The sequence below is a fragment of the Magallana gigas genome, chromosome 4 (assembly GCF_963853765.1).
Source record: "Magallana gigas chromosome 4, xbMagGiga1.1, whole genome shotgun sequence".
NCBI classification, from domain to species: Eukaryota; Metazoa; Mollusca; class Bivalvia; order Ostreida; family Ostreidae; genus Magallana; species Magallana gigas.
The window spans coordinates 37,739,088-37,811,176 of NC_088856.1; the positions used below are offsets into that span (position 1 = coordinate 37,739,088).

The following is a 72,089-nucleotide window of genomic DNA, read 5'->3' on the forward strand; positions in this document are numbered from 1 at the left end:
CTCAAAAACTATAAGTGATCAAGATACGAAACTTTTGTGGATGATAGAAATGTGATTGAGGATATGTTTAAACAGTTTCATTTTGTCGTCCGTCACTTCCGGTTTACACCGAAAGAATTCAATCAATTCAAGCTGTTTATCTATTTAACTGTTTTCACTCGATAGTTTAAGCTACTTCGATAAATAATAATGTAAAATAGGCAAGTAAACAAGTAGATAACAAAATTTGATTTTCATTTAGCACTTCCGTTTGCCCGTTTCCTGTCCTGAGACAAAAATCCTTATTTCGACGAGATCTCAAAAATGGTGAAGACTTGAACCACAAAACTTTGTGGGATTATAGACCTATATATGTACATGTTTTCACATTATTTCGTTTTATCCGGCGTAACTTCCGGACGTCACAGGAAGTACACCAAATTTTAATTTTTTAAAAATATGTTGGTTATTTAGCAAAGAAGTAACATTTTAGCTATAAAAACACAAGAGGTCATCTACACATGATAAAAACGTAGAAAAAGATCTACTTCCGGTTAGACATCTCAAATATCTCAGGTAGCCTTTTTTTTTAAAACAAACTACCCACAAAATCTCAGAAACTGTGAGAGATCAAGAAACAAAACTTTTATGGATAATGGACATTTGATTGAACATGTGTTTTACGGGTTTCATTTGGCCGTACGTCACTTCCAGTACTCACTCGAAGCGTTTTAGCAATAGAGGTTTATTTTTTAGTCTTTTTGTTTTGTTTAACTTAAAAATAATTTATTTGTATTCTTTTACAGTATATATTGTATCCATTTTCTTTTAAAAGAGAAATGGATTTTTTTTATACCGATAAAGACACGAGGAACGGAAGACCTTTTTGTTGCTATAGCAACAAGAGTCTAGTTTAGATACTACCAGACATTTTATTATTAAATATAATAATGAAGAATGATGTATGTTAATTTAGTTATAATAGTATTTTTTTTAATTGATTAGATTTTTTTTTTAGAAATATCTCTACCCGAATTGGTAAACATTTTTAGTTTATCTGATGCACACATTATCTGAAGTTTTTGGCAGTGAAGAACTGCTGCTAACTTCTCAGTTTCATAATTTTTTTAACGGCAACCTGTAAATTCTCTGCGACCTTAGAGAGTTCCATTTGAATTTGTTTTATAATGTAAATTGTAATGTCAAATGTCTCAAAAATCCATATAATATGAATACAAGGGAAAGCTCAATTCGTTACACTTGCTCAAGTAAGTGAACGCTGAATAAAAACTCCAAAACAAAACAAAAGATCCCATTCGATAAAAATGTACATGGATTTTGAAAAGCTTTAAAACTGATAGGGATTTGAAAAGCCATTGATAAAATTTGGAATGTTAACAAAATGTATCTGAAAGCTTAATGTTCTGAATCTACTTAGTGTCACTGCCATTCTTAAACTGTATAAAGTTTAAATTCATAATTAAAATTAAGTGTAAAATTAAGGTTTTAGTTTTAGTTTTTCACAAAATTGTAAAGGCCATTTATTCAAAATTAAAGTCAAAAATAATTAAACAATTTAAGTTCTATAACAAAAGATTTGTTTTTTCATTATCATCAGTGGATTGGTTTTTTTTTTTTTTTAGGAAATGATATCCTTGTAGTTGTAATATTGTAGACGTGATATGACTTTAAGTTTGTCCAATCCTGTCGTATGCTTCAAGGCTCTTTCAGGTCACGATGCTTACCTAGGGAATTTACTGTTATATTATTTAAATAAATTATAATACATGTGTACATATATTTGTCATTGTAAAACAAGTAATGGTATTAATTTATCAATTTAAAAAAGTGTTCGTCTGAAATTTATTTTAAATACAATCCAAAGGCGATACTTTATTTCCTTAGCTGTTTGTAGAACACGTTTGTGTTCCCCTGTTACATGTATATCATTATCTTTCAATCATTGTGTATTCGTATATTTTAATTGGTACACACACATGGCAAAGAAAACAATATACTAGTACTTCATTATAAATCTGCAGCTTTGTTAAATTTGGATTTTTTTCAAGCTTTTAATACCTTTTAAAGTTCATCAAATATTGTCCAAGTTTGCAAATGTCTTCTTAATTTCAATAATTTCAATAATTATGCATAGCGTGTGGTTGGAATTGCAAATTAGTCAAAATAAAAGAAATAAAATAATAGGCAGAGTTATTATCATTAAAATGAAAAATCGTTCCTGTCACTATTATTTTTACAGTGTACAAAGGTATAAATCAGTACTATTGTACAAAGCCATACAATTAAAGCATTTTACACTGATTTCATAACTCATTTCATAATTAAGTTTTATTAAACATATACTCATTTTTATACAAGTTACAGATACCAGTAACAGTATCACTTAAAAAAAAATCAAAGTCTGCACCCCAACTTTACATCCCACTTATGGGATACTTTTTCATACAATTGATTCAAGCTCCCATATGGATTAAATATGACGTGATAATTACAAAAACCTCTTAAGGATAATACACTAGAAGACCAGATGTTACATAAGTTACAACTTAAATAACGATGAACTTCAAACCTTCGGTCATAAATTTGATACACCAGCTGCAATAAAATAACAACCCGTATATAAATTCATGTAGAATACATAAAGAATATTTGTACAAATCGGATAGACTCGAATAACCCCAAGGTATGTGCATTGTTATATCCCTTCCATTAGTTATATTATAAAGTAATATATAATATTAAATATGTTACAAATATTAATGTTTATAATTTATTTTCTAATCAGTTGTTAATTGAGCATTTTTCCCTAACAAGTTTTACCAGTATTGAACTTTCTCCAAGATATTAATATTCAGAATTCGGTGAATTGATTTTCTATCTTAAATTTTTATTTCTTTATATTATACAAATATTATGATAATTCATTACATTTTTCTCAGTGTAATTAATACTTTTTTTTTTATTTTTGAAAAACGGAAATTGCATGGCGTACAACCATTTTTTTTTTACTAGAGACTGGTTAATGACTAATTCTTGCAGTACAACTTTATGTATACTAAAATAGATAAATATGGTTACAGAATTTTAAAAAAAATACATTAATTAATTGCTGCACGAAGAAACAAATGTATCATGTATTGTATTGATTTGCAAAGATATATAACTCCTAGGTAGCTTTGTCATTTTTGTTAGATTTCATTTTCTTTTGCGTTTTTAAATAGTCTTAAGTTATATAAGGCATTGGGTCTGTTCTTTACTTTGTGTTATTTAGTAAGGTTTCTGTTTTTTCCAGATTTAAAAAAAAAAAAAAGGACCAGTACTAATTTCATTGCAACTTTGCTAATTGTATCCACGATTGTTCCATCAGGTAAAATCTCTCTCTCTCTTTCTCTCTCTCTCTCTCTCAGTCTCTCTCTCTCGCACGATCCCATGTGCAGTTCACGCTACTTACTTTTATAACGGTTTAAGATATTCCTAGTAGTAATATATAATATATAATAAAGTATTTGTTAACCATTTGTTAAACATTTAGGTTCATCAAATCCTGCAATTGGCTTCAGCGCAGTTTTAAAACATGAAGCTTACCTAGGTGATAATCGAGCAATAAGATATGATAAGGTCATAACAAACTTTGGCGATGGCTACGACAAGTGGTCTGGGCACTTTACAGCACCTAGAAGAGGACTTTATGTCTTTACTTGCACTATAATGGCAACGAACACCAACGGAATAACTGTCGAAATAGTTAAAAATGGTCAACAAAAGTTGATTATCAACTCAGAATATACTCCTTGGGAAAGTAGTTCAGGAAGTGTAGTCATTGCTATGAATAAACGTGACAAGGTCTGGGTAAGACGCCATGGCCATGGACGACGAATATATAGAAATTTCAATTCCTTTTCAGGATACCTTATTTCTACAGAAACTTAAATGTTTAATGTGTTGCTTTTTATTTCAAGTCTTGTGTTTAATATTCAATAAACAGAATAATAATGAGTTTATTTATTTATTTCTTGGTATATACTAAGTCTTGTAGTTAATATTTATTTTATATATCGATACGTTTGTAGAAGCCTTTACTTATTTGACCGTGCAATACTTAAGAAAGTTTAACACCGCTTCTAGAAAAATCTCATTCCCAGCTATCCGCAATCTTTTAAATTTTACTTTGTTTTACCGTGCGAGAAAATCCACATTTTAAAAAGGAATCGTTGATGTTAATCATATAATGAATTACTGTGGTTTCATTAATATTCAAGAGTGTCAATTTTCGTGGATAAAGTGAAAATCACAGTTTCAAGGGTATGAAAATTCGTTGCCAATGACCCTTTCAATACAAAATGTTAATAGAAATTGCGTTTCAGTGAACATTTAATTTCATGGATCAACTTAACAACGAAATCCACGAAATTGGTATTCAACGAATATTGATGAAACCACAGTATATAACGAAATTAAAAATCATCGACCTTCAATCACTCCAAGTAGATTTTATAAATTTTTGGTTTTATTTTTATTAAATAGGCTTAAATAACTCGTATTTGAAGATTTCCGAGTCTAGGACTATTTTCTAAAGTGAAATGAGGGAAAATAAAATATCTGTCAATAATCATTGTTTCTCCTGCAAGGACATAACTAAATGTAAATTTGAAATTCGAGTGGTTCGTACGTTGTCAACTTAAATTTATTTAGCGCCTTTAAAATTTGAGTTAAGAATCATTTATTATTAACAAAACTATTCTTTTTTAAATATATTGGTTTGCAATTGTATACAAATAAAACCCCTTACTTACTTGAGTTATCACACCCATATAAGGACCTTATTATCTAACACTGAGCATCCACCATATTTTAAATACTTTAATATTAATTTGAGGCAATTTAGAGTAGCAATGAATTTACAAAGAGAACTTTTCAAAAATGTTATCAGTAATCATTTAATGAAGATTGCATTAAGGTCTATGGGGACAAGCACATTTTTCAAAATAAAAAAGTATTATAATATAAATAAATGCTCTAGTGGAAAAATACATTTAATCATTACAAATAGAACAATGCATATCGACATGGTTTTTCAACCAGAAATAGGAAAAGTGATGTTTGTAGATGAAGGATTTTTACGAGGTGCTTGAACATTATAATCATTCATTGTACATTCAATTGCACTCTTTTCCGTACGTATTAACAGCTTTGTATAAAACGACTTACCAGATGCTGGGATGGCAGTGACGGAAAACTCTAACTGACCCCCCCCCCCCCCAATTTCTTTGTGATCTCTAAACCGTCCTCCTGCATTTTCGGCATAGAATGTCACCAATGCACATGTTCTTTGCAAAGAACGAACTGCATCTTCTTTGCAGTACTTCTCCAACAATTGTACCATTTTCTAAAGATGTTTTGCAAAGGCAAACGCAACAGTTTTTTGCTTAATTCTTTTTACGTGGCACCTGTCTCGATTATCACAAAGTGACTGATTCTTGTCCTCAAACAAAGCGTCATATAAAGGGTCACCTTATTTTGAAAGTCTCTTAAGCTCATTCATCCTGGGAAAGTGGTTAAAGAACGATGGTACTGGCAAAGGATAAAAGAGATAGGTTCTAGGTAAGACGTCTAGCTCACGACCGAAGTATCATCAGTCATTATAACTCCTTTTCGAGATACCTTATATCAACCGAAACATAACAAATAAATTCGCTCAGTTTAACTTGATGTGTATGTTTATTTATAGATATATAAAATCATCGAACCTCTATTTTTGATCCCGTACAGAATTGGATTAGTTACAACTAATTCTTTGATATAATATTTGTAGAAAGGTTGAAGGCAATGATACTGGTTAAAAATCGTTGAACCTCTTTTAGATATATCGTGATTGTTTATTTGAAAGTGTAAAGTATCGAGGGGTTCGAACCCAATTAAAATTATTGTTATGCAAATCTATACAAGGGCTGCTTGGTATCCGTTTTGCATCAAAAAGCGATGACACTTTTACAATTTTTTGTATGTTGATACTCTTTAATTGCTCTATTCAAAGCTTTTCAAACGGTATAAATACGAGCCTTCTAAACTAATTGTCGTTTCAATAAAACCAGTCGTTGACCACTGGTTAGTAAATGATTTGGAAACAGGTTGAGAATATTGAAAAAAAGATAGAGCTTATGTAAAACTTTTTAATTCGGTAATTTCTACTGCATTGGAGAGAGTTTATGGGTTGGAAACGGTGCCTTATGAAAGAGTCCATACGTGGATAAAGAAATCCACAGAGCCCGTCAAAATGCAACAAAATGTTGTTGATGTGTGTAGAAGTGATAACATGCGATTAATTATTAAGGTTTGTCTAAACATCAGTGTAAATTCATTATGCAGTTTAAAGAATAGCATTACTATGTTCACCACCACATGTATGTTTCATCAAGACTTTAAAGAATTTAAGAAAAGCCGATATCTACATATCCACGTCGAGTACAATGCTTGATGCTCACAAGGCTATTAGAAATATACGTCTTGACAATAGGAATTTGTTGAATTATATTTCTAAATATTTCTAACAGACTGTTTATCAAATTAAAGATATTAGCATTCAAAACGTTCTAAATCCAGATGACTGCTGGCACTAGAGCCTTAGTATAAGGCTATTTTTGTTTTGCTTTGCATTCGTTTGGTTCTTCCTTGAATAGTTTACGTAATGTGTCGAACAATTACATTGTCTTGAAATGTTTCATTTACTAATGCATGGTGGTCTTCAAGTTTAACTTACATGTAAATTGCACACAATGGTTGGTCCAATGATTTATCAATGTACTCATTGGTACATGACACACTATCACAACGTAAGTAGTTAAGAGGGTTCGATGGCCGTGACAATTTTCAAGTAATATTTACCTCCTTTACACAAATAGCGTTGAATAAAGTTATAAGAATGTTTAAATTTTAAAGGAAAGAATATATTTTGAGAAAGTTTTTAGTTCAGGAAACATCAATTTTTGCCCATAAATATAATATTTAAAAGTTTTATGGATATTTGATGGTTAATTTGTTAACTTCCTAGTCCCCTAAAACGGAAAATAAATCACCAGTTGGTATTGTGAAATCATGTAATAAGCAAATATATTATCAAGAAAATGAGAGGGGTTGCTGGTTTATCCTAAAAGTAAGTATCTTGAGTGTCATCTGGCATTAACATTTTGATGTCAAAGCAAACTAATGTTATCTACGAATACTTCGGTTGGAGATAATTAGATATTAACTGAAATAACGCAAAAGACACAGGTGAGCTAAATTGACAACGCCAATATAAGGTTTATCATCAGCCCGGCTAGCTCAGTCGGTAGAGCACGAGACTCTTAATCTCGGGGTCGTGGGTTCGAGCCCCACGTTGGGCGATCATTTTTGGTATTAATTATTTAATTATTTTCAATATGTCTTATCCTTAATAAATAATACTTTTCGCCGTTTTTAAAGGGTCGTGTCAAACTTTTAAAACGTTTTTCAAACACACTTAAAGATGTATTTTTTATGGTATGATATACTTTACATATTGTAATGATTGAAAAAAAAATATAATGCCCACAATTAATTAAACGATATTTTGATCCATGATGATGTATTGTCATATGAACATTGCACATGTTCATATGAATTTGATTTATATTTACATTGCTATAAATGTATATAATATAAAATTCACAATACTTACTGCTCTTAAAACTTGAGGGTACATGAAAGTGCTAAAAACCTTTAGCTGTTATTTTAATTTCAATTTGCTATTTCCTCTAAATTACATGCTCACAAAAATGTAGACATGAGAGGGCAGCTCTCGCAAGATTCCATTCCTAACTATATGTCAATTTTTTAAAAGAAAATTTTATTGCAAGAAAAAGCACCCCCTCTAGATATCCCTCCATTAATTGGGGCTACATATACGTGTTTATTCTGGTTTATGTTGTATATCAATAATGGTCTGTAGTGCGATCAATTAAAGTTTAATATAGTACTTGTACCACATCAAGCACAAAATTAACGAATTACTGTGTTTTAATCCAGGAGAACGGGAATAGTCTTATTATGATGTTCTTCCTTAAAACCAAATATGTTACAGATGTTTTGGCTTCAAATATGATATATGTGAGTTACTAAAAAATATTTTAAAGTGATCAAACGTAGTAAAAATTTTCTGATTCGTTGTGTCAAATAGTAAACAAAGTATGAAAAAACTATTGCAAAAGACTTTCATCGCAAACGACACAGCATTATTTACTACTAAAAAACAATCTGGCCCAGCCTCACAAATCTGAAATTGTAATTCTAAGTAGCAAAGCTTGGTATCGATTTCAAACCTCGAAAAGCAGTGTGTTTAAAGACGTTTAGACTTAGACTTAAATTTTACATGAACTAGACTTTGACCCCTGTGTGCAAGGGTTGACATTGCATATAATATCGGAAATTTACGAAATCGATACATCGACACACCGTATTGTTGACATTTACATAACCAAGCTTAAGCCTACAATAATGCAATAAAATTTACACGTATTTGTAATATCTTTTCTTAGTTTATCCATGCAAATGTGATATTATGGAAACATAAACTAAAGAGTCTCTCGTGATTTAGAGGAAAGTAATGGACATCGCAAGATTGTAGTATGGTTGATTATTAATCAGCGAAGCTTGATTGAGAAAAAAATAAAAGAAATTGGTAACCTTCAAGTACCAATGATTTAAAATGTATAAATCAAAAGACAGTATTCTTCCGATTTCTCGGTATTAAAGCCCAAAAAGTCTATTATTTTAATATAGTAGTATAGATAAAGTTTCACTTAACAACGTTCTACATGAATAAAGTTTCATTTAACAATGTGTATAAAAAACTAATATATATAGGTCCGTTTATTTGTAACCTGATGCTAATGACTGGTATCACTTTGATGTCAGCTGGAGACAGACACACTGTATTGATCTGATAGCCACCAGTAACGAGGTGTTTGATTAATTCCTCAATTTAATATACGCTCTCGTATCATTTCTCAAATAGTACGTTAAAAAATATGCAGTTTCGACATTTTAAAGTGAAGTTATCAATTATTTTTTCTTAATCTAAAATTAACTTATAAATCTAATTAACATACGTCTTCTTAATCAAGTTAACAGATGCTTGATAAGGTATATTTTTGTTGTCAAATTGAACTTTTGAATTTTATTTAAAGCATCATTTTGAAGTCTAAACCCAAAACTCCTTTGACTGTTACCGCGGCTTTTATTTTTGGACGTTTGCAAACATCAATTTATAAAGGGGGAGCTGAGGGGAAGGTGGGTCTTACTAATCTCGGATTATTTGTACCTTAGTTCCTGCATAGGGCTAACAAACGTTTGGTAAAAAGAGACCCGCAGACTGTGGTCACTTTATGATTGTACACGAGAATGATGTGAGATTAAAATTTTTAATACCACTGCACTTTTGTGTTTGAAGTTGCACTTAATTAATCATCTTCAGAGCTTTCCAAGCATAGTGAAGGAAATGTATTTCATCTACAAGTTACAAAATCACAATTTAAAAGGAGGACATTTTTACATAATAACAATGCATTTACTTGTTCTCCAACCTTTGGGAAAGTACAGAAAGCAAATATCAAAAATTGTATACTATTTTACTATTTACGAATTCTCTTTCATGTTGTGAGTTTTGAATTACTGGGGGGGGGGGGGGGGGTATAAATACAAAATTTACAGCATGAGGGTTAATGTTGTAATTCTTTTTTTATACAAGGGATGTGTAACAAAATAGCCCTTGTTACATGTAATTATATAATCGAACACTGGTGATTGGACTTTATATTTACCTATTATTATATAATCGAACACTGGTGATTGGACTTTATATTTTACGTATCCTATAACTTTGACTATACTGATTGAAGTTACATATTATTCTTTGAACTATTGTGAATTAACTTATCATTTTATTTCAGAATCAGTATAGAATGCTTTCGTAAAGTAAATACCTTTATTTAATGTATATTCCATGTAAATTGAATCACGATAATTCTGTGTCCATCAAAGACTTTATTGCTTTAAAGGAAGGTCAGAGAGAGAGCCAATAGCTACCATGTTTACATATTTATGGGGTGTATTGTTTTGAGGTGATGATCCTTTAATGACCGTAATTAAATCCTTGCTGGTCAGTATGTCTCCAATTTGGACATTATGTTCCCGATTTGTACACAAATATCCTGAGGGGGTAAAGTTTGATATAAACTAAATAATTACATACATCATTCGGCTAATCGAAGTCAATTAGCCCTTTGATCGGCTCAGGTAGATGACAGTAATTGGTCACGATACAGTGACCCTCCCACTAGTAAATATCTGTCGTAACCTTGATTGACCCTAAGTACACTGATTAGGGGCGGGTTCTTGACTGACCAGCTTGACGCCATCTTGGAGCATCATAGTAACAAGGTGGTGGCGCCCTCTTAATGGGCTTTTCAACACCCAATGAACACTTGTATTACTTTGATAGTTGTTTTCCCCAAATAGTATAAAACTTCCAACTTCTCGCAAGTTAGGTTAATTCCGACGCTCTTTCGAACTCTCAACATCTCTCTCTGACTTCCCCGAATTGGGACTGTGTATCTAGTTTGCTTTTTGTCGAATAAAACCACTATACGATCACTTAAGACTTTTACTTAACGTGTGCACTACTTACGTAAGATACGCGTGGTAGTGTTATACGGGCTGATTGGTGCCGTGACCAGGATTTGTACCTTCTTTAAAAGACTTTGGATTTTGGGATCTATCTAACCAGTCACGGTAAGACAATTTTATTATTCTTTACTGTCCTGTTTTGTAAGTCCGAGTCTCATCTACTCTTGATTTATTCTTATTTATTCTATTATTCTTTTGGGTATTTATTGTCTGGTAAACATGACTGAAGGTTTAGAACAAGCCACAAATATTGTTGCTGGTAAGCTGATACAGCAAGGGTTTACTGAACTTAGTACGACAGTGAATGAGAAACTCAAACAAATTAAAATCGCCATTAAAAAGCAAGAAATCATAATTGATACACCTCCTTTTTCGGGGAAGCCGTCGGAATTCCGGGCTTGGATAAATGCAATAAACAAAGCTTTGGTCTTAAATCCCCATTTGACAGATGATGAAAAAGTCCGTCTTGCTCTAAGACATAGTAGGGGGGATGTAAGTGACTATATCGGCCTGTACATTGAACAGCGCGTGCATGACCAAACTGTAGAAAGGGGATGGGGACACCTGAAAAACCAACTAATATTAAGATTTGGGGAATGTAGTGACAAACATCACGCATATGCATCCCTGTTCAAAATTAAACAAAAACCTGACGAAAATGTCCAGGTGTACAGCACTCGACTCTCTCGACTGGCCCTCGATGCATTTGACAGCCTTGACCCTCCTGAGGTACAGCGCCAGTTGGTACAATTATTCATTGACGGTATGTCCGACGATCACATGAAAATCAAAATCATGCATCAAAAGCCGACTACGCTGACGGCTGCCGCGGATAGCGCGCTTTCAATACAGAACTTTCATACCGAGGTTAAAATGCGGTTAGGGAAAGAGTTTGTCCCGACGCGAGATCCGGAAGAGGTGGTATTTCCCAGGCTCAGACCTGTCGCGCCTGATCCGCCTAACCCTATCCCAACTTTAAATCCTCAAAACCCCATCCCTGCCCCTCGCACTATTTTGCCTATGGAAATAGGTCACATGCGGTATAGAAGAAGGCCCAGAACTGAACAATTTGAGAATGCATGCTTTAATTGTCAAAGAGAAGGTCACATAGCTCGAAATTGCCCCGAAAGACCAGGACAGCCCCAAGCTCGAAAACGTCCCACCCCGAAAAACCGTTTAAACTAGAAACCCTCCGTCGCAATGAGGCCGGCGGCGGAGGAGGAAAGGTAAGAGTAGGAGAACTAAGTAATCAATCACCTGCCAAGAAGTTAAAATCAGCTTTCATTAATTTTGCTGGTAGTCCAAATTCTTGTTTAATTAAAGTTCAGAACCAGAAACTTAGGGCTTTAGTGGCTACTGGAGCAGAGGTGAGTCTTATCAAACGGAAAATTTACGATTCACTAAAATACAAACCAGAATTACAAAGAAAAGGGTTAAATGTAATGGGTGTGGATGGTTCCCCACTAGACATAGATGGAGTAGCTAGAATTTCTTTTATTATTGGCGGAAATAGTGTTGTACAATATTTTTATGTAACGTGCTCAATGTCCAGAAATGTTATCCTTGGGCGTGATTGGTTGCTTAGTAATGGTGTTAGGTTGTATTTTGACCTAAAATCTTTAAGAATTAAGAATGCGTATGTACCCCTGGAGGAGGATGTGCACATCTCCTCTGTAGAAAAAGGTACGAATTGCAGACTAGCCTCACTGCAAATTAATGATACTATCGTACCATTGGATGATGATTTGTGCATATCCTCCCTGCTACGAACCACGGGTAAAGTTAAAATAAAACCACTGAAGTATGTCTTGGAATCCCCCATGCAGAACAAGAAAATCCAGCTGTGGGCAATGTGTATGGCTGGGTATGACTGTACCGTAGAATATATTGCGGGTACAGAAAACTCTTGTGCTGACCTCCTCTCTCGGATAGATCACTCACTACTGACTGATGACTCTGATATTTGCACAGAGACGGGACCGGATGTAAGCGACAAGACGTACGAGATCGGAGTCCTTGATTCTTCTAATTTTCGTCCTAATTTTCGTACTAAGGATCATATGGACTCCACAATCGAAGACGTAGGGCCAGAAGCTCTCAATGACAAGTTCCGAGACGAAAGGACGGACTCCTCCGATGAGGATGACATACCACTGGCCGAACTACAGAGTCGAATAAGACATAGGGAGGAACGTTTAGATGATAGGCTAGATGAACGTAGTGACCAGATAAAACTTGACCCCGACGACATTGAGACCGATGAGACTTTGCATAATGACGTTGAACCACTGACAGACGAGCAACTCAGGGGGGATGATATAAGGTCAAATTCGGACGAAGACATGTCAATTGGGGAGGTCAAGGTCAAGAGGCCCAAATCAAAAAGCATAAAGGCTAAGGGTCTCTTGAAAGCACTGTATCAATTTTTGTAAACTCGTATATACCCTCTCCACGTGGATTTTAAAATCCGGACGATATTTACGTCTTTAGGTCATAATGACTGACTTAAGCGTGGGAATAGCTAGATACATGGTTGCAGCTTTGTAAGTAAGATAAATTTGGTTTTTTTTTGTTTTATTATAGATGGGACACAGCCACTATTTGAGATTTCTGGCTGTCCTGCTGCAGCAGGTACAGCCCCAACCGGAAGAGGAACCACTAGAACAACCAACGTGGGAAGAGCAAGTGGAGGCCTTTTTAAATAGCACGTGTTCACACTCTAGGGTCCGGAAATTACAAACGATGGCCGTCTTAAGCGAGACGACAGGATGGCTCGAAGGACAGGGGATCGATATACTTTTGATCCCTGTAGCGGAACGGATTCGGGGGTACAATGCTGTCGCCTGGATGGCAGCTCAACAAGGGCCCCGCCTTCAACTGAAGCCAGCTGTCGAACGGGCCCTTCTTTTCAGTGGTCACAAAATCTGGCAGGAAAAGGCCTACTACTTGTACCAGGACTTTTCGGACTCCGAAGAAGACCTAGATTTTAATAATAACAACAAAGAGGTACGTTGGGGTTTTTACCCAACTCCTCCTTCACCCACCTCGGGCGGCCCAGAGATTGTGCCCCTACTCGAAGGAGGGGAGTGGGACGACCTCGACCTCGACCAAGTTGATTAAATTCCTTTTTCCTTTTTACTATTTGATAGTATGTAGTCAATAAAGGCTATATAATCCTAAACTTTTCTTGTTTGTTCTTATTTGTACGGTATGATTTCGACTTCGACAAATAAGGGTTACCTTTCGACAAATAAGGAAAACAATAGGATTTCGACATATAAGGAATTATTCTAAGTAAGGCCACATTGTCTTTTCAGGGAGAATATGTGGGTTCCTATTTGCCCCCTGGTTAGGATGTGCTTCCTGGTTGGATCCTTGGTTCCGTGGACTACAACGGGAATTTTATTACGGGAAAATGTCGTATTTAGAAAGATAAATGAAATTTCACCTACTCGCAGTCAATGGTCGGTAGCGATGGTAGAGACCTTTGATAATTACGATGAAATTATCTCTCAGTTGTATGTCCAACTAAATCGGACTCGTCTCTTTGCTGCTGCCTTGAGTAAATATTATTTTCTTAAACGGAATAAGGAACATTTTAAAAAGATAACCGATAGCGCCCAACTTGAAATTGATAATGTGGAAGTTGTCTATCAAAGGATTCGGAACTTGTTGCATAATGTAAGGTACCTCACGAACGATAATAACAATCGACGTAAACGGGGATTGTTACCTTTTGTGGGATCTGCCCTATCTTTCTTGTTTGGTACTGTTTCGGAAGGGGACTTGAACGAAATTAGAAATCAAATTGGAGCCTTGATAAGAAATCAGCAACGCATTTCTCATGTTGTTCAGAAAAGCCTAACTGTTATTAAAGAAAATAGGGGACTAATTTCAGAAAATCGACAGTCAATCAACCATTTGATACTGGATCTTAGCGTACTTGCCTCTAAGCTAGACAATGTCACTGAACTTATTGAAAGACGCGTGTCAGAAAACGAGCATTTCTATGCCATGTACTCCCAGTTAGATATCGCGGTGGAAGAAATAAAGTTAATCATTGGAGATGTAAGGTCAAGTTTGAATCATTTCTTTTCTAAATTAAATATGTTGGCCTTGGGACGCTTAAGCCCAGCAGTTATTTCCCCGCGTGATTTAAAAGAAGTCCTTCTTGACATTAAAAGCAAATTGCCACCCACCGTTAAACTCCCTAATAATCCTGAAATCGATATTTGGGTTTTCTATAAATATCTTGAATGTTCCACTATTGTTGAAAATGATCATTTGTTAATCATTGTTCACATCCCTCTTTTGGACGGATATTCTAAGTTTGAAGTATACCAAGTTTACAATCTACCTGTTCCTATAGTGACCACTTCTTCCGTCCCCGCTGCGGAACAACCGCTTTCTCCTAATTCCAATGATAAGAATTTTGTTGCAAGATACGCGCTTGAAAATGAAATGCTAGCAATCAATTCAGACCGAACCCAGTATGTCCTATTAACTTCACACGAATTAGATAAGTGTACCAATGTCGTCAAAGATTTTTGTACCATTAAGAGTCCCCTTTATCCCGTACATTTGAGTAAAACCTGCTTAGTGGCCCTCTTTATGGAAAAGGCAAATGCAATAAAAACGTTTTGTGAAAAAGTAGTTCATGTGAGTAATTTGCCGCTGGCGCAGTATATTAGCGATGGTCAGTGGGCTGTGTCGACAGTCCAAGAGTTGAAATTTTCTCAAGTCTGCCCGACAAGTGAACGCGGTACAGAGACCACGATTCGTTCTGTAAAGCCTCCGGTTGGCGTGCTGCGTTTACCGATGTCATGTCGAGCTGTACACGGTCAAATAACCTTATCCCCATATTTTCGCCGAGAAACAACTGTCAAATTCCCTGAAAACCACCTCAATATTACAATTGTACACACCCTCAACACCAAAAATATTTGGGAAAAATTTCACCGAACCTTACCAAACTTTACCTATTCTACTTATCCTTTTAAATTAAACAAAATTAAACACATTGAAATGGATGATTTGCAAAATGAGCTAAAGTACATGTATTTTCCACCTGAAGAAAAGTTTTACTTACCCCATTGGTCTTTTCCTTTCATAGGGATTTTGGGTATCTTACTCATTGTCGTATGTTTAATTGGTATTAAATGTCGTAAACGAATCAAGAGTAGAATAATTGGGCTCTGGAATGCAAAGGGGGATAGTGGGGAATATAAGATGTCTGTACTGCCGACGTATGCAGCGGTCAAGACCCAAGGTGGTGACATTCCTGCAGTATCCACTGCACCGCCTGCAGAGATTGAACCTACTGCGACCTTGCTACCTCAACAATCTCCAGAGACGCTCAGGATGACTGCTGAACACGGGCCTATCTATCCAAACCTACCAAGATTTGAACTGATTACAAGCCGGGCCTCATCTTTAATTGGGTCAGCTCCGACATCTACTACTGAATAAGGCAAATTAGGACATCTCCGGTTTACCGGACATGGGATGTATTGGGCACGTCTCATGTAAATCAACGGCCTTATTTTTATTTGACCTGATCTAGACTGGACTTTCCTAAAGGACTTTCCGTGGGTATATGCTACCTTACCCATAGCCAATAACTTTTAAATCCTTGTTACAGCAAACTACAATCATGTATAGTGACGCAGATGAGGGAAATGGAATATGTTAAACATTCCAATGATGACGGAAGGATGAATTACCTTCTACTTTTTGTGTATATTGTGTATAATCACAACCAGAGCCGAGGAAATACCGATGATTCTAGAAGTATCCACTTTCTAGTATCACTTCGACGATGTTACCGATGACACCGACTACGACGAACCTACACCAAACCTGTGTTTCGTTTCCGATGAATCCGGAAGTGTCATACGCTATTCGATGAATTCTCCGATAATACCGGACGCTGAACTCTATACAGACTTTTCTGTGTAAAAAGACTGTTTTGTGTAAAGAGACTCTTTTGTGTATAGAGACTTTTTTTGTGTAAAGAGACTCTTTTGTGTATCGAGACTGTGCTTAAAAAGTTGCAGTGTATTGAGCAACTTTTTCCCGATGTGGTGGAGGTGTGTAACAAAATAGCCCTTGTTACATGTAATTATATAATCGAACACTGGTGATTGGACTTTATATTTACCTATTATTATATAATCGAACACTGGTGATTGGACTTTATATTTTACGTATCCTATAACTTTGACTATACTGATTGAAGTTACATATTATTCTTTGAACTATTGTGAATTAACTTATCATTTTATTTCAGAATCAGTATAGAATGCTTTCGTAAAGTAAATACCTTTATTTAATGTATATTCCATGTAAATTGAATCACGATAATTCTGTGTCCATCAAAGACTTTATTGCTTTAAAGGAAGGTCAGAGAGAGAGCCAATAGCTACCATGTTTACATATTTATGGGGTGTATTGTTTTGAGGTGATGATCCTTTAATGACCGTAATTAAATCCTTGCTGGTCAGTATGTCTCCAATTTGGACATTATGTTCCCGATTTGTACACAAATATCCTGAGGGGGTAAAGTTTGATATAAACTAAATAATTACATACATCATTCGGCTAATCGAAGTCAATTAGCCCTTTGATCGGCTCAGGTAGATGACAGTAATTGGTCACGATACAGTGACCCTCCCACTAGTAAATATCTGTCGTAACCTTGATTGACCCTAAGTACACTGATTAGGGGCGGGTTCTTGACTGACCAGCTTGACGCCATCTTGGAGCATCATAGTAACAAGGTGGTGGCGCCCTCTTAATGGGCTTTTCAACACCCAATGAACACTTGTATTACTTTGATAGTTGTTTTCCCCAAATAGTATAAAACTTCCAACTTCTCGCAAGTTAGGTTAATTCCGACGCTCTTTCGAACTCTCAACATCTCTCTCTGACTTCCCCGAATTGGGACTGTGTATCTAGTTTGCTTTTTGTCGAATAAAACCACTATACGATCACTTAAGACTTTTACTTAACGTGTGCACTACTTACGTAAGATACGCGTGGTAGTGTTATAGATGTCAAAGAGTGCACTTCGAGTATTCAACTATTGCTCGCTCACGACGATCATCGACATAAATTTCTTGGCCGACCATTTTTTATAAAGTGAAAAAGAAAATCGGCTACGAATGAAGTAAACAGATTTCATTCTTTTCTGAATTTTTGTTCCATGTAATACCTTGTTCCATAGATGTTCCATCGTGTCCTTGGCTAAATAGATAATTAATCTCTTGATTTTGTAGATTAATTATTGTTCTTATTACAGTGCACTTTAAGACTCTTCTAACCCGTTATAAATTGGAATATATGAGTTTAATCATATCAATAATCATCTCAAGGCGTTCGTTTTTACAATCATTAATCATTAATTGTTTCATTAGGAACGGTACAATGACTTACAAGTATATTGGAAAATGGCACATTTGATTTGATATTGAGCTCATTCAAGGGTAAGCGCCAAAATCAAAAAAAAAATAAAGATAACTAGAGACATTTGCTAACGGACATTTAGATAAAATACTTTTTCACTTTAATTTAAGTCAAGTACACTGTACCTTCAGTACACAACATCATAAGTTTTTAAATCTTACTGAGTTTTAAGATACGGTGTATGTGACAGTGGCATTATTTATTTGAAAAGGACACACGGTTTCAAATAAATCAAGGAATACTCGGTTTACCTGAACTTTTTTTTTTTATTTTTCAACGATTGATAAGCAAGTTCTACAACTTACAATGAAGCGCATTGAAGTGGTAAAAATGTTCGTTTGAATGGAATATTCTAAACTTTGTATCGAACGTCAATTGTTACATAGGACATGCCCATTTATTTTATAACAAGGAAAACAGTATTAGTAACAAATGAATGTTTCTGAACCGCTCATCTTCTAAACAACACAAGCAGGGCTGCGGACCGAAATGTGGACACAAGCTGAATCCCGATATTTTCTGCGTATATGTTTTCCATGCCCCGCGCATATCCCAGTCCCCTCAACAAGCTGCGAACACAGCAACAAATGCAGAAGATCGAAGAAGACGAAGAACGTAGCCTACCCCTCTAAAACGAAAAACTGAAACATGTGCATATATGTTGTAAAAAAAACTTTTCTTTATTTGCAATACAGTACATTTACAGGAAGTTCAAAACACAAAGTCACTAAAAATTTCTTATATTGAACAATATCACTGTTTCTGAACATAGTTGGAAAGAAAGAAAGAAAAGAAAGAAAGAAAGGAAGTTTGTGTTTTTGTTTTTGTGTATAATGTGCGTGTGTGAAATTCATGCTTGTGTTGTTTAGAAGAGGGGCGGTTCTGAAGCATTGTGACAAATACTGTTTTCCTCGTTTCAAAAGAAATGGGTGTGTCTTATGTAACAATTGACGTTCGATACAAAGTTTAGAGTATTCCATTCAAACGAACATTTTTACCACTTCAGTGTGCTTCATTGTATATTAATATAGCCGGTACTCGGTTATCGCTCGACTCAAGACCCCAATTAATCGACTTAACTAACCGAGTAGAACTGATATCCCTTATTTATATCCACCCAGTAAATTAAAAAATTACAATATGTCACAGGGTTCATGAGTTTCACGATTAAGACACACAGATGCTAGAGTACAGGACCCCCCCCCCCGCCCCTTCCCCCACACGAGTATAGACCAATTTCTTTCTCATTCAATTTATGATAAATTTCTAGAATAATTCATACACTCAATTTGAAAAATAACCTTTTTAGTAGATCGATTATTCCCTTCACTTAACATCAGCATATTGTAATACATTTACTGGGTAATACGGATTTTTTTTTTCACCGACAAATTGCCTTAATTTGAATTGATCAATCTAAACTCAACGAAAGAAAGGGTATATACGCCAAACTATCGCAACAAAGAAAAGATCACAAATTTTGCGAAATAATTCACTGTATGCTTGACAAAGACTGAGACTTAGCATTCCCTTTTTCTTAACAATTGTCATAATTTAATAATAATCAGTGGATAGGTGGAAACACGAAAGACATGCCTTAATTAATAAAATGATAGTTTGACAATGTGCAACAAAAAGAAATAGCAATCGTGTCTACTACTTGTTTAACTACAAACAATAACTATGATCTTGGGACAATGGAAAAAAAATAATTAATAAAGACGAGATTGCTTTCCTTCGGGAATGTAGGTCCTGTCCTCAAACACCTGTCTTTTTAGGTAAAGGGCTTCATGGATAGTTTGGACATCATAACCATGCCAACTGCTGTCGAAGTAGAAAAAAAGAAGATTTTTTTTAAAGATTTAATAAGTTTTATTCCCCCTTAGCTCTGAACCCCTTAATACACAATGAACACATGAACACAATATAGCCAAAAGTCTTAATGGTCATCATAATAATGAATTTAGATTTTCTCCAATATTAACGGGAGTAGATAAGAATATTTTCTAAGATTTAAAACATTTTCACTTTATCGGCATATTGGCCACGACGTATGGCATTTAACCCTGACCCAGCGGCCACGGATTTCACAATTTAGGTAGATGGTTCAATAAACACAACCATGCAATTAGTTATTTTCAAACTTATATAGGATAGTTTCTCTACGATTATTTACCTTTTCACTATACGGCCATATTTGCTCCGCCCTAAGGTCAGAACCCTGACCAAGGGTCCATTTTCACGGTTTTGATTGAGGGTTTCATGGACATTAATATACACATGCATTTAGTTTTTCTCATGCCGGGAGTAGAAAAAGAAGATATAATTTTTAATTTGGCATATATTTGCAGTAAAGGCCTCACTTATTAATAAGGCTCTAGGGAAAGTAAGTTAATAAATTTCACAATTTATAGTAATCCAATATTAGAATCTTCACACCAAAAAATAGCAAAAAAAAAGTGGCTGTGAAGTTTTTCGGAAGCTACAAATTGTTAACGGATGATAAACGACGCATAATGGTTGACGAAGAACAATGGCAATAGGTCACGCAAGTGGCTTAGGTGATCAGAAAACCAAACAGTGCACTTTAAAAAAAAATGTTTGGGTATTTTTGTAATTTGACGTTGCGTCGATTTCTTTTATCAATTTTTTTTTTTTCATTGCGTACTTGTTTGGCAAATCTTCTGTTTTTATTTCAGCTGATTGTTTGCTAATGTGCAGTGTGCAGTTTTAATTAAAAAACAAACAAAACAATACAAAACAATACAAAAAAAAAACAGAAAAAAAAACCAAAACCAATAACAACATTTACTTCGACGAGAATACTAAATACGTAATAGACGTTCAATCTATTTGCAAAAGAAAAATTGATTGACATTATATTCAATAATAGAAGTGCAATGCAAGTGAGATCAGACTATAGGCATTGAAACATAAAGATAATTTACTTTATCTTTTTTTTTACTTCTTTTGACCCTGGCTATTGTACAGACATGTACATTGTAGTTAATATACGAAAAGTATAAAACAAGGTTATTTTCATGTACGAAACTGCGCATATTTTGTCGGATTAAGTTTAAGAAATGCTTTGTTAATAACCGTTTGAATCGTCCTAATTTTTTTTTTATATGTAACACTAGATGTGCTATTTTAAAGTAACATTTATGATTCGGTCAGCATTTTGCTTCCCGCACAGTACAGCTAAATATCGCATTATCCTTATATAAGTATATGATGACCAGCTGTGACATAAAAGTACAACGAATATAACGACCGACATTAAATTAATTGAAGCTTTGTAAAATAGGACAGACACGCTTAAGCCAGATTTGTATGTATTGAACTATTTTTTTGATATTTTTTGTGTTTTAACTTTTTAGGCCATGCTTTTCGTAATTAATCTCTCTCTCTCTCTCTCTCTCTCTCTCTCTCTCTCTCTCTCTCTCTCTCTCTCTCTCTCTGATATCGGGCATGATTCTTGATAACTTTTTTTCTTATTCTGAAGCGTTTTCTTAATTATTTATTGTAAATATAGTCTAAAGCAAAACCTTATTATTGAAATGTCACAAAATACCTTTTGAAAATAATTATTGATATTTTTGGTGGAAATTTCACAAATATATTCAAAAATAATATTTCTGACTAATCACATTTATTAAATTAAATGCATTTCATTTTAGTGCTTTGATACCATTTATTCATGAGAACTGACTTTTGACTGAAAAATTTATTAACTGGATTTTTAAATCAGAGCAGATTTTGTTTCATACCTATTGGTTTGAATTAACTAATTGACTAGGACATGACTTAAAAGAAAGTGAAATGGAACCTAGTTTCTTTAATTCTTTTTTCAGCTGCTGCGAACTGATTATGAAATATTAATGATTTACCTTTTTGATCCTAATGAAAGAGTAATTGAAAATTCAGAGAGAGAGAGAGAGAGAGAGAGAGAGAGAGAGAGAGAGAGAGAACATTACTTGAATTTAATGCGGTTTGAAGTGTTTAATTTTAACTTTATGTGAAATATTCACAGCTGATTTTAATTTTTGTAAAGCTTGTTGCTTTATGTAGTTATCCAATTTGATTAATGTATTTTTTTTCTTTATTTTAGATCGAACTGAAAGGGGCAAACGTTTGAAAAAATGAACACGTTTATCTTCACTGCGACGTTCATTTTACTTTCAACCGTTGTCAATCAAGGTGTTGTAAAATTTTTATCTCTTGTTTCTCCTGTCATTGTCTTTCTTTAACTTGTTTCTTTGTGGATAGTGTTTTTTTTTTTATTTATTTTTTTTTACTTTTACGGCATAAACATTTGCAAAATAATATTATCATTTTAGGAATATCCAATCCTGCTATAGGTTTCAGCGCGATTTTATCCCAGAATACTTATCTGGAAAACGACCATGCAATAGTATATGACAATGTCGTTACAAATGTTAGAAACGGCTATAATAGATGGTCAGGGCACTTTGCTGCTCCAAGAAAAGGGCTATATGTCTTTACCTGCTCAGTAAGAGCCAACAGCAAAGTCGGGATAACTGTTGTAATTGTACACAATGGCCGTCCGGTTCTGAGGATCGCTTCATCTGTTTATTCACCAGAAACTGGCTCAGGATCGGTGACATTGATTTTGAAGAAAGGAGATAATGTATGGGTTAAACGCCTCGGTCATGGAAGACATATAGAAAAACATTACAACTACTTTTCTGGATACCTTATTTCTGCGGAAATATGAATACTTCAATGTCTCGGTCTGTGTTTTCGTCTAATAAACAGAACACACAATGTTGCTCGTTTTTGAGTGTTTTATTTTTTCACCCTAGAATCTAAACAATAATTAAAATAGGACTGGCCAGTCTCGTATCAGACCGCTCAAGAACTCTTGCTTCAAAATTTATTTTGTAAGGATAAGAAATTTTGGCGACTGCATTTGAACGCCAGCAATGGTTTATGCGACGCTAGGTTTCTAAATGACATTACCAGTTATTGGTATTCTCAATTTGAATAATTTTTTTCCATACCTTTATAAGAAGCTCAATTTATCTCAAATATATCAATACTGTCTAATACGACAATAACCATTCAGCCCTATGTTGTGACCATTACAACATTTAGATTATTGAGAATAAATATTTGTACATCACAACATTTTTATTCTCAATAATCTAAATTTTGTAAAGGACAGTAGTATAAGCAGAGTTAAAGAACAAAATGTTTGGTATGAACTTTATGAATAACAATCTCCATCTTAATGATGTTTGAGGGAAGGGTGATTATAAAAGAGGTTGTACAATTCCCATTTATTTTCCTTGTTAAAATTATCTGGTTATGTATACATGTACCTATGCGAAAAATACGGTTATTCCTCATTGGTTCAAGGAAGAATTTTTTTTTTTTATTTCAACTTAGATATTTCATATATTAATTGTTTACATAAAGTTGATTAATTCTAACGAACAATTTTTAACAAAATCTAACGGCAATATTGCAAAGTAGAGCTATATAACTTTGACTGAAGCAGATTTACGGAATAAGACACACAAAAAAAACAACCAAAAAAAAAAATAAAAATAAAAAAGGCAAAGTCGCATGGGCCCCATCGCTTATTAGAGCGACAATAGCGATAATAATATCATCCTAATGGAGGAATCATAAACAAAATAGCTGAACAGTGTAGAAGTTTATACCCTGAATAAAAAGATTTTAATTTTTCTCCAGACGTTCTTATGTAACAAAAACATAAAACTCATCTTGTAATATGATGTTGTCATATTCAAATCAAATATTGAGAATTGCCGGTTCAAACAACTGAGAATCAACAACATGTTAAGATGCTTGCATATATGTTAATATATCTTATTTTAACATTTTAAGTTTCGAGAAATGAAAATAAAAATATCTTATGCAAAATGGACCCCGGAGGTGGTCACACTCTACCACTGAATATCATAATTATGACAAAAGTGATTTTTCACTATGGGAGGATGCTTACAAAAAGAGTATTGTTTTTTAAAACAAACATCTAAAAGGAATCACTTTAAAGATTATTTTAAACATTCGCAACCCCCCACCCCATTGTCGCCCACCCAACCCATGGGGATCATGATTTGAACAAACATCAATTAACACTACCTAAGAATGCTTCCACATATGTTTTCACCAGTCTTGGCTCATGGTTTTCGAGAAGAAGGCTTTAAGATTTTTCATTATATATTCGTATGCGAACATTTTACCACCTCCATTGTGGCCCTTCTTTACCCCCGGGATCATGATTTAAACTAATTTAAACAAGCATTCTGAAAGTATTGCATAAGCAATACACGTCCCCTACCGGTTTGTATTATTCTATGAAAGCTTCCAAGCACACAACTATTTCAGAGCTATTGTAAACGAGATGTCATGCTTTAATCAAAGATAAAAGAACAGAGGAAATTAAAACTATATAGTTGATATAGAAATTAATTAGGAAATAGGTAAAATAATACTCTTTATTTCATCTCCTGTAATTTCGCCAAGTCTATTCTGTATTCGCTGGTAAAAATTTGTGAAAACAATGCACTGTTATGCACAATATCATTTCTTACCGTCTTCTGTACCCCGAATCAAACCAAACAGTTAAACAGCCCAACCCGACAACGAACCCAATTGTAATAATAATACAAAAAAAACCATGCCGATTAAATTTACAACACAATGCTTGACACTATTTTATAGAATTTATTCGTTTGTTAGAAATGATAAAAGGAATGGTACAGGAAAAGGAATGGTACAAGTAACGCACAGTATACTGACTACATACTGACATCGTTTATTCAGTTACACACCGAACCCGATAACGAACCCGAACATTAAAAAATTGGAATATAAAAAATTAATTTTCTCGAAAATATGTCAATCAGACGCTACAAGTGTAAACTTGATCTGTAGTTTGACATTTTGAAGCTGTTCAGCAAGTTTCATATTATTCCTCAAATGCATAAACAAAAAAAGTGTGGAAAACTGAAGTGGGACAGACAGACGGACTGACGGACGGACGGACAGACGGACTGACGGACGCAGAGGAAAGCTATAGTCCCCTCCGGTGAAACCGGTAGGGGACTAATAAGACTATATAGGTAGCATTCTACTACTAATAATTTTAAACAAAATATTCATTTATACTTTTCCGTTAATGTATGACATTTATTTTTCTTCGCTATAAAACTGCACGATAGCCTTCAATGATTTAACTTAATGCGTCATTTTGAAGCATATGACGTCATGTTTTGTAGTACAGCGAGAACGACATCTCGTTTATTTTTCAGTGTGTACGATATAACGGACATCAAAATTGTAAGTAATAGCATTTGTTGTTTTTAATTAAAAGATTAGTATAAGTTAATTTTACTAATAAATAGATTAATAATTACTTTCGAGGTTTGTAATATACTGTGATGTCATAATGCACATTTCCCGTACGTTTTGTCTGAACGGAGTTTATTGACAGCCTTAACTGTGCTGCGTAATAATCCTATCTGAAAATGCTACCAAACAAGATTCGGCCGTTCTGGCGTAATAGTTTTTTAGAAGAAGTTTTTAAAAGAATATTTATTCATTACTATGTGAACATTTGACCGCTCATTGTGTCAACATCCTACATGTATACCCTGCAGGCTTGGGGTAATGCTAAATGTAATGGTAATGCATTTCAATGCATTACATGTTTTCAAAGTAATGCTAGTAATGTGTAATGCCACAAAATTAGCATTACTAGTAATGGTAATGTAATTCATTACTTTCCAAAATCTAGTGTAATGCTGGCATTACACGGCATTACTTTGCATTACTATGCTTATTTATGCATGTTCACTTTAAAATATGTGATAAATAAATGATTAGCTGAAATTGTGTTTGATTAAAATTATTTAAAAGAAGAAAAAAATAATTCTTGAGATAAAAATGCTTTAGTTGTATTATAAAAATGTTTTTTAAATAAAGTTCATTTTTAAATTTTTAATATTACTAGATATATAACAACACAATTCCATAACATTTTTAATAGTGTTGTTATTAAGAGTTTAAAATCATTTAATTTACTCTAATTAGTTTTCACTTCATTAAAGAATGTGTCAACAACACACACTATGCCCCCAGGATACTCTAAGTATCAAAACAATCTATTGTTATAAGAAGCGCTACACCCCAATCCCCTTCCCTTGGCTATGTCCCAATAAAATAGAGGACAGACACGCACCTTTAATTTAAAAACAAAATGAATGCACTGTCCATCCATGTTGAAAATCAAAATCACTTCCAAAAGTATAATATATAAATTATTATTATAACCCATTTGAAAATAATTTCTCTCTCTCTCTCTCTCTCTCTCTCTCTCTCTCTCTCTCTCTCTCTCTCTGTTGTATATAAAGAACATTAGTTTGCACCGATAGAAAATACAAGATTCATGTAATTTTCTATTATTGCACTTTATATATATCCTAAGATAAAGATTGCCCCAAAAAATCTTTCAGTCCCAGCTTTCACTGCTCCTGTAGAACGTTTATTTAGTATAGCTGGGAAGATTTTCAAACCTAACAGGATGCAGTTAAAAGATGAACCCTTTGAAACTTTGATGATCATAAAGTGCAACAGCAATCTTTTGCCTTAAAGTGTCCTCAGTATAAAGAAATCTGATTAAAAAATATTAAGAAATATTACTGGGAAAACCCTCTGTTTATAAATTAATACAATTAAGGGTCCAAAATTATAATTATTTGTGTAATCTGGGGAAATATCTGTTTAGCTTTAAATAACCGCAACATTATTCCATAATTTGTTTTTTGTTATGCATGTTCTTCTGTGTCTCTTTTTATATCTGACATTATACCATGTCAAATGTCTATAAATATCTATTTACTTTTGTAAGATGTTGTTCATAATGCCACAAGATGATTATATATTGAGCAAATGAAGAAAGAATCTTGTATAGTCATTGAATTTGAACCTGATACTGAACATGAACCTGTAGATATGTTAAAGAGTGTTTTATTATATGAAACATTTGCAACAACTTTTATTTAGCTTAACTTTTTTAAAACAAAGTAATGGTAATGGTAATGCATTACTTTACTCAAGTAATGGTAATGTAATGCATTACTTCAATAAAATCAAGTAATGGTAATGGTAATTTAATGCCCAAATTCATGAAGTAATGGTAATGTAATGCATTACTTTACAATGTAATTCGCCCCAAGCCTGATACCCTGGTATCATGATTGACTTGAACAAACTTTAATCTAAACTACCTTAGGGTGCTTTCATCCAAGATCTAGCTGTTCTGGTCACATGGCTTTTAAAAAGAAAACCTAAGTATAAATGTTACATTAAAAGTTTAAAATTTATCAATTTAAACTTAACTATAACAAAGGGGGGTAAACTGTTATAGTTAAGTTTAAATTGATAAATTTTAAACTTTTAATGTAACAGTAACATGAATCAGCAATTCATGATATTTCACCGTTCGATTAATTGAAAAATTGAATCAGCAATTCATGATATTTCACTGTTCGATTAATTGACAAATGTTGTTATTTGAAATAGAAATTTGTGCGTTTATGACCTTTAATTACGTATCAAAATTTAATAATTGAAATTAGTTTTAATTAATTTATTTCGTTTAGTGCGATGAAATATCTCATACATTCTTTTAACTTAAAATGGTATTCTTACATTTAGACTAATTTTCACTCCCAAGGTTTACTCGCACATCTTATGTAACTTATACATGTAGAATGCCATTTTACATCAAAGAATTTTTGACAGGCTGTTAGGTAGTAATGTAAACATTTCGTTTTTCGGTTTCTTTGGAAATAAATTCTTCGGCGCATTAGCTTGACACTTCGAAATTCCACGTAGATAAACTTATTTATTTTGTTTCGGCTTCAAGTTAATCCTGTCTTTGTTACAGGTCTTCTTTGCGGAAATGCGAGTAATTGTTGTAACACCTTTTTGGCTTAGCTAACAGTGTCAAGCATCAAAGAAATTTTGCCGAAATTGGGCGTTAACGTTTTTAAAATGAGTTACCTGATTGGTCAATTTCAAGTTCGTAGAGTGACCGCGTTGGTAAGTGATTTTTACGAAATCACTTTCCAACTTGCGGTAATCAAATAAAGACAGTTTTTATTTTAATTTACGGATTTTATTTTGATTCAATCAGGTGCTGTGGAAGCAAGTTTATTGCAATTAGACACAGGTTAATCCTTGAGCTAATTTCCCCAAACAAACATCACGACGATGAAAACCAGTGTGTGACATAAATACCAACACATTTTCCAATAGGGATGCCAATTAGTACTCAACTATCGCTCGGTACTACCAATCATCGACTACAAATTTCTTAGTAGATTAATCGTTATTATTATTATTTTTTAAAGATTTTGACCAATTGCTTTATATTTGTAATTCAAAATGCCGATATTGTAAACTATAATCGGATCCACCTTTTTCAATCCTGAACGCCTCATTGTTTTCGTACGTAAAAGCATTTACAGCGTCAACTCTAAACCGGTTTAAGTATATGATTTAAAGAGAAATAATTCTCGTGTCCAATATCAACCAGTAAACATGCCTCCGAAATCTGAAGTTTGGAATTACTTTAAAAAGGACTCATGATGAAAAAAACTGTCAAATGTAAGTTATGTGATTCTGAACTCCCATTCTGTAGCGGAACGACAAACTGCCGTCGTCCGTTAATCCAGTCGAATTCACTGAAAACTTCTTGTAAAACTTTTCTTGTACATACAAGTTCCCCAACAAAACTACGTAGCACAGAGCCTGAAAAATAACAGTTGCTATAACACACATGATATTCAGAGACTGTCTCCCTTTAAATGCTGTAAATGAAGAAGGCCTAAAGGATTATTTTTGAAAATTCCCTCTTGAAACACAGCAAGATCGCGAATCATACAACTCTATGATAAAAAAGGACTAGGCTACATATTTCAGTAAACAAACTAGATTATGTGTACTTGCAACCGACACATGGACTTCCAGAACAACAGAGAATTACATCACAACAATGAAACACCAACTAACTTATGAATGGAATATGGAAAGTTATGTACGCGAGCAATGCCCGAAAGTTACACGGTTGTAAATTTGGCATAAAATCTCAAAGCTGTTTTGAACGAATTTCATCTGATCGGCAAAGTCAAAGTATGTGTTAAATTCATGACAATGCACGTGATATGGAATGCACAGGTTCCCTTTGTCCGGAATGGAGTGATCTTGGCTGTTTTGGTCACACATTGCAAAATTGTTTGAAACCAGCACTAGACACTCAAACACTTTCCAGGTTACATGCACAATTCAGAAAATTAGTCGGTCATTTTAAACATTCCACAACTGCAACTGCAGAGCTACACAAACGCCAAAATATGTTCGATGTTCCAAACCATGATCTTATACAAGATTTATCGACCCACTGAGATTCCTCTCAACAAATGATGGAACACCTAATAGAACAAGCGCAGACTTATCATGGATATGCTCCTTAACCAAAAATGTACAAAAAAGAACGATTTAACCCTGCTTCTTAAGGATCATGAATGGGAAATGTTGTCCAACATGTCCAACGTGTTAACCCCTTGATGACAAAGCATTTTAAGCATTTCTGAAACTTTTCACATCAGTTATTTTTATGTCATTTTCTATCAGCAATTTTTGTGGATATATATATATATATATATATATATATATATATATATATATATATATATATATATATATATACACACACAAAAGTGTAAAAATATTATAAAAGAAAAAAAGCAACACTAACTGCAGAATTTTAACAATGAAAGCGCTTTTGTTTTGCAGTTAGTGTTGCTTTATATATATATATATATATATATATATATATATATATATATATATATATATATATATATATATATATATATCTGAAAAGGTACATCTTCAAATTTCTGAAAATGATAATAAATATTTTCAGAGTAACCGTGGCAACGATCTATGCCCGAATATTTTTTTTTATTTTTCACTTTTTATTAAATACAATACTTTTGGTTCTTCAAAATAAATGAAAATTATAATTTGATTTTAAAACTTATTTTTATTTTCTACTTCAAATGTTTTAGTCCAATTTTACCTATTTTTATTTCATTTTTGCTAAATTTTATCAATTTTATTGACCATATAATTGTTATTGCTAGCGCTCTCGAGCGCTAGCAACTACGTTAGTCTTTTTCACTGGAATACGCATGCTCTACTCCATAGCAGGGGATTCTGGGAATACTGTACTACTGTAGATAAACTGTACCACGTGAATTTCGTTTTATCATCTTCACATGAAGTTTAACGTTTTATTGTAAATGTCAAAAAGTAACAGTAGCTTAGGTCTTATAATGCAAAGTTATTTTAAATATTAAGATAAATAGCTAGCTTTATCTTAACTACCTTCAAGCTCGGAAAACAACCTCGGATATGTTTTCCGAGCTTGCCGGATAGGCCCGAGAAGATACGATTGCTACAAAACAGTACCAATGGTTCTTGAAAATTTTCACCTCGAAATTGAAATTACAGTGGAAACATAATAATTAAGGCACAAGTCAACACCGTACACCCATCTGCAATCCCTATTGTTAATTAATCGATTCATAAATTTAAACCAATGTTTTAGAAATCTGCTTCTGTGTTTTATGACGGCTACAGCGCTAGCTCACCAATCTTTTTAAAAGATAAGCTTGTAATGATCATAGGCATGCAAATAGATGTAGACACACTGAGTTCCACAAATCTCAACACACGGATACAAACGGAACATACACAAATTTCACAACACGGACAAAAACGGATAAACACACAAAATAAGCCAGGTAACGGCACACTCCCCGCCTGTGGTCCAACATTGCAAAAATCATTCTTACGGTACAAACAACAGAACAGTCTCTGTGACTCGTCTCACATATGTAACGACACGGCCACTTTGACGACACGTAATTCGATTTTACGCACTCGTCCGTCTTTACTCGGGAAGACACGCTGTACGTTACCCATCGGCCATTCATTTCTGGGAGAGTCTTGGTCTTCCAATAGTATGACGTCGCCTTCGGCAAGGTTGTTTCGAGGGTCTATCCATTTCCGTCTAGACTGCAACAACTGTCGATATTGGTAATGCCAGTTTTTCCAGAATTGGTTAGCCAAGATCTGGACATATTTCCAATGAGATTTATTCATGTCCTTAATATCGAAATGTTTAAAAGTTCCAACGTCCAATTCGTCCTCTGTGTTAATAAAGTGTATGGAGATAACACCAAGGTAGAGATGAGTCTGTTGATACAGGTACTATAGGTCGGCAGTTTATGATTGCTGCAACTTCCGCCATAAGGATGTTCAATACGTCACACTCCTCCCATATGGGAAGAATAGGGAAGGTTGACGATCCAAGTACATCCATTGTTGGTAAGAACATTTTTCATCTATAAACTTTCTACATTGACTGCAGCAATCCCTAGAGCATCTGTGCTACAAACCAAATGTGTCCCTCTATCAGAACGGAATTCTGCTACTCTTCCCTGGAGGGCTACATATCTTCTCAAAGCATTATTAAAATTGGGGATGACATATCTTCTACTAGTTCAATATGCACGGCACGACATGTTAGGCATGTGAATAAAATTCCCCAACGGTTACTGTTCACTGATCCGCCCCTTGTCTTACGTGTAGTGATCTGCCATGGTCCAAAGGCATCAACGCCTACATAGGTAAATGGAGGGGGTGGTTTTGTACGACATTCTGGAAGATATCCCATCTTCTGATGTTCTAATTCACGTCTAAGTTTTCTTCAGATTACACACGATTGTATGATTGATGAGATTAATCTTTTCCCTCCAATTACCAAATATTCAGATGAACGAACAAGTCCGTCAAATGTCTCCTCTGGTGTTTAATAGTTTCATGACATTGTTGAACAAGAAGGCGAGCTAGGTGGGTTGTATCATAACGGAAATTCTTAAGAAATTGGTTAAAGTACATGCGTTAGATAGATAGCGTATGTTTATTTATGTTCATGGAGAAATGTGTTATTAAGTCCAGTGATGAGCCTGTCGACGCCGGGTCAGAAATCTAAATAAAACTCTACTTCTGACCACGGTGCGTCAGATCATTAGTATGCACTTGATCGCATTTACTTATTAGGAGGAGAATGTTGTAGCGCAGTGTCCGTGCGTATAAAATTGGGGTGCGGGAAACACGGCTCTCCAGTAGTCATCTGGAAGCTGTCTTTCTGCCTCCTCTTTTATACAGGTAAGATAAATTATAACGCTTGCGCGCATTCTCAAAAGTAAAGTTAATAGATTCAGAGGGTTCAACTAATATTTTATTTTCAGAGATTTTTGTAATAAATATTAATGTTGATAAATTTCATTGTAATTAATATTGATATTTATTGTTAAAATGTCATATTAAATTAATAAAAGAGTAGTCATCTGGAAGCTGTCTTTCTGCCTCCTCTTTTATACAGACTGGGACACGGGCTACTCCCCATGTAGAGGAGGAGACATTCCGGAAACACCTTGGCTAGGGCACCCGCCAAGTGTGGGGATGTTGGAACAAAGATCTCGAGGATCTAAATAAATTAATTATCATAACAGTCCATATAACCCCAAGTCGACTTTTATAAAATAGACTGGAGGAATTATGATATAGAAATGGACGTTATGATAGTTGTCCCATGGATGATGATTGGACCATGTTCATTGGATAGAGCATCTCCAGTACGAACTCTTCCGCAATTCACCCAAACTCCTTGCCTCAACGCTCTAGACTTGCAATAATTATTTCTAAATGTTAATATCACAATTCTTGAATTGGTAGGTAAATACAGTAAAACTCGTTTAGTATGAACGCGGATATAGCGAATTCTGTGATAAAGCGAAGTGAATTTAAATCCCGGTAAAATTCTTGACAAATCTTTGCAAAATTTTATGGTTTAAACGAATTCGGATGTGACAAATTTACGGATATAGCGAACTGATTTAAGTCTTTTAGAGGTGAATAATAAGAAATGTTAACACTTTATACATCACTACCATTTAACGTAATATTTTGAATCAATTTTCATATAATATTTTCAATTCACAATCCGAAAAGTAAAAGTATCAAAGTAATGTATTTTCATTTTGGGGGTAACCGGAAGTGTGACATCGTCTGCTAGTCTATATAAGGCCTGTAAGCTCAACAATGGCAATAAAAAGACGAGAGTTGTCATTGCTAGAAAGAAATGCGATTGTTGAGTTACATAGACCGGGTATCAAGGGGACACAGATTGCTTAGCAAACAGGGCATCCACTACCAACTGTGTATGGAGTTTTGAGACGTTTGAAAGACCGACGAAGTGAAGAAAACCAATGTCGAAGTGGGAAGCCATCTTTGTTGTCAGAGAGGGAAACTTGGATCTGTCGTAAAAGCAAACGGAAGGCACCCCCAATAAAATATGTGTGCAATATTTAATGAGTTAAGACCTCAAATTGTGTCAAAACGAACAATTTAGAGAAAAATATACGAGGAAAAGTTCGACAAGTGTGTTGTACAAAAAAGTATCCAAATTCGTGCGAAGAACGTGAAAAAGCGACTTGCATGGTGTAAATTGAACAGATAGGGAACTGTAAATGAGCACTGGAGTAGAGTTATATTAAGTGACGAGTGTAAGGTGTAAGTGGGTGTGAACAAACGTGTTTTAGTTTGGAGACGACCAGGAGAACAATGAGCACCCCCTTGTTTGAATCCCGGTCACGGAGCACGCATCAGTTTAATGATATGGGGGTGTATTACCTACGAAGGTATGGGAACCATAACAATTGTGAATGGTAACATCAATGCTGCAAATTATATAGATATAATTGAAAACAACGTCTGGCCAGTTATTGCTCGCCATTTCCCAAATAATAACTACATATACTGTACCAAGATGACAACGCATCTGTCCATCGAGACCGATTTGTTAAAGAATATATTGATCTAAGCCAAATTATTTGTATGGAATGACCAGCCCAAAGTCCAGATCTTAACAAAATAAAAACGTGTGGCGAAAACTAAAAATTGAACTAAAATTGAACTGCAAAAAAAAAAAAGCTCATAGTATCACAAGTGTTGCTAGAGGAGGCAATTCGGAACATCTGGATGGAGATCGACGTGAATTTCATTACAAATCTTTACAATTCAATCCCAATGCGCATCCAACCGTAATTCAGGCAAAAGGAAACATTACAAAGTATAAGGTAAGTCATTTAACTTTTATTTACAGTTTGACGTGGGATAGAAAGTCCAATTCGCTTCACGTCTCGGCACAGCCGCCATTTTGGAATTATCTTCAGTTTTGGCACGCGTCTGTAAATCCATTGGTTCCTAGGAATTCGCTATAACCGAGTTTTACTTTAAACAATAATAAAATATTGAGAAAAAAACCCCACCAACTCTGACATGAAATGAAAAAATATTTTATTATCTGGTATATATTGGAAAATTACATGGCACAAAGTTATTTCTTATCATTTGCTTGTCAAGTCTATAAAATGTATCAATTTTGTAAAACACTATAGCGATACAACTCATACATTTGCCGACTATGCATGATAAAAAATTCCTTCACCACCACCAAAAGAAAACTGTAGTAAAAATCAAATAAAAATAGACAAGGAAATACCGTATATCCGGGGTTTTTTTTCGCGTGTCCCAAAAATTGCAGAAATGGGAATTATGTGTAGCATTTTTAATTCGCACCATTCATTTGTTGCGATTTAAAAAAGTTTCTTATAGAAAAAATTAGAGAATAAAATTTCTGCGTATTCGAAGTTTGCAATTGAAAAGACATTGCGATAAAAGCGAAAATGAGATCATCGCAAAAATTATCGCAAAAATTACCGGATATACGTTATAGCGTTATGATTGAATCTATATGAAAACTTCAAAAACAACTGCCACAGTTAGTTTCAGTCTTTGAACGTGATTTCTCTCCTGGCAGTGTGGTATGTCACAGTTAAGTTATGACTCTACGATTGATTCGGTCTAGTAACTCACTTAATAATCGGAACCAAGTTGATGTTTACGAAATAAGAACTCATTCCTTGGGTATTATGAGGTGATAATTTCTGTCGGGGCATGATCAAATCCAAAATAATCCCTAGGGGCTTTATAATATATTCCTTATGACTTATATTTGTATATTTTTTAGCAATTGTACGCTTAAACATTAAAATAATGCGTATGAAAACCCCGCTGGCGACCCAACAATTTGTATTGGACTGTGAAGTACAAAACCGATTTGTAGTGTTATCACAGACAAAAACACTAAAAAATGTAAATATTGGAGAATATTAAACAAAGTAATGTTACACATAAGTATATGTACTATAAAAATTGAGATTATGAACATTTTCACTATCAAAATGGAATTATATATACCTGTATAAATTCACTTTATAAAACTTCACTTCCACCCCGGCTGGGGTTATATACACAATACCTGCGGGACCTACTATTCTAGTAGTGAGCGGCTAGTGCGTTAACACAATGGCAATGTAGATAAGAAAATTTCTTGCTTTGAATTCGCAGTTTCGATGACGAACGTAACCTAGCGCCACTTACAGTGTAATACTATGGGGGTTTTTAAATAGAGAGGGAATGCAGTTAAAAAAATGACGATCAAAGAGGACCGCGCCTTGTAATACATATTGCATATTAATACATAAACATATGAAGAGCACAAACATTGCCTTATTTATGCCGTTAAGAAAATGGAACATGGTGAAATCTATTTGTTTTGACGCATATCTCAATTCACTGGAGGCCTAAATTATAACGGAACTCAAAATCTTCTTTTAAACTCGATATGACAATATTCTCTTTCAATTTGTTAAAAAATTGTTCTAACTCATTGTGGGAGATATAGCATTTAATGAGAATTCCTCGCTTTATCACCGATCAGTTTGTTTGGTATGAGGCAGCATATTAAAACTACGCCGCTATAAAATGTAAACTAACATTGTCTGCTCAAAGAAAAATTAGGAAATGAGAAAAGATGGAATGAGGTAAATCTTTATGTCATACTTTTGCTCGATCGGTTAATTTAATTTGTTGCTTCCTTATTTTCAAAACCCGTCTTCATGTTACATGTTTTAGGGAAAAAATGTAGCACTCTGTGCTTAAAAGTATTTTTCCAGAGATAAGCAAATTCATCGGCTTTCCTATAATCACCGGATATTGTTTATTTGCATGGTTGAGAATCGTTTAAACAACGAACGTCACGTGATATGCACGACTGCCTTTTCTCATTTTTTTTGATAGATTATCAATAAATGTAAGTCGTCATGGTTCAGAGAATACAAAACATTACTAAATAGCTTAAACATGCATCCAAAATAGTACAAATGAAATGTGATGATAACGAACAGTTTTCAAAAGCAAAAGTTCAAAGAAAAATATATACAGGAGCAGAGCAAACACGGACCTCTACAACAATTAGAGGTAGGATCAGGTGACATGGAGGATGGAAAATCCTCTGCTGACCGGTTACACCCGCCGTGTGCTTTTTGTCGTAATCGGAAAAATGGACAAGTCGGTGCTTAATAATGGCCTACATGTACATTAACAATAAGTTTGGAAAATGTCAGTCAGCATTCGACATAGTAGATGATTGTAATTGCTGACAAGGTGATTGTAATCGACCATAGAACGAAAAAAACACAATTTTCAAATTAAAAAAAAAAACAATAAAAAAATCACTCCGTGGAAAACTGAACATCAATCAAAATTGTTTTCTAATAAAATTTATTTCATCAATAACACCAGCCACTTTCAGATATTTCAATATACAAAATGTAGAAAGTTATACTGTTTATGTACTAATATACACTGTATTGTGACAGGTAATTTAACAAAACGGAACCTATCAAACTTTGGTTTATTATATTTTATGAACAAAAATTCTAATTTTTAAACTCAACAAAAGATGAGATTATACATTTCAGAACGGCCAGAAGGACTTAACATATTTCCAAGCCCGAACAAAACCGTTTTCTGCGATATCATTTCTTACATCATCACGGACTCTGTTCTCCTTTTCCTTTAACTCTGCAAAAATAGCATTCAATTTTTCAACTGATTTTTCTCCTGATTCTTGCAAAGCTTTATATTTCATCGCTGTTTCTTCCTGCAAATTTTTAAGCAACTCTGTTTCCATTTTTTGTATTTCAATTTCTGCTTTAAGATACATTTCATTTGTATAAAATTTGCCACCATTCCTGCTCACATTCTGCTCTATCAATTCAAAAAGCTCTTTAACTTGTGGCTCACTTTGACTTCCCTTGAGTTTATTATTGAATGCAATGGCTCTTCCGCCGCATTTTTCAATAAACAGTCTAAGTGGTTTGGCAACATTAGTCAAGTGATCTTTAAAGGATCTATTGTGATCGTCGAGGTCGTCCTTTCTCGTGAAAAGAACAATTAGGTATTGATACACGCTCTCCCCAAAATGCTTGACAAAATGATCTACAGTGTCCTGTTCTTCTTTTGTAAATCTCCCTAGTAGAGACAGCACGATGATAAATGCATGCGGTCCTGGTGAAGTAATTCCTATGCATTTCATAATTTCCTTTTGGGTTTTCTCGTTTGACACCTCCGTATCAAAAAGTCCAGGGGTATCAACACAAACAATTTTTTTACCAAATCGAACTACGAAATTCTGAGCACAGGATTTTGTCACGGACATTGAAGAGAGAAATGATTCAAATGAGTTAGTTTGTAGGATTGTGTTTCCAGTGGCACTTTTTCCAGCTCCCGATTTTCCAATTAGCACAATTCTTATTTCATCCAAATTGCAAGCAACGCTACAATCTGAAAAATGAATTTTAAAAAAGTAACATATAAGTAATATGATATGTAAACACTGTTACTGTTGGACCCAGTCTGACTAAAGTCCACCCCTACTAATTCACTTTTAGGTGAATAGGTAGGAGCTGGCTTTAGTCAGACTGCCGTTAGACCGAGCGCAGATTTAACACTGTGCATATGTTTTTGTAGAACAAAATTTAATTGAAACGCACACAGTAGGAACCACCTGGTTGCCTACTTAAATAATTAGCCACCGTTAAACTAAATGTCGCGTGCTTAGTCTACATTATGACGTCATGTGTTGTACGTAAGGCCCACACGTTTTGTCTTCGGAAAAAGCCAAAGAGAGGTACGTGATTTCATTGTTTTTCAATTTTATTTGTTAACTACCGATAATTAAATTGAATTTTTATCAGTTTCTACAAGATCAGTTTCTTGGTGATAATGTTTTTAATTTGTTCATCTGATAATTTGATACGACATACATAGAAATAGTCGTGTTTCTTGATTAAAGCACTTTTGAAACTTATCTGGTTTCCATTTAATATCTTTAAATCTAAATAGCCTTCAATTCAAACATTGGAAATATAGGTTTGTAATCGAGTTTAAGGGCAATAAACACACACACACTCTAAAACACACACACACACACACATATATATATATATATATATATAGAGCTTCACCTTCCGCCCCGACCGAGGCTTGAACTCACGACCTCTGGAACCCATTCTCCTAGCAGTGAGCGGCCACCGCGCTCCCCACTCGGCTATCTAGGCAAGACAAAAATCTTGCTTTCGATAACGAACTGAACCTAGCGCGCTGGCTGCGCACTACACAGTCGCTTGAGATACAGGTGGAATACAGTTAAACGACAATTTGAAAGGATCGAAATGATACACATTGCATAGATACAAACATATTTAACAAGCACAAAAATTGCAATAACTCTCAAATTGACAGGTACCTGCCCATAGTGAATGATAAATATATATATAAAGCACATAGACATTCACTTTTGTTGGAGCTCCACCTTCCGCCCCGACCGAGGCTTGAACTCACGACCTCTGGAACCCATTCTCCTAGCAGTGAAACGGAAGGTGGAGCTCCAACAAAAGTGAATTTCTCTATGCTTTATATATATATATATATATATATATATATATATATATATATATATATATATATATATATATATATATATATATAATAAGCACAATCATTACAATAACAATAACTCTCAAATTGACATATACCTGCCCATAGTGAATGATATAGATATATATATATATATAAAGCACAGAGAAATACACTTTTGTTGGAGCTCCACCTAACTGCTAGGAGAATGGGTTCCAGGGGTCATGAGTTCAAGCCTCGGTCGGGGCGGAGGTGGAGCTCCAACAAAAGTGTATTTCTCTGTGCTTTATATACAGTATATCTATATCATTCACACATTGAATAAATTCAACAACACTTATAATGTATATACTGAGAGGACGAGAGAGAGAGAGAGAGAGAGAGAGAGAGAGAGAAATAAAAAGGAAAAACGAGAAACGTTCAATAAAGCTTAAGGATGACGGACCTAATTCGCTTTGCGCAGATATATCGCGCACCTATAACCGAGAGGTAATATACATCATCCAGAAAACAAAGGAATGAAATACATTTAATCTTCCCTTATGGAAATACATGTAGTAAAGCTAAATATTGCGTATTGCTTACCTTTACTAACAATGTCAGATAAATGACGTTGAAAAGATTCTTTTGTTTCTTTATGGTCTTTTGTATCTGTATGGCAAAATTTAACAAGACATGCGGTTACAAATTAATTAAAAGATTTGATGTGGGTTTTTTTTAACTACACGAATTAATACTTAAAAATTAAAACAATTCATCAAGTGATCCAGTGTTTGTCAGCAAAGGGTGATATGTAGCGCAAAATTGCAATATATATAATGTTAGCATCGTGTGGGTAGGGTACCCCCCTTCCTTCGTCTTTTTTTTCACAGTCGACAATTTTCTTAAATTCATACACATATTAGAAATTGAATGTTCATGGAGTTGCCCCCTAAACTAAAGCGACAATAAGGAAATTCACAGTGAAATTAAAGTTACAAAAAAAGATACGTACTATACCACTCCCAAAGATTTCTTTGATTTTGAGACTTTCACCTTTAACTTATTTTGGATGAAGATTCCCACACATTTTCAAAAACGAGGATACATTACACGTACCTATATGCATCAATCGGTTGAACAAACTCTTAGATTATCAATGATCATAAAATGTTTATGATGTCAGATAATAAAAGGAAAGAGCAAAGTCTTTTCTAGCCGATGAAACCAAATGGAGTCATCGGCCATGTAAATATATTTTGTGCCAATTCACGAGTAAATAAAGTAATTTTGTTTTAATCAAAGGTATAAAGGTACGTTAAGGAATTTTGTACTTTGCCCTAAATCCAAAAATGACTATGTAACTACTGCAATACAACTTCTTTTTGAGGGTTTCTTACTATAGCAGATGTTTCAATTTCATTTTCAAAATAGGAAAATTTTTAAAAAACATACTTGTCATGTATGTAACTGTGTGGATGAGGTGGTCATCAAAATGAATGAAAATTGAAAGGCATCACATTATGATCAATTCAGTGTATTTTAAATGATTTACAGACTGTATAAGGCTGACGACTCCAAACTCAAGACAATTAATTATTTAAGGTAAGAGTTAAGCAATATGTTTTATCCACTTGGGTTCCAGTTTAAAACTTTAATCATTTCTTAGAACATAACTCACTTTTTCATCCAATCAGCAGTCGCTACATATTCTATTAAGTTATGTTGTTAATCGTTAATAATTCTCTAAGTTCAGAGGGACGTCATATTTCGATTGACTGCTAAGAGAGCCATAAACAAAGGAGAGATGATTTTTGATTGACACAGAACTTTAGATCAGCCATTGAAAGGGTAGATTATGTTCTAAGTAAGTTAGATCATGTAATTAAATAAAAATTTACGCGATTAAGTAGCCCCATTCTTAGTTGAGTTATGTTTACTTAATAAACGGACTTGTAAATTTTGTTAGTCTTAATATCATTTAAAATCATTTCTAGAGAATACAAAGGAGTATGCTGTAGAGAGTAACGGAAAAGAGGATGCAACAAGTCAGTTATACCTTAATTTATTTAATCTACAATGAAGCTGTTTATGATATCTTTAATTAGTAAAGGATAACGAATATCACATACCTATTTTGGCAACGACACTTTGAGGACCTCCATATTTGCCCTTTGTTTCGGTTTGGTTCTCTCTGTCTGCACAAAAAATGGCATTTTTGAATGGGAAAATTGAGTGTTTTTCTCAAAAACACGGTCATTCTATTTATTATGATTTACAAAATGAAACAAGTTATTTAGAAGCAATTCACAAAGCTATTTTATGACTAAGGCCTGTCTCCCCTGAAAATCCCTAATCACGTAACATATAAGAAATTTATTATATTGTATGGGTACATAGCAGTTAGATAAACATTTTTGCTTCTATAACGTATTACAAGATACCTCTCAGTAAAGAGCTACATGTACAAATAAAAGACTTTATACACCTATTGGTCCCTAATTTTATAGGCCAGCCTCTTTTCCGTGGTATTAAATGAAAGGTCACTTAAGCTACACACATTTTGTTGTACGAGTGTTTACAAATTCGTTATTGTTCATGGGATATCTGAGAAAGAAAGTTTTAGGGGCCGACCCATTATCTCTTTTTCGGACCGTTTAACGAAATTTTGAGAGTTAAATATTGTTGAGTACGTCATTCTAAACATCTTTTCTTCTATACTGCTTATCATAATAGTTTTCCTTAATCAGATATAGATGATCAAAGTTTTGAACTTCTGACCCCTAAAAATCCCTAATTACGTAACATATGAGAAACTCATTATATTGTATGGGTACATACAGACCCTGAAACGTACATGTACTACTACACCACACGCTCGCTGAACGGTTCACACGAAACGATTCTCGCATGAAACGATTTGCTCGCTTTTCACACGCTTTGAACACGCTTTTATCCTGATCGATTCGGGTCCTCTCGGATTTTTATCCTGATTCTGTAAGTAAGTATTAATTTTAAGAAAACACGAAATAAAATACTGATATTAGAAACATATATGTATATAAGTATTGAATTGATTAATTAGATTAATTTGGTCCTTATATTTAAAGCAAAATATCATCTATTCGCAGAATTAGCCAAAAATACTACTTCTATAAATATATTTATTGCTCAAAAGAAATATCCATGATTCTCATTAGTGCTGTAAATAATAAAAATTCCAGAGAAAAAAGTTACCATAACACAATATTCAATACCAAAAATAAAATCCGTATGATTACAAACTGAAATCGGTTTTTCAGTATTCGGCGGGATTTGTTTTTTCTTCTCACATTAGTTTTTTTATTGGTTTCAGAAAATACGATGTAAAAAGTAAATAAACCGGTAATTATTTACATTGATAATTTTGAAAGTTATTTGAAATAAAATTAGTCACATAAGTTAGAAAAATGTTATAAAACAACCGATTTTTTTAATGTCGTATCATTCGCGTAAATAAATGTTCCGTACATAAAATCACAGAAAAAAATTAATCGATTAAACAATAAAGAAAGTTGTCATTATTATATCGGATTTCGGAAAGAACAAAAAATCAAAAAAAATAAAAAATATTTGTCTCAATATACAGAAGCGGCATAACGGCGTACAATATATCTATCATAATCTATTTGAATTAAGTACCATGCATATAGATTCCCATAATAATTAATTGCATGTGTACGTACAATTTAGGAAAATTTCTGTGTGTTAATTACTTGTTGTTTTCCGTTATCAGTGTTTAAATAATTAAAATAATAGCTTGTAGAAATATTTTTAATCGGGATTCAGAAGAAATTACTTCCCACATTTTATAGAAATGAACAGTATATTTTCTTTCTATGTTTACATTTAATTTTGTTCAAATTAATGTTAAATAACCTATCATTTAAATTATGTGCATCATCAAATATTCCGACTACCTTGAAGTCATTAAATTTCTATTGGATATTGACAAAAAAAGAGAAGCGTGACCATCCGAGGAAAACGAATACACAGAGTTTGATTGACAGGTTCAGCCAGGTGCAGGACTTACCCGATGTCCGAGGTTATGTGTGCTGGTTATACACAGCCGAATAGTCTCAGTAACTATTCTTTCAATACGCGTACTTTTCTTTTGTTTGTTAAAGTTTAATTCAATTTTGTAAAAAAGATAAGTATACCATTTCTTATAGATTTTTTTCACGATAATATCTACAAAGGAGTTTTGCCAATCACAAACAGTTTAGAGTAATGTTTAACACGAGCGCTATTTTGAAACAATTAAATTGTCAGAGAGTTCTGAATGAAATCTGATGAACGTTTCACACGGTTCATGCACGCTTTGCCCAAAACTATTTACACGCTTTGCCCGAAACGCTGCCCGCTTTGCCCGAAACGCTAAACAAACTGAGTCTTTTAAATATTGTCATTGGTCTTCAATAATACAATTATTGTCTATACTGTTCAATTCAACTAAGTCTTTTTCTTCAAGTGGAAAATTATTGTTCACTTTTCCAGAAAATACAGTCATAGTATTTGGTTTCACCATAAATTTCTCGGGTGTTCTTACAATCGTTGAAATGTGTAGATCCTCCTTTAATTCAGCATAAGCCCCGTCATCAATGCGCATGAGTCCAATATCAAAGTATAGACGAACATTGTTATTCTTTAGCCAATCACGACCGAGAATAAGGCTTCGTTTGAGTCCCTTTGTCACAAAAAGTTTATGGTCTAAAGTTAACCCTGCAATCTTAAATGACATATTTACATACTCTAACGCGATTAAAGAATTACCATTTGCTGTTTGAAGACAAGGAAAATTATTTTTACACAATTTGGGACGGGGAAACAAATTATCATACGTTTTTTTTTCTACTAATCAATGATACGGCCACGCCAGTATCTACCAACGCTCTAAATTTATTTATACCAATTTTTAATAAACATCTACTGGGGTTGTTTGTAAAATTAATTTCAAATGTAGATCTCTTTTAAAAGTTATTCCTTCGGGCTTCAACGAATGAAGAACATCCTAGTTTTCCTGATTTTGTTTATCAAAAATGGCGCGACGGGACCAGATTTTGGGTGATCTCCTATCAATTTGGCCTTTTAAATCACGTGACCGTTCTTGACAATCAGCTGACCTATCTCTATTTTGCTGCGTTCTTGGAAACCTGCCTGTGCTCCAGCAATCTGCACGCACATGTCCTAGCCTACCACCATTCCAACACTCAATCGGTGGGCTTAGCTCAACATAATGTACAGCCTGGGTATTATAAAGTTGTTTATTTAATTGAGGGTGGGGCCTAACCTGGGGTTTATTTAGTGGACAGAATCTGGCCCTATGACCCATTTCCTTACTCTTAAAACACCCTTTGTTCCTCATGTTGTCAACCCCCATGGGTTCTTCCTGTCTTTTGTCTGTTGGGGAAAAGTTAACAAATCTTTCATTTAATAAAGGCGTGATACTGTCAAACCTTAAAACAGTCTGTCTATTGTCTTCATTCTGTGTAGTATTTGCTATAGTGGACCCTCTTATAGCTAGTCCCTGTCTTAAATTTTGCTCGCGCATGGTTACCTGAGATGCTGACTCCAAGTCTTTGGGGTTTTCTCTAAGGATTTTCATCCTGAGATAGTCAAAGGTCAGACCATCACAAAATATTTCTTCTAGTTGTTGTTGGACTAAGGGATCTTTTAGTTTATCTTTACCATACGCGTCTTCCGTGATTTGCAACAACCGTTCCGCGAATACATTTGTAACTGTACACTCTCGTTTGAATTTTGCCGCGTCCTGCGCATTACTGCTAACGCGTGTTGTGAGTCAGTGATCTCTGCGAATCGGTTTTTTAAGGATTCTTTTAAATCGTTCCACGACGCGTCTGTTTCGTCTATATATCTTTTGATAAAGTCCCCTACCGAACCTTTACTCGTAATAAACGCGAGCATGGGGATTTCATGACCCTGTTTCCCAGACAATAAACCATATTTTTCAATTTCCTTTATTCACCGCTTGAATTTACTTGCATCTCCTTCGAAAGGAGTTATCACTGAAGATAGGGGCACTGAAAGCGCAGATGTTATAACTTTAACTTGACCCATTAAAAATCTTTATCATCATCTTGATTTGGGACTCGCTGTCGAGGTTCATTAATTTCATACAACCTTACATCATAATATGTGTCAGTTTGTTTTCAAAAGTGTTTTGTTTTATCTGTTCTTTTTTCTACAAATTTTTGACCTGTTTCATGCCCTTTGTTTTCTTCACTTCGACCAAACCCCGCAAATTGTTATTCCAATTGTTCCATTTGATTTTTAAATTCTTTTCTATAATACCCATTTTCAGTTGCCCTATAGGTTGCTGATTCGAGTTATTTACTTTGAGATAGTGAACTGAGATATTGATAAAAAGTTCTTACCTTAACAGATCAGTTTTTCTTCAGCACTTCGAACTATCCTGGTCACGGCACAATAAAAGTCTATGTGATCCTTCTGTTGTTATTCTTAGACTTTTGAAATCATAAGTCAGTTCATGTTTTATGATATTTATTAAGCACTGTAATTGTATAGTGGTCTAAAATCAATCTACAAATTATTAATCAAATAATAAGCATAAAAATCAATAACATAGAATAAGCAATTGTTAATACATCCTTTCAGGTCACAGTTCATAAATGACTTATCAACGAAGTCCATTGTTAAAGGTTAATTACAATTAAGAGTCTTGCATCCGTTGACCGTTTTCCAAAGTCAAATCATCATCGAAAGTTTTATTCTTCATGGTCGTTCCGCTAACACCACGCATTTTAACTACGCAGTTGTCCTTTTCGGTCAATGACATTTAACATTGTTCACTATACACTTATCTCGTATCGAGTGCACAACAAGCTAATGACTAATTGACGAATTATATTTCAAATATATACAGCTATCTGGGTACACATAGTCATGATTTGATATGAAATTCTCAATGTTTCTTTTCTATTCAATGTTCGATGTTTTTGTTAATGTTAAACTTAATTTTGAAACAATCAGTTTTTTATGATTAAAAAAAAACCAAACATGGCGTTACTGTTCCTCGATTTGTATCAAAGCCATTGTTCAGTGGTAGATTTCAGTCACTTTCATATGTCGTCTGAATGCAGCCTGAGGTTAATTAATTTTGCATTTACCCTGGACAGAGGGTACATACACGTGTATCCAGAGTTTATTGATGTTGAATCACGACTACCAAGAAACCATAATTATTATATGCAGCACTAGTAATGATGTTGATTGAGTGGTTTCTTGCACAATTGAGAATCGTCGAATCAAAAGCAAAAAGTTGTAAAATAAAGTATTTCTTGCTGAAGGATTGATAATGGCATTATCTGCCTTTGGGTTTTGTATGAGTTGGTACTGTACATGCTCTTTTTTTCATTCACTTCACAATAATCCTGACTTTCGGGTAACATTAAAGTTACAAGTATTTTTATGAATATAACAATACAAATAAGTTTTATAACAAATTTGAAGAACATTTAAATGCACTATTTTTATACATATTGTTTTTAATCTAACATTATATTCATATCATAATTAATACGTTTTAACATGTTCTTGTTTTAAACTATCTTGACACTGGTTTTCATTCTACATTTTATTTTGAATTTATGTATCTTGAAAGCTAACTAAGATTTCAATAATGTTATTATTAGAAGTACTTTCGGATTTGTTTCTAGATAAAACCATTAACAACAGATTTTCTTTAAACATCAAATTTTAAAGTAGCATTCAAAATATGTCAGACACCTTTGACATTATCATAATAAAAAGATGCTTAATAATAATAGCAAAGGCACAATTATTATAGTAACATTTTGAACTTTGTCTTAATTAACATATGTGCAAAAAAAAATTCCAGCAAAATATATAATGTTCAGCACTTTGTAGTTAAATTCACTTAAAGGCTTATCATTCATATTCTTTGGGGGGGGGGGGGGGTTGTGTGTAGATATTGTGCCAGTATTCTTTTTCGTAATGAAAACTACGTTTTTATTGAATACATGTATATAATGGTCTCCATTATGAAGATTAGATGCATTAACAAAATCGAATCTAGTAAAAACACAGTATTTCATATCAAACACTATACTTGTAATTACAATTCTAATTATATTATATTTACAATTATATCTATTTGTCAAAATACCTCAAAAATCTTGTAATGATTTAAACACACCAGTATCATTAAATACTTCTGTTAAATACAAAATATGACTAGGTATCTATTTTGGCCATTGTATCGAAAATATTATTCAATAGTGGTTGCTGTGACAAATTAGATAATTATATCAATTGTCGTTTTGCATTAAAGTAACAAAATATATCTTTATAAAAATTGAATTTTTGACATTAGTGCAAAGTTTTCGATTTCATATTTCTGATAATGCACGTAAATAATACAGGTTCATTTTCATTAAATTCAAGTATCCATTTGGTAAATGCTATTAAAACGTCGTCATAGATATGACACACCAACAAGCTGTTACATGTACGCACAGGAACAACCTTTACAACAACCACTATTAAAAAATGTTTTGTACAACAAAGACAGCAACATTAAGGTATTGTTTTGTGAGGGTTTTTTACGCATTGGCTAATACAATTGTTTGTTTTCTTGTTTGGTTTTTTAAATAATTATTCAATTCTTATTAAAATCAGTCTTTTGTTTTCTATCTTTCTTTTTTTTTAAGATGTGAACAACCGCCTCGATTTAATACTGGTTTTGTTTCAATCCAACTAATTTTTCATAACCATTTCATATATATATATATATATATATATATATATGTGTGTGTGTGTGTGTGCGTGTGTGTGTGTGTGTGTGTGTGTATATATATATATATATATAATAAATTATATATATATATATATATATATATATATATATATATATATATATATATATATATATATATATATATATATATATTTATATATATTATACAAATATTGACTGGGGTTGAGGGCAACATTGATTATATTAGCCCCCGAGGGACGAAATATTGCCCGACGCGAAGCGGAGGGCAATATTTTTTTCCCAAGGGGGCTAATATAATCAATGTTGCCCGAAAACACAGTCAACATTTGTTTTGTTATATGAAGAAACGAACCAAAATTAAAGAAAGTAATTGAAAACAGATCGCCGTTATTTTCTCAGCTCAACGAAGAATTCATGAATTCAATTTTGTGTTAAGTTCATATCCAAAATATCCTCAGCATCAAACGGTCACTGGTGATATTCCGCCGACCGTAAGAATTAACATACAGATGTTCTACCTGATTTTACTTAACAGTAATTCGCATATCCTTACATCCGTTATGATAGTAAACCGTCGCATTGCGCGTCTGTTGTTTACTTGCCTTGACTGGCTGTCTATTATGACGTCACCTTGTTTTGGAGTCGCGAAGAGTTATATACGTCATCGTTTACGAATCAACAAATCAAAGGCGATTATTTGAAATAGAGGGAATGTTCTCTAGACATCAAAAAAATATTGACCGGTTAATATTTTTCGGACGAGCTAATATTACAAATATTGACTATTTGTCTATATAGAGTTATATAGTGAGAATATACTACTGAATATAACAAATATATATATATATATATATATATATATATATATATATATATATATATATATATATATATATATATATATATATATATATATATATATATAATAAAAAAAGAAAAAGAAAAAGAAAAACAGTTCCAAAGTTTCTATTCACTAGCGCTTTCTGGATTTACATCGTTCTTCAGGTGAACGTACATAAGTTATGAAATTGTTTTCCTTAGAAACGTTTACTATGACGTTATGATGTAACGAGAGTCTTTTCAGGGAAAGAATAGATCCATGACGTCATAATACAATATAAAACGTTAAAGTTCGGGAAAACTGAATTAGACGAAATATGATCATAACGACATCAATAAATTTACAAATACAAAGACTGGTTAAAATATTCTAACCAGTATTACTTAAAACCTCTCTAAGAATTATAAGTTTGAAGATAAAAAATAGTCTCAAGTGAACATCATTAAAATTGTATTTATAAAAAACGTGAACATCATTTCACTGTTCATAAAAAATCAGTACGTGTAATTGAGATTTGGACTCATTTGAGGGAAAAATAACGTATGATATATTGATCCTCTTTCTGTAGAATTAAAAATATATACCGAATGTATAATGTTTCCGATTGTAAAAATTTAAAATGGCAGCCATGACCGAAGGTACTTAAATGCTCGCCTGAAACCGTTTTGTTCGATATCTTTTCTAACATCATCTCGGACATTCTGTTCCCTTTCTCGTTTATAGCCCAATAGAGCATGAATGGCGCTTTGAGATGACCTGTCTCTCGATTTTTTCAACTTCTTAAGTTTTTCTTCTGTTTCCTCTCGTATTTTTATCAATAACTCTTCTTCCATCTTTTGTACTTCAAGTTCAGCTTCTCTATATGCTCTATTTGTATAAAATTTGCCGTTATTTCTTTTCACATTTTTCTCTATCATTTCCAAAAGCTCTTTAACTTGTGCATCACTCTCATCTCCCTTTAGTTTATTATTGAATGCAATGGCTCTACCGCCGCATTTTTCAATAAAAACCTGAAGGGGTTCAGGAACGTTGGACAAATGACTTTTAAAGCTTACGTTATCACTATCGAGTTCATCTTTTCTTGTGAAGAGAACAATAAAATACTCGTACACAGTCTCCCCAAAATACTTGACAAAATGATCTATGGTTTTTTGTTCTTCCTCTGTAAATCTTCCAAGACTAAGCACCATAATGAATGCATGTGGACCCGGCGACGTGATGCCGATGCATTTCATAATTTCCTTTTGAGTTTTTTCGTTGGACACATCTGTATCAAATATTCCAGGGGTATCGACAAGTAGAATTTTTTTCCCGAATCGTACGACAGAATTCAGAAAACAAAATTTTGTTATAGATCTCAACGACATGTACGATATAAAAAAGTTATGATTTAGTATTGTGTTTCCCGTAGCACTTTTTCCAGACCCTGTTTTTCCAATAACCACAATTCTAATTTCCTCCTTTGGGACATCTTTTCTTTCCAATACACAAAAATCTGAAATTTGAAAGTAAGTATTTAAATTAATTTTCAATACGGTTTATTCCCTTCTTGATATCTTTTGTTGGTTGCTTTGTACGCAAAATTAAAGTGCTTTTTAGCCAGGCTTATTGTAAGCAATGGAAATGTTCTAGTAAGGGTGCAATGTTTTCTAGATCTCGACCGAACAAAAGTTGAACCCGCCCTTCGCACAAAATTGCAGCTCCAACTTTACAAGCAACGTAGAATGCATATCATGCCAGTTTGTCAGGGTACGTTCGCATCTGACATATTTGAGCAGCGCGTCGTAATCTTAATTTATTCTGTTTGTTTGTTTGGGGGTTTTTTGGTCACATTTTTAACATTTTGAGTTTGCAATGTAAATTAATGATTGGCATTTTAATTTGTTTACGCTAATAGCCTCAGGCATTTTAAAGTGAGGGATTCCATTATTAAGCTTTGGTGTACAAATTGTTAACGAAAAGAGTTTACATTAGTGAATCTTCGTTGGACTGTTAATTATTTTACCATCCTACGATTTATTATGATAACAATATCAGAATATATATATATATATATATATATATATATATATATATATATATATATATATATATATATATATATATATATATATATATATAAAACTTAAATAAATGAAAACACAAAGATCGAGTAAAGCATAAGCGCTTTCATTTTCTTCAGATGTTTTACAAATCTAACATGGTAACGTTTGTTATGAGGTCATAACAAACGTTACAATGTTAGTATTGTAAAACATCTGAAGAAAATAAAAGCGCTTATGTATATATATATATACTTAAATAAATCAAACAGAATGCGACAGTCCAAATTAAATAAATTTTTTACTGTTAGCGCTTTCAGCCATGTCGGCTCTTCAGACAGTTATACAAACATTTTTTTTTTAATTTTGTATAACTTTTTGCTGTACCAAGGCATTTATTATTAATAATTATATATATATATATATATATATATATATATATATATATATATATATATATATATATATATATATATATATATATATATAATTCCAAGAAAAACCTCAGTGGTCGGTGGAATATATATGAAACTTACATAAATGAAAACACAAAGATCGAGTAAAACATAAGCGCTTTTATTTTCTTCAGATGTTTTACAATACTGTCATTGTAACGTTTGTTATGACCTCATAACAAACGTTACCATGTTAGTATTGTAAAACATCTAAAGAAAATGAAAGCGCTTATGTTATACTCGATCTTTGTGTTTTCATTTATTTAAGTTTTATATATATATATAATTATATATATATATATATATATATATATATATATATATATATATATATATATATATATATATATATATATATATATATATATATATATATATATATACAAAACGTTCTATTTATTAATTAATACTGTATTTTGTTTATATATACTATTATAATGCCAATTATATCTACCCTGAATATTTTGTTTTATTCTTTGCATGGTTTCATTACAGTAGATATATTAACTATTTGTATGTTAAAAACATTATTATCTACCACTCAAATGTCCAAAGGGGCCCAACATGACATTGTGAACTTTTTTATTGTTGGACCCAACGGGAATATGCAGGGAACCGCCAAATTTACAAATAAAGAAGCATGGTACATGTATATGGCACACTGAATTACAATTGAAGTCAATTGATTTGGTTGTCACGTGAACTGTGTTAATGATTCACAAAAAAATGGCAGTCATAAACAGGTTTCAATACCACAAATGCATACATGTACTCTTATTTGAATAAAAAAAATTATATGATTGTAAAATTCTACCTTTATAGTACGTTCTGAAATGTAGTGCTGCAAATAGATGTCATCTTTAATCAAAATATATTACAAAGAAATGAATCCCACATGCACTGATATGACATCTGCTAAAAGTTTACATAATCATAAAAAAGATCTTAAGATACCAATAAGATATCAATAAAACATCAGCTCTTTTTAACTAGATGCTGTCATTAAACAATAATACCCGCACCAAGTGTTTGCCTCTAAATGACACTGTTTTGTACCAGTTTAATTCAAAATGAAGGCCACATGCAAGTTCCGGTAATACATTTAAAACTTATAATTTTCATAACTGAAGGAGGAGATCCCTTCCCATATGATAATACACATGAGCAGCACTTTATGTGCAATTTGGGGTTGAACTGTTTGCATGTGAATTTTAAGTTAATCAGTAATCTTAACATTTCATGTCATAGAAAGTATACTGGTCTATATAAATATCACAAACAAAATTAAATAATGCCCCCTTTCCACGGGAGTTGCGGGCTTTAGATTTGCTTCTGTGTCCCCACATGTACATAATCGTGTGCATGGATTTAGAGAAGGGGTGGGAGAGAGGGGTCTTGACACCCCCCCCCCCCCCCTCATGACAATCAATTTATATCAATAGTAAAATTACTAAAAATACACCTCGAACTCCAATGCCCTTACAGACATGTAATTGCTCTAACCCCTTGCGCTTCGGTGCTAGGTAACTTGATTTTAGGGGTATATATAATATTTATACTTTATTGGAAGTATCCATCACAATATGCAGGTTTCCTGCACCACCTTAAAGCTGTTATATACCTAATAAAATAGTGCAAGGGGTTTTGAAGAATAGGACATAAAAATGCATGCATGTTACAAATAACTGATCTTTGTCTGAAGTTACGTACACAACACAGGTCGACAGGTCTTAATAACTGGTACTACATGTAGTTTTACCAAGCTCTTCAATTAGATGGGTTTCACGTGGTGTATGTGTTTTCCATATGCAGAAAAGGATTAGCTAACATTCATAAACATTTCTTTTGTGATGATAAGCTAAAGGGATTAATATTGTGCTCTAATTGGATTATCATTTCGATGTTGACCAATATAGGTCAACATAATACATGTATAGTGAGTATTATAGTAGTACAATATTATGAGACACCGGTATGTATATAAGCATTACTTTCACTTTCTAAATAAGTGATTTCCCTTTGCTAGCATACTATCATCTTTTGATATTAAATAAGCTTATCATCGTTACCTATCCTTTTGCATTTGTAAAGTGTCTGTCAATTTAATTGCAATTTTTTTTCCTTTGTCAGCGAAGTTCGAAAGCCATCTAGGGATCGTACAACCGGAAGTTGCCAATTTTAAGGAGCCAAACAACTCAAATGAGTGCAGAGTTTTCTTATGTGTTTGAAGAAAAAAGAGGACATACTTCCATTTCGAGCAGAACTGTACGTCAACAAACAAACAAACTCACACACACACACATAAAGATCGTAGATAAAATCAAGATCGGCGACACTCAATCAAGAAGCCTCATCTGTAAGATAGTTGTACGGTTAGACGAAGCCGTATGCAATTTGAGATTTTCTTTTGTCTTGAATAGGTGTGAAAACCCCTAGAGCATGTCGTTTTCTACCCTAGGTTTGTTAATCACAATACACAGGAAATGATCGCGACTTATAATTAATATACAAAATAAAGGAAATGTGTAAAAAAAATAGTTGGCATTTGAATTTTTAAAAAGTAACTGGAGATGTATGCATTTAATAACATGTACAACTTCCCATATTGTTTCGTGATGTAACAATTTCATTCCATTTCTTCTAAAGAAATGTCGATCTTCACGCACACCAGAACACCTAGCCATTGTTTTATGAAAATCTCAGAAAATACGTGTATATATCTTTTCAGGGCAACACTTAGTTTAAAACTCAATAAAACCCGTGCGATGTGAAGAATCATACAATTTTAATTATAAGTACCTTTTTCTTTTGTGTTTTAATTAGGAGAACTGATTTTCCTTTGAACATTTAATTGTGAGCATGTGTTTTTATAAGGCTACAACTATTTGGTCTACAGAGCTGGTTGAAATAAATTTTCCGAACAAATTATGAATTTTTTTATCAAAACAATAGTGCTTGTTACAGCAATTATAAGGACGTGATTTTTCGTAATATGAGCGATTAAGCCACTTTTAAAATTTGAATGAATTTTTAACGGTTTGATAGGATAAAAAGATAAAATGATAATAAAAATATACATACCTGAATATTTATAAATTAAAATATTTAATTTAAGTAAATAAGTCTTATTAATCTTACATTTTTTGTTAGATTTTAAAATCTAATTTAATCGTATATCGATATATCAATAAGTTAGTAAAGCATGATTTTTCAACCACCTGCGAGCATGGCTCATTTCACCTTGGATTGTACAGATAACAGCTTTAAATGACTAGAATTCAAATATTACCCCAGTATTACCAAATAAACAGCAAATATTTAAAAAAAAATATTTACCTTCAAAATATGTGATTTTCTATAAAAGGGTCATGATTATCTTTATGCATTTGGTAACTTACATTTTTGTTTAATGCATGTTATATATTTTTTAATCGAGGGAGATAACTCGTGTTCCATTTCGATACTTTTTAACACCTGTAATCGATCGTTCAAACCGCGGGGGTGTTGTCATTATGGGTGGTTGAACCGCGGGGACTCGCGGTTTTTACCTGAGACAGGTGTTTTAACCACGTTGCAATTTGGACCGCGGGGGTGCGCGGAAAATACTGGATCCGCGTTGACGGCACTGTACATACTCAATTGGTTATAAGATATACCAGCCTGCAAAACAGATTATTTTGTATTCATATCGAATGTTGACAATGCACAAATGTTTGATCTTTTAGAAACAAAACTTCCTACATCGAGCGATAAGTATATCTACAACCAAAAGTTTTAAACCAACCAGTGAACTACTTTAACTTCATAAACAACGTGAATGGGTGCTTTCTTTTATCTACCCCTGATCATTTCGGCCCGTGTCATTTGGACCCATGTGAATTTTAAATCAAATTGATAATAAGAGACAGAGTGTTTATCAGCAGTATACAATAAATAGAATTAAACACAATCATAAGTTTAATATAGTATTTAATTCTCTGTGAATTGAGAAAAAAAATCTTTAAATTTGTTGTTAACTCCAAAGACATTTTTAAACTTGGATTTTTAATTAACATTTAAAACTTTTTAAGAATAAGGTGAGTCAATTTGCTATGAATTGTTATTTAATTAATATGTTATAAAAAACATTTTTTTTGAAAGTTGACCAATGTATTTGTCTTTATATTTGTTTTTAAACAGAAAATATAATTGATACCAATTTCTAAATATTTTTAATATTTCAGTTGACTGCATAAAATCTATATTAAATTTCATTTTTGTTCAATTGACCGCCCAACTCAATTTTTATAAAATTTATCTCCAGCAAAACAACAAGAAAAGCTGATTTCATGTTAAGTACACACACTACTAAGAGCTACAGAATCATACTTTATTTTATGAATTTTTTTTTAAATCTCGATGGCTAAGTGTACATTTGATCAATGAAAGAGAACCATAAAATTAATAACACAAATTTAAAAAAAAATATATGCATTTTTGTAGTAGTGGAGATTATTTTGACTTTTAAAAAAATAGTTAGGTTTTTATTCTTCAAATTAACTTAAATAAACTCTACTCCATTGTGGTCCTTCAGGCCTTTGATTATATGAGTTTCAATAGGAAGGTCTTTCTTTCGTAATGTATTATAATGCATCAAATACAACATAGGCCATAATCCTAAGGGATTGTTCTGACCCCATGAAACAGGAAAATGCAGGGTTTATTAGAGGGTTTATTAGATCTGACCCCTGGGGTCATCCCCATTGCCAGAAATTGAAATTTCCCATATATCTCAGAAACTGTAATAATCATGACCCCTAAACCAAATACATTCTTGTTCCTTATTTCAAGGGACATTAAATGTTATGAAGGTCATGGGCCCTGTGGGTAGTCCTGACCCCCCTCGAACAGCAAGTCCCTTAATATCTTCAAAACAGTTGAGATCCCCACCCTTAAACAATATATATCCCGGTTCCTTATATCAAGGGGCATAAAACGGTATGTAGGTCATGGGCCCCGGGGTGGTTGTGACCCCTCTCGAACAGGAAGTGCACAAATATCTCGAAAACGGTTGAGATCCCCACCCCTTAATCATATATATTATTGATCCTTAAAAGGGCATCAAACGGTATGTAGCTAGATAAGAGGAGTTCTGTGATCTATGTTTTTTGTGTTTTCTTTTTTTTTTGAGCGAGCAACGTTAATTTTCTGCTACTATTTTACTCCCTGGATGAAATTTAAATTTTTAAAAACTTATTGCACATCTATAGAAAAGTCATTATCATATTTCAAGATATGATGTGTCTATCCATTAAATCATAAGCGGAGTTCTGGGAGCTATGGTTTGTTTTGAGTGATAAACGTCAATTTTCTGCTACTATTTGACTTCCTGGATGAAATTTAAATTTTTGAAACCTCATTGCGCATATATAGGACAGCTCTAATTATAACCCAAGAGATGATGTAGCTACTCCAAAAGTCGATAATGGAGTTTTTGGAACCATACTCTTTTGCAAAAAACCGTCATTTTTTGTTGCCCACTGATCCCCTTAATAAAAAAAAATTTCTGGAACTTGGTCACACTTCAATATGACACCCTAATCATATTCTATAAGATCTTTTGGCTACTGCAAAAAACATGACGTTTTTGAAACTATTTTTTTTTTGGTAAAAAAAAGTCATTTTTCAGCCATTGAATGACCCCCGAACAAAATTAAAATTTCCGAAACCTTTTTGCCCATCTATAGGATACCCAAAAACATATTCCAAGAGATGATTTGTCTATTGTTGAAAATGTAGGAGGAGTTCGAAGAAGAAGGTTTTTTTGTGAAAAAAACGTCATTTTTTACCAATCATTTGACCCCCAAGACTACTATAGAATTTTTGAATCCTTTTTACAAAACACCATGTTACCCCAAATCCAAGAGTTCAGTTTGCTGGTTTATTAGATGTAAAAGCAGTTTGAGAAAGTAAAAAATGACAGACGGACGGACGGAACAGGGTAAGAACAATATATCCGAACTTTCTTTACAAAGTTTGGGCATAATAATTTGATACTTCAAAATAGCCCTTTTATCAGTATGACTCCATAAGCTAACACTGATTTGCTTAATGTAATGCCCTTGTGTGCTTTGTGAATTTAAACAGGCTTCTTAGTTTCAAAAACGTCTAACTAGTACTTAAAACACTTTATCTTAAATACATTCGCTAAAATAAATTTACATACTGGAATTAAAAAGTGTTTATAAACTATGGCCCATTGATTTATGAAGTGCATTTTTAAGAGTTTAAAAATTGTTTGATCATACTCATAATCAAATTGACATGCACCACGATCACTCAGTGACGTTATGTTTTTTTTTTCTTACCACATATTGGAACGCAATGGTAATGTTTACGCTTTCATTACAAAATGTTTTTGGCATGTTTGTTAACTTGTTTCCATAATAAACATTCTCGGTGCGGTTTTGTCGGCACAACTACATAATAGTGCTAGGAAGTGCAAACCTTTGGTCGTTTTTTTTAATCCCAGTTCCATAACACAGAGACTCTACATTAAGTTTGACCCCATTTGGTTTAGAAATTAACACGTTCAAGTTCATATCAATTTTATCTGACACCCATTACAATTATGCACCAATTACAGGATGGAGCTCTGCCATTCAGTCAACTGAATGTTAACTGAATGGTCTGGAAAGGTGACTGAATGGCATAATTATGCCATTCAGTCACATTTCAGTTACCTCTCAGTCACCTTTCAATTGACGGAATGGCAGAGATTTATCCTGTGTATAATTAATTAATCTCAAGGTTCTCAAGTTTTGAGATTCTAAAGAATGTATGCATGCAACTCGTATTTCTGTATGTTGTAAAGTTAAAGCATTCTATGTTATTTAAAATAAATGATCAATATTAATAATAATTTTAGGGATTTTTTTTCATCTTTTAAGCTCAGATAGATTTTTCTGATTGCATGTTTTTTTTAAAGGAAAATACATGTCACGAAGACGTTTAATATGTTTCTACTATAAGAGATTATTAGATTTAGAAATGTGAATAACCGATGTAGAACGATTGTTTAATGTACTCGTTAGCTTTTTTTAAACAAAATATAATTCTCAAAGAGACTCTTTCCGAATTTTTTTTTCAACTTTATCTATTTCATGTACTAGTAATGACCTTGGAGGTGTCATAATAAAATCTAACAGCATTACAAAGAATCAAATTCTCAAAGCCATGGTAAGTTATTTTAGGTGAGCTCTTAAAAGTAAGGTTGTTGGTGGACGTAAAATGATAATAGCTGATTCTGAAATTTGAGGAGATAATGTTTATAATTTCCAATCTACATCATGGTTCTATATATAAGGTGATTTTTTAAAAAAATGACGAGTTTGGATATGTAAAAGTATGTATGTACGGTAACTGTTAAAGTTGTTAAATAAATCGTAAAAGACTTTTTATTTTTATTACTATTTTGAAATTGTGAGAAACATCTGAATATGAGGGGTACTTTGCAGAAGTCTTCATATATAAGAAACTCAGATAACACATCTTGTTTACAATATTTAAAAAAGTGGCTGCTAAATTGCATTTAGATTATTTGAGCATATTTTAAAAAATTTCACTAATATTCAGATGTATGTTCAAAAAAATATGTCTGCCTTTATAGAAAAACAATAGTATGGTTCTTATATATTTTGAGAGGATTTTTTTCCCGAAAATTATCAAACCTAGTTTTTCAATTAAACCTAAGAGAATTTGAAAATCCGCTGCATTGAAAGAGACTTTTCATCTTCGCTCCATATCATAATGCTTTACTTGATATTGTTATTGATTAAGGTAATGTATTTGATGAAAAAAAGTAAATATTACCTATATCAGCAACTTCGCATTTGGGATTTTCAAATGGGCCTGTTGTTTCTGATTGGTCCTTTGCGTCTAAGAGGGAAGAATTGTTAAAACTTAAGTTATTTTTCTTAAAGTATATGTGTGCTTTCTGTTAAAGTACAAAACAAATTGAATAAAAAGTCCGGTCAAAGTTGTAAATGCTTGACATGTAAATGTACATATGAATAATTCAAATTGCTAATTTCCTAACTATAACATATACGTACTTTTATGCATTGAAAGAGACTTTACATATTCGCTCCATATCATAATGCTTTACTTTATATAGTTATTGATTAAGGTAATGTATTTGATGAAAAAAAGTAAATCTTACCTATATCAGCAACTTCGCATTTGGGATTTTCAAATGGGCCTGTTGTTTCCGATTGGTCCTTTGCGTCTAAGAGGGAAGAATTGTTAAAACTTAAGTTATTTTTCTTAAAGTATATGTGTGCTTTCTGTTAAAGTACAAAACAAATTAAAAAAAAGTCCGGTCAAAGTTGTAAATGCTTGACATGTAAATGTACATATGAATAATTCAAATTGCTAATTTCATAACTAAAACATGTACGTATTTTTATGAAAAATTCAAATAAAAATACGATGTTTTAAATATTTAAATATTAATGTTACTTTTAGGTACATGTATTAAGAAGCTTTTGTGGGAATCATTTATCTAGTGTTTTAAATTTTGTTGGTTTTCCGGAAAGAAAAAAACTTATGATTTATCTTTGGAAATTAAAAAAATTCTTAAATTTGATAAATAAAAATATGGGTTAAACCGATTTTTTTCCCGATTTTATTTTTGTGAGTATTATTCACCTGCATTGACAACTGCACATTAAAGACTTTCACTTGAATCTTCTGTTTTTGATGTTTAATTATTTGTATTTACGTGAAAATAATTGACAAATCATTCAACCAATAAACATTTTAAACATCAAGCAGATGAAAATTAAGGATTTTGAAGCTGAAATCGGGACCAAGTCCTTCGAAACAATTTTTGAAGTTTCTTAGTTCGCAGCACTGCTTTGAAAAACGTTCATAAAACGATGCATCTATTATTACAAAATCTTTTTATTTTATTTTATAATGATATTCATGTAATATCAAATGAATCAGTACAGTAAATGCTGCTTTGTATGACACATAGTGTTGACCCCTGAATTGATGGTCACTTGATATGTGTTGATAATTCTCAAGATTAAAGGTCATAACAAATTCAATATTACAAGGGCATACCCTTATTTGAATTAAAATTATAAATGATAATTATATTATACTATTCTGTTAGATTTTGAAAAGTGCTGCTGCTTTGTATGGAGTTCATCTTTTATTAGAATAAATATTAAAGAAATGAGCTCTGGTTGGAATTTATATGACCTTCGCTTAATTTTTACGTATTTATTAATTCATTCTGTAGATTTCATTGAAGCAGCAGCCTTTTTTACGAATTTAACATACCCCTAATTTATATCCAATAGATTAAAATGATCTGTTAAATGTATGCCATTTTAAAAGGTGGATTTAGATAGACTTCCCCATGTCAAACACATCGAACTTGTACATTAAACACCCTAAAACAAATTTATACACTCTCTAAAAAATAATTACAAGCCGTATCAAAACAAGCATAGTAGATAGTATTTAATGGTATGATAATTGTTTTATGATTATGATTCGTTTATTTATAAAATTTATTTTCTAATTTTAAAAATTGATTGATCCGCCTCTCTCTACACATAATATGTGTCAAAATTTACAATATGACGTTACATTGTCAAGTGCACTGCGATCAGTCTGTTGTCTATATTTATCGTTGTTGGACTTATTTGACTACAAAGTTGCACGCATATGTCATTTTTAATGTAGTTAAATGTTTTCGTACCAATAACAATTGGTAACTACTTTATTTTAAAGCATTTTTGACGACTTGTTGTTTTGTGTGATCTCATTGTTAACATTTCCTGTATTTTCTGGTCGGCGCGACCATAAAGTAAACCTTAACAGTGCTGCGTTGTTTTAACTTTTGACATTGTTTAATCTAATTAGTAATTCACAATATATATAGCATACCTCTACTAGCAGCGTCACATTGTGGACATTTAAATAATGATCCTTTGGTTTCCGGTTGTTCTTTTCTATCTGTGTGGAAAAGATTGAAAAAGCATGCAAAGATAAAATGGGTGTAAGAGTCAATCGAATTAAACCTTTTGCTTGTTTAGCACACGTTCCCTCTATATCAAAGGAAACATAACAAAGTAGATAATATTATCTAATGCTCTCTATATATGCTATGATATGTAGCTCAAAGGATGTATGATGTTCGGTAAAAATAGTCTATCGCAACAGGTTTAATAATTTTAATACCTCATTATCAATAATCTCGAATTGTTTTGTAATAACTTTTAAAGATATCTACTCCAAAGTTTCATGAAGTTTCAAAAACAATTAATTGAATGCAATTCAAAAAACTTTTGTGCTTGGGCGAAATTAACTGATTAGTTTTTATCTTATCTGAACAGTCCATTATGTATATCAAAATATTGCTGTCTCTATTAAAAAGAGAGGAGTCATTCTACTGATAGCTTAACTTCTGATTTGTATTAAAAAGTACATATTAAAAAGGGATTATAGGTATTTGTCCCTTTTAAAACACAAAATGTCAAATTATTGTAAACAAATTAATATCTAAAACATGTACCTCTCTTGAAATTAACCATGAAATCGTCCGGTCATTAATATTGTTAAATCGTCTGTCGTGATACATCATAATTATCTGAACCCTTAAGTGCAAAAATTATTTTTCTTCCTTTTTTTATAAACGGTATGTTTTGTTTGTTTTTTAAATTCAGAGCGTTTCATATTCATTTCAGCGTTTCATATTTTTTGTAATTTATAGTGATCTTTGTTGGTAGTGGGTGTTAAAATTAAACGGTTACTCTTGGATAAATCTTTGTAAAATTACTGTGAAATCGTGAGTAGCAAAAATTTTCCTGGTTCGTGGTGACGTTATTTTCGTTGGTAGTGTAAACAGGATAATTTTAACGGGTGTTAAAACATGCTTATATAAACATTCGTTGGACTGTGAATTCGGGGGCAAGGATTACCATCGAAAGCCACGAACATATTGCACCACTCTTAAGAATGCATTTACTTGAATTACTAAAAAATATGACATTAAAAACGACCTACAAATGTGATGGTCATATAAATCAAAATTGCATACAACTTTTTCTAATATTCTTTTATTATAACTCTAGTGACCCATGCGTAAAGACACACATGTGCAGTTAGAGTTATCGCATGTCTATCACGTGACACTGATATTTATCAAAAAATTTAGTAGGTCGCACATATTTTTCAATATCGCAAGGGCATACCACTTTGCACATTTATTAATTTTGCATGTATAATTTAAATGTGATCTCCCCCACCCAAAAATTATTACTGCTGATGCTTCATTGGAGTCGAGTTAATTACAACGTCGTAACCAAAAATACACCCGACAATCCATCATTAACTAGGCTATCACGTCATTTTTTTATCAACAAATAATGTTAACCAGGAGAATAACAAAATAACTCAGCATTAGTTATTAAGGTCTTCCGCTGGGAGCGAAAGATCTTACTAATATTCTGAAACATTTTCAGATGTCTTCTTTTTTTTCTTCTAGACGCCAACTTTGATCCTTAATATCCCGCTCGTTTGTTCACCGATTGTCTTGAAAATTTTCAGGTCTGATAACATGCCGTGCGATGCTGTCGTTGCATATTTTAGTTAATGAAAATCCCCGGTTTTGATTTATTCCCCTTTGAATAAAATTTAACGACTTCTTTTGTCCGGAAGGTTTAGCTTTAACGATGATTGGGAGAGCCTCAAAGATGGAAGCTGATACATTGACTTTGTTCGAGACATATTTTATTACGGTCTTCCGTTTCCAACGGAAGACCTTGTACTGATTCTGATGGTTCTTCTTCATTATTATTTTTCTTCTTCTAGACGTTTTTAAATCCTCAATAACTTTTTTGTTTGTCATCTGATTTCATTCAAATTTTCACGGTATATTGTTAATTGAATTAGGTTTCTAGAGCACAAAAAAAGTGAAATTGCAACTTATGGTTTTGAGTTATTCCCCTTTTTCTAAAATTTTAGGGGCGTTAGTTTCCAGACAAAGGCTCCGAAATGGTCCGTAGCAAATAATTTATAGTTAGAAATCTTTATTATTGACACTTTGAATATTGTCCTCTGATTTTTGGATTTTAGTTTCTTCCAATTATTCCACTCGAATTAATCATTCGAAATCTATGTTTTAAAAATAGCAAAATTTTTCTCATGTTTTAGCTTCGTAACTTTTTAGTTTGAAATATTTCCTAAATACATATAGAACAAAAGTTGCGCATAATGTTAAGGGCTTTCATTTGACACCAATAAAAAAGGGCTGGCCCTTTACATTAAGGGCCAGTAGCCCTCAAAAGATTTTGCTTAATAACTCAAAAACGGTTAGGATTTCGATATTGCTGTCGCTGGAAAAGTTGTTTGTTGGGATCTCATAAAGGTCGTTACAACGTTATTTTGTAAGTGATTTGTGTAGTATGAGTGTAAAAAGCTTTACATGTTAACATGTTAACGAAAGTCTTTGCGCGTAAAACTGGCAAAAAGTTACCACAGGAAGTATGATGGTTTATACAGGAGGCTTTAATTCATGAGAAAAAAATTAGAACACATGCTTTTTTTTTTTATGGAAGTTAAAGTCATTGTTGTTTAGTTCTTATAGTGCACAATCCTTAAAGACGAGAATCGAAAAACAAAACATTCTTTTTCTTTTCTAATAAAACACAAAATACTTATTGAAAAAAAATTCTATGCATTACATTTTAGTTATCATACTTGCATGCATTTAAAATCCACCTTGAATCAGAGATGTGTATTATTACGTAAGCTATCCCTCGCCCACGGCCGAGAAAATCGGTCACCATAGTCACAGCTGGGCTACCTAGCGGTCAGCGGTTATCTAATACACGAGAGTTGCGTCTCTCATATATGAGTTAATTTAGCTGCGAACTGAAGAATTATTTCAGTTTTGATTACACATAAAGGTTTATTCTTCAATTGGATTAAACGATAGGGTGTCAATTAAGAAATCGTTCAGTTAATTAATAAAAGCAATGCCATTCTCAATCTAATGCAAAATCAGACATATATATATATATATATATATATATATATATATATATATATATATATATATATATATATATATATATATATATAATTATATCAATTGTGGGTTTTAAGTAAAAAAAGAATTTCTATTTGATAGAATTTAGTCATTAAATTGTAAACTTTTCAAATCTTCCTAGGTTCTGAGCTGTGCCTGTGTATGCGTTAAACCTTTATGTAATCTATTCTTCGCCCGCGGCCGAGGAAATCATCCACGGCTGCACTACCTAGGGGTAAACGGTTATCTAATACACAAGATTCGCACCCGCACACATACATGAATATGAACGTGTTTGAGTTTATATAGCCGTTAATACACTGTACACTGTTTTAATTTTATGTTATAAAAGTTTGTTCATTTTGTATTTAGTTAAATTAAACATTGGAGAGTAAATTAAAAAGTCGTTCTGAAAATTAATAAAAGCGATATTACTCCAAATCGGAAATACTCGTGAGACATATTTGAATGGTTGGTTTGTAAGTCTTAAATGTTTTAAAAACTGTACAAATAATGTTTTCAATCAACAACAAAAAAACAACAACACAAATATTAAAACCTTTAAATAATGATCATCCCTCGCACATGGCCGAGGAGATCCCGCGCAAGTGACCTCTACATGTACCTTATCACGCGTGTATGGAATGCCATAGCTGCCTTAAGGTCAATTTCATATCATATGAATTGGTATATTTTTTATATGCAATAGAAATATCATTATATGCAGTGCTAACATCATTATATGCAGTGCTAACATCATTATATACTATTCTTTCACCATTATATTCAGGGGTAAACTCTTTATATGAAGTGGTAACATTATTACGTTATGTCGTAAGATCATTATGTGCAGTAGTTTATTCATTATATGCTATGAATAAATCTTAATATGATATGATAAACTCATTTCATACAGAGCTAAACTCATAATGAACTATTGTTCAATCGTTATGTTATATGGTACACTCTTCATGTGCATTTGCAAAATCCTTTTATGCAGTGCAACTTCTTGATATTAGGCGATAAGTTCATTATATGCAGTACTAACATCATGTTATGGTGTATTAAAACCATTATGTATGGTGGTAAAACCTTTATGTATCGTGGTGAAAGCTTTACATGCAATTGTAAATCCTTTATATGATGTGACAATTTTATAATATGCCGTTGTTGAGTCATTATATTATGAGGTCAGTTCTTTACATGATTTGATCATTTCATTATATGGAGTGGTAACTTCTTTATATGCAGTCGTAACTCTTTATGATGAGGTTGTAAACTGGTTCTCGCTGAAAAGTTTTAATGGGGAAGAGGTCCAGTTTTATTTTTAAAAAGATGCCGCGTTCATTAATTGTGACGATGCACATTTCCTGGTCAACTTGTCGTTTGTTTTGAAGAGAGAGAGAGAGAGAGAGAGAGAGAGAGAGAGAGAGAGAGAGAGAGAGAGAGAGAGAGAGAGAGAGAGAGAGAAAGAGAGATTCTCTGTTCTTGATACATCGATGTGTGATAAATCGAATGAATTTTTAGTAGAGTACGCGTTTAATTTTAAAAGTAAAATAAATTTCAAAAAATGATTGTACTTTGTATAGAAATTTCTTGATATTAACATAGAACAATTTGATTTCTCCTTGCTATCGTGTTTTAAATATGTATGTAATTCTTTGGAGCTTTTTGAATTAATAAATCTAATGCTGTCTCTTCAAAAACGTTAAAATTGAGGAGTTTCTTTGCTCTTGATTGTTATTTAAAATAATTTTAATAGCATCCATATAAACCGTGGTGCTTGGAACAAACTTATCCGTATTTTGCTGATTCATACATTATTGCACGGCTTGCTTTTAACGATGTCGAACAATATGTATATATATTTTGAAAACGACATATTTTCCAAAAAAAAAAAATACATAACTTTATCAATTAATGCGTTACTTCCTCGTTCAGCAGCAAATGTTTTAGCTGCAGATCTGTAGCTCTCTGGTTGAAAAAATTCGGATAGACAATTTGTCTATCCGAATTTTTTGAACCAGAGAGCTACAGATCTGCAGCTACAAATGTTTATAATGTGAACAAAGTCGGTAACGTTGAGAAAATCAGCACACATGTAAAATATTACAATGACAAGCGTTTTGAAACTTATTTATCCCGACATCATTTATTTTCAAAACCATCAAAATAGGGGTATTACCTTTTCAAAAATTAATTTAAAAAATACCAAGCAGTTAGTCTCGGTGATCATTCGGACATCCTGCTTAACCACTATACTAGACACAATGAAGTTTGCTAAGATTTAAAACACCGTTTTTCAACTTCGGAGGTGTTTTTTTTCGAAGTTTAATCTTTAAAAATATGCCTCTTTGAAACAAAAATCGGATATGCCATGAAACCAGTCACATTTTTCAGTGAAACCATTTTACAATTTGTTTAATGGATGAATTCTTGAACGGGGATGGGGGTCACCTTGGTCGCGGGGAGGACCCCGCCCCAGAAAAATTAAAATTTCTTAAAATTTCCATAAAATTACCAAAAATTTGCCTCGGACACACCTCCCCCCACCCCTTCGGCAAACTTCAGTATTCATCGCACCCCCCCCCCGAAAATTTTGTATTGATCCACGTATTAAATGGTCCTATAAAAATGATATGAAGATATCTGCAACAGCTTTATGGAAAATAGCACAGGAACTGCAACACCTTATTTGTAGGATTTAAAATACAAAAATACATGCCCAGTGAGCTTAAATTTTATACAGTGGATGAAACAACCATAAAAAGAGGTTAAGACCAACCAATTTCTTTACTATTTCTTAAAAATCAAACTAATTTTAAGAAAAATGAAAAATAATTTTTATTTATGTCTATGAATAAAAATCTGTCTATTCGAATTCCTTTTGTGTTGGAGGCATTAATCAGCGAGGAGTAGCTTCTACCTGGTACATTGAAACAAAGGTCTTTCGACTTTGATTTAAAAACGCTTGCTTCATTTTTTGTAATTTCTTTTACTCTTAAATTAAAAGCATACTCTACTAATAATACATTCGATTTTTCACACAAAATGGGTTCGATGATTGATTTTATGATATCGATGTTAAAGGACAGATAAACTCTCTTTCTCTCTCTCTCTCTCTCTCTCTCTCTCTCTCTCTCTCTCTTCAAAACAAACGACAAGTTGACCAGGAAATGTGCATCGTCACAACAAACGCGGCATCTTTTTAAAAATAAAACTGGACCTCTTCCCCATTAAAACTTTTCAGCGAGAACCAGTTTACAACCTCATCATAAAGAGTTACGACTGCATATAAAGAAGTTGCCACTCCATATAATGAAATGATCACATCATGTAAAGAACTGACCTCATAATATAATGACTCAACAACGGCATATTATAAAATTGTCACATCATATAAAGGATTTACAATTGCATGTAAAGCTTTCACCACAATACATAACGGTTTTACCACCATACATAATGGTTTTAATTCACCATAACATGATGTTAGTACTGCATATAATGAACTCATCACCTAATATCAAGAAGTTGCACTGCATAAAAGGATTTTGCAAATGCACATGAAGAGTGTACCATATAACATAACGATTGAACAATAGTTCATTATGAGTTTAGCTCTGTATGAAATGAGTTTATCATATCATATTAAGATTTATTCATAGCATTTAATGAATAAACTACTGCACATAATGATCTTACGACATAACGTAATAATGTTACCACTTCATATAAAGATTTTACCCCTGAATATAATGGTGAAATAATAGTATATACTGATGTTAGCACTGCATATCATGATGTTACCACTGCATATAATGATGTTACCACTGCATATAATGATATTACTATTGCATATAAATGAAATACCAGTTCATATAATATGAAATTGACCTTAAGGCAGCTATGGCGTTCCATACGCGTGCATGTTTGGTATTTTGTACGAACGCAACTATTTTTATTATGTTTTAAACTATCATATTGGTTTCAGATGAACAGATAAATTTATTTTACTCGTACAGTTGATTAAGCATTGATTTATACGACAGCGTACAAGGTAATTTAAAAAATCAAATCAAATTATGATCAAAGTGCCATGTTAGCGGTAGGTGCTGACACGATAAAAATATGCCCTGAATTAAGGCATTCGGTGATTATTTTAAAGAATATTCACATGAGTTTTGAAACAAGTTTTGTTTAGATTCTATCGGTCACATATCAATAACTTCTACAGTGTTTCTACATGGTCGTTAGTTTCATTGTGAAAACGAACTTATTTCTGTGTTGCCTTCCCACCGCCCCGCTGCCACGTGCTCTTTTTTTTTTAATTCCAGATCTGTCGAAAATCATTTGATAGTGACTTCTTCTTATGTGTAACATTTTCTCCTGAGCGTGTTTCTCTTTCCCACCCGTTTTTTTATTCGGTCAGTCTTTGTAAATTTCAACATTCTTTATTGCATAAATCTAATCGCCACGTGCTACCGAAAATCTTGCGTCACTTTGAACAGCGCAAACAGCTCAGAACATATATAGCCCCAGCTTATTTATGGCTGCAGATCATCAATTGTTATGTAATTAATCAACAGTTCGAAGGGTGCTTTCTTCAAAGTGGTCAAGACTTTCATTTTCACATTAAAGGTGCGAGATTGTAATATGAGAACGTGGCTATAATAAATTAACATGTCGAACACGCTAAACTTCTATTATATATAGTTATGAACAGAATAATATATAATAACTAGACACGATCTCGTTGCGAGCAACGAGGAGGTTTTCCGTCCTATTTTTAGAATAAGGAATGACCTTATTCTTGATCTTCGTCAACGAAACTTATCCGAAAAAGGAGGCGGAATCTATGAGTGTAATGGGTAAAAGACTATCTCTCCCTTTGGTGTCCCTTATTTGAGGGATCAGCTCCTTTCATTCATTTTAGTTAAAAGGTATTTTTGTGAACCGCTAACAAGTGTTTCGAAATTGATTACCGTTTTTGAGATATCTGGGAAAAATCGTTTTGATATCCGGTCCTACAACTCCTTTTATGGTCCAGATAACAAACAATATATGGTTGTACATTGTTAAGCACATTATTTTGAGCATCTTTTGTTAAATACTGCTTTCCAGACTTTTCCTCTATTTCGAGATATTGAAGATCAAAGTGTTGGACTTCTGGCCACTTCAAATCCCTAATTACATAACATAGGAAGAAATGATTACCATATATAGGTAAATAACCTTAGAATGAACTTAATTGTCTCTATAACGTATCACAAAAGATTTAACGGTAAAAAGTTATCATTAAAAGACTTTAGAGCCCTCTCAGCCCCTTATTTGAAGGGCCAGCCCCTTTTTAATGATTTCAAATGAAAGCTCTAATCAATTCAAACACATTTTGTTCAACAAGTGTTTGCAAATTTTGTACCATTCTAAAGATATCTTGAGAGGGTCGTTTTAGGGGCCGACCCTGTAACTCGTTTTAGGGACTGCATAACAAAGAAATTATGGTTGCAGATTGTTTAGCTTAATATTTTGAGCATCTTTTGTTCAATATTGCTTTTTAAAATTTTCCTCTATTTTGAGATATTGAGCATCAAATTTTAGGACTTCTGGCCCCTTAAATCCCCTAATTATGTAACATAAAAGTAAATGATTGCCATGTGTAGGTGAATGACGTTAAAATGAACATAATTGCTTCTATAACGTATCACAAAATATTAAACGGTAAAAAGTTATCATTAAAAGACTTTAGAGCCCCCTCAGCCCCTTATTTGAAGGGCCAGCCCCTTTTTAATGATTTCAAATGAAAGCTCTAAGTATTTCAAACACTTTTTGTTCAACAAGTATTAACAAATTTTGTACCGTTCTCGAGATATTTTGGGAGGGTCGTTTTAGGGGCCGACCCTGTAACTCCTTTTAGGGACAGCATAACAAAGAAATTATGGTTGCAGACTGTTAAGCTTAATATTTTGAGCATCTTTTGTTCAATATTGCTTTTTAAAATTTTCCTCTATTTTGAGATATTGAGCATCAAATTTTAGGACTTCTGGCCCCTTAAATCCCCTAATTATGTAACATAGAAGTAAATGATTGCCATGTGTAGGTGAATGACGTTAAAATGAACATAATTGCTTCTATAACGTATCACAAAATATTAAACGGTAGAAAGTTATCATTAAAAGACTTTAGAGCCCCCTCAGCCCCTTAGTTGAAGGGCCAGCCCCTTTTTAATGATTTCAAATGAAAGCTCTAAGTATTTCAAACACTTTTTGTTCAACAAGTATTAACAAATTTTGTACCGTTCTCGAGATATTTTGGGAGGGTCGTTTTAGGGGCCGACCCTGTAACTCCTTTTAGGGACAGTATAACAAAGAAATTATGGTTGCAGACTGTTAAGCTTAATATTTTGAGCATCTTTTGTTCAATATTGCTTTTCAAAATTTTGCTCTTTTTTGAGATATCAAGCATCAAAGTTTTCAACTTCTGACCCCTTAAAACCCCTAATTACGTAACATAGGAGTAAATGATTGCCATGTGTAGGTCGATAACGTTAGAATGAACATAATTGCTTATATAACATATCAAAAAATATTTCACAGTGAAAAGTTATCATTAAAAGACTTTAGAACCCCCTCAGTCCCTTATTTGAAGGGCCAGCCCCTTTTTCTTGATGTCACATAAAAAGTATTTCAAACACTTTTTGTTCAACAAGTGTTTACAAAATTTGTACCGTTCTCGAGATATCTTGAGAGGGTCGTTTTAGGGGCCGACCCTGTAACTCCTTTTAGGGACCGCATAACAAAGAAATTATGGTTGCAGATTGTTAAGCTCAATATTTTGAGCATCTTTTGTTCAATATTGCAATATCTTTTTAAAATTTTCCTCCATTTTGAGATATTGAGCATCAAAGTTTTCGACTTCTGGCCCCTTAAAACCCCTAATTACGTAACATACGAGTAAATGATTGCCATGTGTAGGTCGATATCGTTAGAATGAACATAATTGCTTATATAACATATCACAAAATATTTCACAGTGAAAAGTTATCAAAAAAAAGAGTTTAGAGCCCCCTCAGCCCCTTATTTCAAGGGCCAGCCCCTTTTCGTGATGTCACATAAAAGCTCTTGACTTTATAAAGATTTTTTGTTCTACTTGTTATAACAAAATAAAATCGAGGAAAAAGATATTGAAAGAAAATCACGAAAAATCACGACGCTTTTTTAACTGTAATTTTCGAGCTCGGGCGAGCTTCGGCGCTTTTGGTCACAGGAAAATATATATACCACATGTCAGATCTACAGCCTTTTGTCTACAATCCCTGAAATTTTGAACTCAATATCTTTATTCGTTTAGGAGTTTACCCCTGGACAAGCCGACCCTCTGAAAATCGTTAAATTGTAAATAACTCAAAACCGGAAGTGATGTCATCATTAAAAAAAAATTCCAATAAGGTTCAGATCATTTTCTATCAGACCTGAAAGTCTCATGTAAATCGGTGGAGTAGTTTTGGAGAAATCGCGTACACAAAATTGGTTGGAAAAAAAAGAAAGAAAAAAAACTAGAGCAAAGCTCGTTGCAAAGCAACGAGTGGGTCTTCCGTTAATGTCGGAAGTAAAGCTGGAAGTTCCTGTAAGAAGCAGAGCTCTTAAACCAATAACAAGAGTTATAAAATATAAAATATGAA

The 72,089-nt window shown here is 33.1% G+C and overlaps 2 protein-coding genes, 1 long non-coding RNA gene and 1 other non-coding gene across 4 annotated transcripts; 2 read left to right on the plus strand and 2 right to left on the minus strand.

The window, feature by feature from the left end:
• The first annotated feature begins 7,309 nt into the window (after positions 1-7,309).
• Positions 7,310-7,382, plus strand: Trnak-cuu (transfer RNA lysine (anticodon CUU)). The gene has a single exon. It is a non-coding gene; the product is annotated as a tRNA-Lys (tRNA).
• Positions 7,383-21,364: 13,982 nt separating this feature from the next.
• On the plus strand, positions 21,365-22,943 carry LOC117682943 (uncharacterized). Its single transcript, XR_004597156.2, has 3 exons — positions 21,365-21,496; positions 22,277-22,365; positions 22,506-22,943. It is a non-coding gene; the product is annotated as an uncharacterized lncRNA (long non-coding RNA).
• A 14,240-nt stretch (positions 22,944-37,183) lies between these two features.
• Positions 37,184-44,388, minus strand: LOC136275060 (GTPase IMAP family member 7-like). Its single transcript, XM_066083342.1, has 2 exons — positions 44,328-44,388; positions 37,184-38,052 (listed from the first exon to the last, which is right to left on the minus strand). Exons 1-2 carry the CDS (start codon positions 44,386-44,388, stop codon positions 37,184-37,186), a joined length of 930 nt encoding a protein of 309 aa, XP_065939414.1.
• A 5,050-nt stretch (positions 44,389-49,438) lies between these two features.
• LOC136275061 (GTPase IMAP family member 4-like) lies at positions 49,439-50,592 on the minus strand. Its single transcript, XM_066083343.1, has 2 exons — positions 50,578-50,592; positions 49,439-50,281 (listed from the first exon to the last, which is right to left on the minus strand). The coding sequence occupies exons 1-2, from the start codon at positions 50,590-50,592 to the stop codon at positions 49,439-49,441; spliced, it is 858 nt and encodes a 285-aa protein (XP_065939415.1).
• Between the last annotated feature and the right edge of the window lie 21,497 nt (positions 50,593-72,089).

Excerpts from the sequence above, each read along its gene's own strand:
- LOC136275060 (XM_066083342.1), bottom strand. The coding sequence starts at position 44,388 with ATGTGCGTGCAGATTGCTGGAGCACAGGCAGGTTTCCAAGAACGCAGC. Across the intron at positions 38,053-44,327 it reads ACGCAGCAAAATAGAGATAG|ATTGTAGCGTTGCTTGCAAT; the intron begins GTCAGCTGATTG and ends TTCATTTTTCAG.